This window comes from Diabrotica undecimpunctata, chromosome 9 (assembly GCF_040954645.1).
Source record: "Diabrotica undecimpunctata isolate CICGRU chromosome 9, icDiaUnde3, whole genome shotgun sequence".
NCBI classification, from domain to species: Eukaryota; Metazoa; Arthropoda; class Insecta; order Coleoptera; family Chrysomelidae; genus Diabrotica; species Diabrotica undecimpunctata.
Genome location: NC_092811.1, coordinates 11,788,287 through 11,860,375, shown reverse-complemented (window position 1 = coordinate 11,860,375; position 72,089 = coordinate 11,788,287). Strand labels below are relative to the sequence as shown.

At 33.3% G+C, this 72,089-nt stretch overlaps 2 protein-coding genes across 4 annotated transcripts in view; both read right to left on the bottom strand.

Moving 5' to 3' along the window:
- The window catches only part of LOC140449536 (CD63 antigen-like), a 130,318-nt gene extending 115,238 nt beyond the window's left edge, over positions 1-15,080 (bottom strand). Inside the window, exon 1 of one of the 2 annotated variants that reach the window (XM_072542739.1) lies at positions 14,801-15,080. In XM_072542739.1, coding sequence (XP_072398840.1) covers positions 14,801-14,860 — 60 coding nt within the window. In that variant the 5' untranslated portion in view covers positions 14,861-15,080. The remainder of the gene's footprint in view (positions 1-14,800) is intronic. The other variant, XM_072542740.1, reaches the window with a different exon arrangement.
- A 7,245-nt stretch (positions 15,081-22,325) lies between these two features.
- Positions 22,326-71,272, bottom strand: LOC140449534 (23 kDa integral membrane protein-like). Of its 2 annotated transcripts, none has more exons than XM_072542737.1 (6): positions 71,000-71,272; positions 38,825-39,022; positions 34,752-34,928; positions 25,488-25,661; positions 24,003-24,075; positions 22,326-22,437 (listed from the first exon to the last, which is right to left on the bottom strand). In XM_072542737.1, exons 1-5 carry the CDS (start codon positions 71,072-71,074, stop codon positions 24,004-24,006), a joined length of 696 nt encoding a protein of 231 aa, XP_072398838.1. In that variant the 5' UTR covers positions 71,075-71,272; the 3' UTR covers positions 22,326-22,437; position 24,003. The 2 variants fall into 2 exon arrangements, with proteins under 2 accessions (XP_072398838.1, XP_072398839.1); XM_072542738.1 differs by lacking the exon at positions 71,000-71,272 and adding an exon at positions 44,488-44,635.
- Positions 71,273-72,089: the final 817 nt, after the last annotated feature.

Below are 72,089 nucleotides of genomic sequence, written 5' to 3'. Positions count from 1 at the left end.
TTGCGCTCTTTGATGGTGTTAATTCGCATTCCTTACCTATTCTACGTAGGACCTCAACATTAGTCACACGATCCACCCATGGAATTCTTAAAATACGTCTGTAACACCACATCTCGAATGCCTCGAGTTTTCTTAAAGAAGCTTCGGAAAGTGTCCAGGCCTCTACTCCGCATAATAACGTAGAAAATACATAGCATCTAATGAGAGAGATTTTGGTAGCAAGTGGTAAATCGTGACTTCTGAAAAGAGACTTCATCATTATGAACGCCGATCTCGCTTTTCCTATGCGTTGTTTTATTTCACTGAAGTGATCCCATTAGCTGTTAATGTTGGTACCAAGGTATGTGTAGCTGTCCACTCTGTCAATTGGATGTTGGTTAACCAAAAGCTGTGTATTTAATATTTCGCGCTTACTGACTACCATGTACTTTGTTTTCTTCGTATTAAGATCAAGTCCGTGTTCTCTACTTATATCTGATATACGCGACATTATTCTTTGCAAACCGTCCAGACTATCTGCAAAAACTACTACGTCGTCGGCATATCTAATGTTGTTTAGACGTATTCTGTTGACTAATACGCCTTCTTGTAGTTCGCCTAGCGCTTGCTCGAAGATATATTCAGAGTATATATTAAATAACACCAGGGACAGAATGCATCCTTGCCTCACTCCTCTATCTATGGAGACTGCCTCTGTCAATTGGTCATCCACTTTAATATTGGCTGTTTGGTTGTAATATAAATTATAGATGATTCTTAAGTCCCTATCATCTAACCCCACTTCTTTCAAGATGTTTATAAGTTTATCATGCTTTACTCTATCAAATGCCTTTTTGTAGTCGATAAAACAAGTATACACATCACAGTTAACATCCCTGCATCTTTGTATAAGCACTTGGGCAGCGAATAGAGCCTCTCGGGTGCCTAAGGAATCGCGGAATCCAAACTGCGTCCATGATACTTGTTCTTCGCATTTTTTATATATTCTGCCGTGTATCACTTTCAAGAACGTTTTAAGTAAGTGGATTACGAACTAACATAAATAAACATTAATGTTTGTATTTTGAGAACGATTTACGAAGTGGAGAGAAACGTCAATAAAGTTATTTTAACCTTAAATTGGGGCTTATTCCCATTGAAATAGTAATTACTTTTATTAAATGCCACAAGAAAATAGCTTCAGAACAATATTAAGAAACCGGTATGGGCCCAGCGTTATTCAAAATTATCGGAGATTGGAAATTCTTTACGATTGTCAAAATTCAATCAAATTTTTACGAAGATATGGAGACAATAACATAATACCAAAGGGCTTGAAGTTATAGTTTATTTCAAGAAAAATGGTTGAGTGCTTAATGATTGCAATAAAACACGACCGCAAGTACCCCAGCTTAGTCAACATTAGTTGAGCAGGTAAGTATTCAGGTAAAATTGAAGCTACTGTGGAGTGTCGTTATCTTGTTTGTATAATAAATTCCTGGTAATATAAAAACGATTAAAAAATCGTATAAAATTATAAAAACGATTAGAATACATTTTATTTCATAAAGTTGTAAACATTTTAACAGTGAGTTTCATTATCAATGGTTGATCTTTTAATGACCACTATAAATTTGTTGATCGTTAAGTATTTCCTGGAATAATTATACAGGTTCCCTCTATTCTGTATAATTTGTAAAAGTATATAAAACCAATGAGAAATTTTTAAATATACATTTTGTTTCATTTAGTTGAAAGTGTTACAAGTGTTACCAGTGTTATACCTATTTATACCTATAAAACAGCATTATGTGGCGTCCGTGGAAAAACATTAATAGTGCTTCTTCCAGTGTTCCGGCAAAGAAAAAGCATTTATCTGCTGACGCTAGAGAAATCGTAAAAACAATATATAGTTCTTTACTTACAAGAGGACTTACTGCTAATACTGCTGCCAGTGAAATATCTGATTTAACGAAAATACCTCTAACCACAGTGAAAAGAATTACATCAAATCCCATTAAGTCAAGAAGGAAGCGTAAGGATGCCGGTTCTACCAAATGTATTGACGAAAGTGATAAGGACTTAATAAGACGAAAAATTTACACAATGTACGAAGAGCAACGGATACCTACATTATATGCTTTAAAACAACGTCTTACTAATGATGATACACAAATAAACTGTAGCCGCATTAGTCTTTGGAGGATTTTGTCTAAAATGGGCTTCAGATATCCTACAATTGACAAAAGGCAAGTGCTTATGGAGTCCCATCGTTTACAAAAGTGGCGTACTGAATATATAACTTCCATAAGAAAGTACCGTACAGAAGATCGACCAATAATTTATCTGGACGAAACATGGTTTGACACTCATGAAACACCATCCAGAGGATGGTCCGATTCTTCCAACAGGTGTCAAACAAAAGCTCCATCAAACAAAGGGAAAAGAATAACAATTTTACATGCAGGATCAGAAAATGGTTGGGTTTCAAATGCCTTATGGCTTTCTGCAAAAAACATTAAAGACTCCTGCGTGGACTACCATGAGGATACAACGGCAGAGCTTTTTGAGCAATGGTTTAAGAATTGTCTTATACCTAACCTTCCTCAAAATAGTGTGATAGTAATGGACAATGCAAGTTACCACAGTCGTCAATTACATAAGTCTCCAAGTGCAAATAACAGAAAAATTGAAATTCAAAACTACCTGTTGGAAAACGATATATATTTTGAAGAAAGTTATTTAAAAAATGAACTGTTAGAAGTGTTAAAATCATTTTCTATTAAAAAATATATGTTTGTAACGCATTGGCCGAGGACATGGGACATACAGTGTTACGGCTTCCGCCCTACTATTGTTTATTTAATCCCATAGAGCATATGTGGCACCAACTAAAGTCAAATGTTAGGTCGCAAAATGTTTCTCTGACTTTAAGTTGTTGTGCAGTCGAATTAATAAGGAAATGTGTTGATATCTCCCCAGAAAGTTGTAAAAATTCAGTACGCCATGTAATGAACGTAGAAAATTCATATGTTACTTTGAATCACATAATTAAACCAATTGTTATTAATCTTGAAGAGGATAGCGACAGCGAAACAGAATTAGTTATTTAGGAATTCATAAATATATTTTGGTTATTTTGGGTATTTTTTTTTTGTAAATATTAACTTGTATATATTTTTCTATATTTTTTTTTCAATTCATCTATTTTTTGTACATTATGTATTCGTTTGTATGTATATACTGTAAATAGAACTATTATTACTGTACATTTTTAACGATATCCGATTAGGAATAGCAAAAACTTTTAAACACGCCAGTTTTTTGCTGACAGTCCTAAGCCTGTAAAAAGTGTGAAGGAAAGTACCTTTCTGAATTTAGATCCATATACTACAATTATTCATGTAGAACAAAAAAACTACTTTCTTCATGTTAAAAATTGTTCAATTATCAAATATATTCACAAGTGCGACCCTGTGTACTTCGGAAGTTTATTGAGACGATACTCAACCATTTTTCGTGAAACAAACTATACGTCCAGCTTATTCAAGCAAAAGGTTGGAAAAAATTCTATACAGTGCCATTTTAACATAGATAAATCACGAAAAAGAAAAATATATTATAGTCATACACAATATAAGTTTCACTGGTAAATATATAAAGAAATATTCAATGCTGCAGCCAATTACACTACAGCATGACTAGAATTTCTTTACATGACTTAAAAGTTTGATATTTAATCAATTTTGACAGGAAGTCGACTATCGATCTATTGATGTGATAAAATGATTATTTTTGGAAAAGATTATCGAAGATATGGGTATGCTGATATATTTAATATATTTGGAGAATAAAAAATCGAAGCACGAATTCTTCTCTTGAGTATTACCGTTATTATACACAGCAAAAATTCTCGTTGTCGAAATATCTCTATTCTAAAGTGCACTCGAAAGGGATGAGTGGACTATAAATTTAAGTGGAATATATCTCGAACTTTCTCAATATTCTAAACATAAAAATCTTTCCAATAACCAACCAAACATCATCAACGAGATAAAAGTCCAGAGACTTGGGTAGACAGTACATGTGCATAGAGCCAGTCAGATAATCAAACCATGTAGTTTCGATTCTAAAGCCTCCAAAAAAAGCTGAACATTGAGAAGCTTATATACACATGTTCTTCTTTTTAAAAGTGCCACGTTCTATTTTACATATGCGTAGACCCGAACGAATAACTGCAGAGAGACTGTACTACTAAATTTAGTGGATTGTCAGCGCCTTTAAAGCGACGACTTCAGCAAAACTTTTTGACTTTGTACTGAGAATGGAATAACACCAACTGAATTCGAAAAAGAGGTGGACTGTATGAGTTCTTTGTTCTATAACTATCTAGGAACAAAATTATCAGTCAACGACAAAATAGAAAGCGGCACAATAAACACAATATTAAGGAACTGGGCAAGAAATGAAAATATATCGGAACTATCTAAAAATGGAAGAAATTTTAGCATTTTTAAATTCCTTTTTGTGTAAAGTTTTAATTCACGTCTTACAAATTCCATTCCGTACAAGGATGTCTCAAAACTTTGGCGAAGAACACTTTAGTGTTCTTGGAATAGAATAAACATCATCGTGTCAACCAAGACTTGTATAAGAATATGGAGCTATTCGATAGTTTAGTGGAACACTCTTAATCGGGGGGAAATTTGTACCGCTGAGATGCGTTTTTGTGTGAATTATCATCGCAGATACGAATTTTTCAATGCATTCCCGGTTGAGTGTTTGCAGAAGCCGAGAGTCTGACTTTTTTGGCCCGGTACTGGGGGTACCAATATCATCAATTTCCAGTTTAGCCTATTGAAAGTTAAGTGAAAATTTCTGTCTTCGTACAAAATTAACAAATGAACTAGGGATAGATAAAGTGAGTGAGCCAAAGACAAATCTCGCAATAGGAGATCAACGGAAACTCAAGGTGAAGATGTCTAGGCAATTTGTCTTCTTCTTCCTTCTCTTTATAAACAATTCTGCTTGTTCATTTAGCGGATAATACCTCTATGGAAGGTTGTAATTTCATTTTTTGCGCGGTCGTCCGATCCTTCTTCTGCCTATTTCTATTTTGACGACACGGGTCTCCTCCATTATGCTTATATGGTTATTCCATTCTTTTTTTCTGTTTTGTGTCCATTCATTTATACACTGGACGTTACATTTTCTTCTAATGTCTTCACTTCTCTTTCGATCTCTCAGCGTATTTCCTGCAATTCTTCTCAGTACTCTCATCTCTGCCGTTTCCAGTAGCCTTTGCCGACCAGTCTTTGGAGACTATCTTCATCTTGGGCTATCAATATTGCGTCGTCAGCGTAACAGAGTATTTTGATTTCTTTGTTTCCCATTCTGTATCCCCTTTGAATACACTTCCCATTTGTAGTATTTAATATTTTCTAAATACTTACGACGTGTAACACGATTGGCATTCCATTTAATTGATAAACGTCGATTATCTTTCGTTTTCTTCCCTTTAAATGCCAAATCTTTTACAACTGTTTAAGAGAATTCACACTTCCAGTCCACTCGTACGCCTTTTCAAACCTTTTGACGTGACTACGACTTAAATTAGGTTGTGGCTCGGAGTCACTCATGAAAAAGTGTAACGCCCGCTCACGTCTGTTACGATGAGTCACCGAACGAGAGAGAGGCCCGCCGGACCGGCGAATGCCTTGCGTCTCTCTCCCACTCAAACATGATCGGTCCGCTGCGCGCGCAGCACTAGAGAATTAGGCGCGTTGAATCGGTGCGTGCTTGTGTCTCTGTCTTTCTCGAGCGTTCTTGGCGTTGGAAAACCGAGAAAGCGTCATAATACAAGTTCACACGTGTGGTTAAAGTATCGTCAGCTGTGCCTGTAGTGAAAATGTGGAGTGCTTAGATTCGTCATTTACAACAACTACAACAATAAAGGTAAATAATTGTACACTAATATTTCATTATCGTAAACTATGATTGATTGATTAATTGTTAGATTGACACAAAAGTTGAGAAACTGAACAATAAATAGAAATTAGTTAAGTTTAAGCTTACATGTACAATGTTTTAGTAAACAAAATATATTTCTATAGTTAAAATTTGTGCAATTCTTATTTTCATTCAATTCCTTGTTCCTATTGTGCAATTTAATAATATTCATATCAATAAATATTCTACCGAGAAAAAGACGTTGTCACGTAAAATCTTCGCCCGTAAAACCGACTTTACAGGCAACCGATTTTTTTGTAAAAGCTCCAATGATACACAAGAATCTTCAGTCTCATAAAAACGGTAAATTATATTTCTAATAAACTGTTTCTCGTAATTCCAGAAGTCCATAATAGTTGGTTTTTGTTTAGTAGGTTTTGTAGCTTGAAATTCTTGTTAGTTATTTGAATCTGCGTTTGTTAACACATTCGGTTGTTAAATTATCCTTACTACTACTCTACTCTACAGATACTCTACTAGCTTCGCTCACACGTTGTTCAATATCGGTTCGATTATTTTCAGGAAACAATGTTTGTATGTATTTAAACAATAAATGATATGAATAAAATGGCTTAGACGTCTCACTTTACTTCTTTGAAATTAAAGTCTTACTTAACAGTGCATTTAAAGATTGTGATGTTAAATGTACATGACACTTTTGTAGATGGACACCCAAGTAGTACTGTCCGGAGTGAATGTTCAACCATAAATAAGGCTGGAAAAGTTATTTCTAAGTTTAAAAAAGAAAACGAAAGTAAACTATTACAGTAGCACCAAAAAGGTCAACAGGAAGAAACCCCCTGCAAACGGACGATGTAAAGCAATTCTACGGAAAGTGCATTTATACATGTATGCAAGTGCATTTATATTTAGGAATACCTTTATATCTAAAGAACTACTGAAAACAATGGGGTTGAGGTCTGGCGAATAACCGGGGCAATCTAAAACATTAATCTTCTTATTTTTGAAAAATTCCATCATTTGCTTTGACTTGTGACAAGGAACATAGTCCTGTTGAAGAATCGCTCCTCCTTGGGACTGATATTTTTGGAGTTCTGTGTCCAAACGCTGTTTAAGAAAATATACAATCCATTGCAAAATTTAACTAAACTGCAAATTGCATAATAAAACCTTACGAACAACTTTACGAATAAGTTTAAGTTGCTGCATGTGATACCCAAATATATATAAATATACTTAAGTTAGTTTCTTGTACCTAAACGTACTGTAATTTCTTAGTTATTCTTTAAGAAACTCTTCCACCGAATAATATGGTCTTTCAGATAGAAAGACTTTTGTCAATTTACGGAACTTAAGGAAAGAAGTTGTAGATTTAATTTGCAAAGGGAGATGGTTGTATAATTTTCTTGCCGAATATAATATAGATTTCTTTACTAAATCAGTGGACGGGATCGGTAAATACACATCAAAGCTTGAATTTCTGGTGGAGTAGTCATGATTAGGTCTTGCTGGAAAAACATGTAGGTGTTTAAAAATTAAGCAAACAGTTTCTAGAATACATAAAGAAGGAATAGTTGTAAATTTATGGTAATCACGAAATCAAAGAACATCAGAGCTAATCTTGTAATAGACAATACAACGATTGAGCGTGTGTCCTGTTATAAATATCTAGGTGCTTGGATCACAGACGATACTGATCAAACAAAAGAGATTAGATGTAGAATAGAAATCGCTAGATCAGTCTTTAATAGAATGCGCAAACTCTTTTGCAATCGTGATATCAATATAAAGTTACGAATACGAATGCTGCGGTGTTATGTCTTTTCTACCCTGTTGTATAGAGTAGAGGCTTGGACACTAAAACAGTTGACCACAAAAAACATCGAAGCTTTCGAGATGTGGTGCTATAGGCGCATTCTCAGAATATCATGGATGGACCGCGTCACTAACACGCAAGTACTCCAAACTTTAGACAAAAGATGCGAAATTCTAAATGAGATAAAAACTAGAAAGATGGAATACTTGGGGCACATTGTGAGAGGTGAAAAGTACGAACTTTTAAGAAATATCATGCAGGTCAAAATTAAGGGCAAAAGAAGTGTGGGAAGAAGAAAAATATCGTGGCTTCGTAATCTACGTGAATGGTTCGGGTGTAGTTCGATTGAACTTTTTAGGCGCGCTGCTAACAAAGTCGCAGTGGCCATGATGATTTCCAATCTCCGCTAGGAGTGGCACGAGAAGAAGAAGACTAGAACCCCAAAAAGAAAGGCCATATATCGAAGATGAGACTCAAACAAAGAAAAATATGTTATTTTGGAAGATTCTGATGCTAAATTGATTTCCTTCGAAACAGATCTTATTGCATAGCAGGTTGAGGCTATTTTCTTACTTAACAAATCGATATGACGGGACCATTTAAGGTTGCTGTCTATAAAAATACCAAGAAATTTTACAGAATCAACGATACTGATCTGGCTGTTATTAAGAAGCAAGGGTTGAAGACCTCCGTTTAGTTATAGTTGCATGAAGAGTTGCAATATTAGAGTTCCTCCAGGAAATACTGGTACCATGAGCAAAAAGAAAAAAATTTCCATCGATTTTTTAAGTTAGTGATATCATTTATGAAAATAAGGAAAAGTATAGGACCCAGTACTGAACCTTGTGGTACTCCACATACAATATTTTTGTGATTAGAGTCAGTATCATTTGCTCTTACTAGTTGTTTCCTATTCCTCAAGTAAGATTGGAGCCAATTCAAAGAAAGGCCTCGAATTCCGTAGAAATTTAGTTTTTTTATCAAAATGTCGTGATTTACACAATCAAAAGCTTTATCATAGTCACAAAAAACAGTGGCAGTGTAAAGATTATCATTTAGTGCTTAGTAAGCCTCATGTAGAAAACATAGTATCACTGGTACATTTATTTGATAAAAAGCCGAACTGACTTTGTGATAAAATGTTTTCAACGAGAAAGGACATAAGTCGGGCTTTTATAAGTCTCTCAATAATTTTGGATAAGAGCGGTAGTAAGGCGATGTCACAATGATTCCATTAATGCTCACAATACTGTAAATTTATTTGTCAAAATTAAGTTGTGGGATTTTTATTTGTTTTTTGCCCATTCAGTAGCTCTAGAAAAAGCCTGCTGTCCTCCAGACTTTTTTTTAATGTATGGATTTAGGTGTATACTGGTAAAAAGACGTCGATTGCTATTTTCTCACATTTCTAATAACCACTGACGTTAATAATAAACCAGAAAATTAATTTGTGGTCTATTATCATTTCAAATATTTTGTTTATCATAATCATAACAGTCATCATTGTTATGAGTCAATAGGTACAAAACTAATGAATATTTATTTAAGTTTATTGTCAGAAATTCCCTTGGAAAATTCTACAGTCACAAGCAATGAATAATACTAATCTCAATATGGGAAGTATTAGCCCACTGCTTTGTCAAAAATACCACAATGATGCACATAATGAATCAGACAGAACGTATTGTTTTAAAGAAAGGATTATACCGTCTAGACAAATAAAAAGGATATACGTCATTACAGATAGTAAAATAAAAAATATCTAATAGTAGACAAACCATTTGAATTAAATTTAGAAAATGACAAATTTGGTAGCAGCCTTGTCTGTAAAGTAAGCATATCCATTTTAGCTAGCTTTACCGTAAAGTTAGCATAATCATTGTTTCTCGAAAACGGTTGCAGCAATAAATTGTTTCTTGTTGTACAACTTCAGCAAGACATGAACAATCAATTCCTTGTGGTTCGCTTTTTGACCGATATCTTAGATTTCCCGGGGTGTGTTTTGAGCAAGGGGATGATGGGGTAGTTTTTGGTGATTAGTTAATATAGCAATGAACAGCAATTAATAATAGCAATAAAATATGCCGCCAAGACGGTTCCTGTACCCCTTTTCTTTGCCGAGATAGCTATGGATATGCTAGCTTTACAGTAAAGTTAGCATACCCACTGTTTAATAATTAGCAATAAATTATAGTGTCAGTCCGAATTGGGCCTTATGAAATGGATATGCTAACTTTACAAAATGCCTGAAAGTACAAACCAAGTTCAGAGAAAATTTTAAGGATTTAAAAAGACGATGAAAATTTTGGGGAAATAAATTTTAAGTAGCATTTTAATAGAGTGGTCGGGTGAGCAAATATTTTTCACCTACAATTTTAGCATTTCTTTGATCTAAGTATATGGATGTTTTTTTAGGAATATTATTAAAAATTATTACTGTCTATTCATTTTCTATAAGAAATGTATCATTTTAGGAAAATGTCTTATCAAATTTGGGATCTGGGAAAATATTGAATGGCTAGGAAGTTTTTGCATCCCTGAACAAAACCAAAGGTGTAGAAACATGCAAATATCAAGTTGTAACTTTAGAATCGTGACAAATAACAGGTTCACGTCTCTGACAAAAGAAAATCTGACTAAAAAGGCGAATATTGAGAATATAAAGCAGTACGATGGCTACAAACATCGGGGTAATAAAGCATCACAAAACGTTTACTTAGTAAGAATCCCAATAGAAACATGTAAAAATCTAATCTCACGAAATCTAGAGAACCATATTTGCAGAATGCAGGGGTACCAAGAGCAGGACAAAGCAGACGAGAGAGAAATGACCAACGCAAAATGGACATGGCCATAGAGAGACTAACTACTTCATCACAAAGTTCCTCACAGAGCGTACCTGGTAAAGTTGGGAAAACAAGAAAACTTCAACTGCGGTGGCTATGGCGAAACACTGTGTGTTCGATTGCACAAGGTTCACGAACGAGAGGGCAAAGTTATATGAAAGGGTGGGGCGAATACTATAAAGGAATTGGCGAAAAGAGGAGACAATGGACAGAAAGAAATCCCAAGGACAATAACTAGAATGATAAAAGTATAGGGAAAAGACGCTAAGAGGGAAATCACCTGAATTCTTGAATGTTGATATTTTCGTATGTTAAATATTCACTATTGTGTTGAATATTTGCACCATTCAGAGATTAGAATTACATCTTTTGCATAACATTGGATTTTTATTTGTTTTCCACCCACCTCATATCCTTGCTTTGCAGTTTTTGTTGCATCTATAATTACTAACTAATTACTTGAAAAGTAGTGGGGTTAAGCTACCAATTTGGCGGTTTTTTTAAACATAATGTTAATAAAAGAAGAAAAATAAACAAGAAATATTCTTTGTGGAAATCCTTTTGGAATCCGTTAATAAAACTACTGAGAACAAAGAACATCGACACACGGGATATAAGAATAATAAATAATCTGTATTATGAACAAGAAGCTGTCATAAGAATAAATAATTTAAAAACTAATAAAATAAAACTCAAAAGAGGTGTTGGACAGGGCTGTGTCTTGTCGCCATCACTGTTTAATGCATGCTCAGAGGAAATATTCAAAAAAGCATTAGAAGATGAAGTAGCAAGCATAAAAATAAATGGCCTACCCATACGTGAAATTAGATATGCTGATGATACAATACTAATAGCAGAAAATATTACAGATCAACAACGAATTTTAGATAAGGTTGTTGCAGCGAGTGAAGAATTTGGTCTGTCACTAAACATAAAGAAAAGACAATTCATGGTTATATCAAAGAAAAATATTAGATACATCAATCTACACGTAAATAGTAAGATGATAGAACGAGTTCAGAATTATAACTATTTAGGGGCAAAATTAATGAAACAAACGATTATACCAAAGAAATTCTTAGAAAATCTTAGAAAACGAGTACTAAAGTGTTATGTATTTTCTATTCTTTTGTATGGTGTGGAGACATGGACTTTAAATAAACAATGTCAATAAAGTGGAAGCATTTGAAATGTGGACATATCGAAGAATGCTGAAAATCTCCTGGACAGACAAAATAACCAATGAAGAAGTACCAAGAAGAATAGAGAACAGCAGGGAAATACTGGATTCCATCAAAATAAGAAAACTACAATATCTGGGTCATATAACATGTGGTGACAGATATGAATTCCTCAAACTAATAATGCAGGGAAAGATTCAAAGAAAACGCAGCATAGATAGAAGAAGAATGTCTTGGCTAAGAAACCACAGAGAATGATCTAAAGTGATCTGTAGTGTCAAAAGTTAGAATAGCAGGGATGATTGCCAACCTTCGTCGCGGATATGGCACGTAAAGAAGAAGAAAACAATACCATGAAGAGACCTATTTACTAATAATAATACTATAATATTAAATTCTGCATTTGGTCCTATTCCTTTAAACTTGATGTGAGTTGGCCATACATCCTATGGCAACATTATCCATTATCATGCCTCTAATCCAATTTAGTTCCCCAATAAGCTACGCCTTCGTCTGGGTAAACGTCCTGCTGTCTCTGGAGGCCTCTAATTTGATTGGAGTACTTATAGTTCTGCCTTCAGCCTTTTCTTTGTACTTCATTACTTACTGCAAAACTAAAAGTTGTTATATCGACGGGGTCAGGTTCCACTGTCATTTTTTGGCGAACTATGTTCCTGAAGAGTTATTCTACGACTTATCTCTTAGATATTCTTTTGGTGTTACTTCCCATATAAGATAATTGTTGTAATATTTCGAAATTGTAGTCAGCAATATTAACCTTTTGCTCCATGTCTCCCATTCTGAATATACAAATATACAATTCTTTTTTAGAAAAACGCAAGATATGAGAAAGCTTCAAGGAATAGTATCGAATGAAGTTTCCAAGTGAAATAGGTATTAACTATTCTGAGAACAATCATTTTAATATAGAAGAAATATGAAGAAACAAATAAATACATATAAAAAACACAAAAGTGAAAATATTGTTTGGTAAAGATCAAGGAATATCTACAAAATTTTTATATGCACTATAAGTGCAAGATTAACCGGACACTTGATTTTTCCTAAATACTGGCGTGTAAAAAAGTAAAAAAGTTTAAGATGTTCCCAATTAACTATTTAATAATAAACAAAATGTAAAAGTCAAATTTATTACAACTCAAGAATATTAGAACGAAAAAGAAAATCAGAAAAAAAAATAAACAATTCAAAAAATTGGCAAATCTGCAAAGAAATAATTTTTTTAAATATACTTCAACATTTTTTATGTAAAACGATATTTAGTAGAGTGTATTGCCTCTACAAGGCCTAATTACGGCTCTCAATTTATCAGGAATACTTCGGATTAGTTCAACAAAGTCTACTTGAGGGATTTTCTTCCATTTGTCACGAACTGCTTGCTCCAAATCCCAGAATATCCCATCCATGCTCTATTTAATTTAAGTCTGCATTCTTTGGGTGTCATGGTAATAAACGAATCCCAACTTCATCCAAGTAATTCCGTATTATCTTGCGATGTACGGACACCAGACGAAAGGGGCAAATGGCACTACATGATCTTCCAAACATGGCTGAATATACCGTTGAGCGTTCAAATTGCCCCCTTAAGTTGTAACAAGTTCTGTATGAACCTCTAGGTAAATGCCTGTCCACACCATTATACCACCTCCACCAAATTGAACTCTTGGAGTAAAGCAACATTGCTGATAACGTTCACCAGCTCTTCTCCATATTCTAGGCCGCCCATCTAACGAGTATCTGGTAAATCTTGATTCATCCGTAAAAAGCACAGCACTGCAATCGTCAACACTCCCAAATAAGATGTTCGCGAGCGAAGTGTAAATTTTGATCAGATAAGCTGCTGTTAATAGAGGTCCCGTGACAGGTATTCTGTACCTTAATTCATATTCATTTAAGTCTCTTCGAACGGTTTAAACGGAAACTGTGTTTCTATGGACATCATTAATCGTTGAACAAGTACTGGTGCTGATAATGTACGATCGCATAACACTTGTAACCTAAGAAAGCGATCTTCAACTTGACTTGTGGTTCTTCGTCTACCTTGACCTGGTCTCCTGGTGTATTGTCCTGTTTCCCGAAATCTTTGTATTGCATCAAACACCGTATTTCAAAAAATTCCTAATGCTCCGCCCATCATCCTGTAAAGCAATAGCTTGTGCTTCTGGTGTCATAATTTTTTTAATGCAAGTTTTAAACAGGAAACAATACAAAAACCTACAGCCGAACTTATAATCAGGTACAGTATCACAATAAACTTAAATTAATACTAAGCTACTATTTTACATTAATAACAAAACGTATGTGTAAAAGTGTTGTTATTCGCACAAAACATCTAAACAGGTTCAACAAGAAAAAAACGTTATCACTAATAAGGCATAAACAATTCAAACAAATTAAACAAGTTTTGATCTAAACACCAACAAAAAACAAAAAAAATCTGAGTGTTCGGTTAATTTGGCACCCCAGTGTATTTCTTAAGTCCTGCTCTGATTAACTTTGACCAAAATGACTATAATAAGTTTGTAGTAATCACCATAAAACAGGAAAACGTCCAATTTATACTTTTTGTTTTGTTTGTACTGAAATATCACACACTAAATACAAACAATTTCCTTTCGACCTAATTTAAATTGTATGTGTAACAAAACATTACATAAAAACATATCTATCAATTTTATTTTATATTAGAGTCAAAAAAGAACTTTACTGCTTTGTAGGAAGTTTAATTACAATTACTAAACGTATTTATGTCATATAAAAACAATTTTGAGCTCGTTTTTAAAGCAATAAAATATATATTCGACATTTGGCACAAAGTCCAAATTTAAAATACAATATCACCCACATTAAAACTTTCTATAAAGTTGACATAGTACTAAATAGAGAGGGTATGCAGGTATATCCAATACACTTGTTGCTTAAATTTAGAAATGATTGTAACAAATTGTTACAGTTAGGTATTACATAAAATTAATATTAATACTTACAGCAAACAATAAGTTGGCGAGAAACACCAAATACTTTACAATTCCAGTGGCACAACCCATATTTTCGTGAATATAAAAACTCGCGGTCTAAAGAATTTTAACACTCAATTATAGCTCTTTCTCTCTCGAACTGAATGACACAAAGAGAAACGCCTGTGGATACGGTTACTATGTTTATTTTTGTGAGCACAAGCACACTGCGATCGCCACAACACAAATAAAAATGTTCTGCTCGGCGAGAATCGTAACTGAAAACTGAAGAACGACGGGCGCTGTTCGGTTTAACAATATTGAAGGTTGAAAAACAGGTTTTGTAGTTCCCGTCTCTCTCTGACTTCCACAATATGTTGCAATCTGATCTCATGAAGGTGGATTTTTCTAACCAAACGTACAGGACCGTAATAAAAATTCATTATGACTTAAACAATTATATTATTATTTCCGTACAAAAGAATACTTCTGTTGGAGGATGGTTATAGCTTTCGGTATCCTACTGACAACTACCAAACTACCCTAAAATGATCTCTTCTTCTTTTTGTGCCATATTAGAATTATCGGACGTTGGCGATCACCATTGACCATTGAAAAGACTTCACTTCTTCTTCTTCTTGTAGTTCCTTCTCCTATCGGAGGTTGGCTATCATCACAGCTATCCGTGCTCTATAAATCGCTCGTTCTATAAATCTGCTTGACCTCAGCATTTGTTCTCATTCGGTATTGGTTGCTATTCATGTCGTGATACGGCCCAAAGATTCTTCTGAAGATTTTCCTCTCAAAACATCTAAGTTTTCTTGTCTCAACATGAGCACCGGTCCAATCACCGTTTTATATATTCTAATCTTTGATGTTCGTGTTAGGCTTTTATATTTAATAGTATTGTGGAGGCTGTACATGCATCTGTTTGCTTCTCTTCCGCGATATCGTTATCTGCAGTGATTTTTGCTCCGATATATTTAAAACTCTCCACTCTTTCAAAGTTATATGGGTCTATTGTAACATTTTGCGCTATTCTATCTCGTCCCATTTGTCTGTTGATGCACATGTATTTAGTTTCTCTTCGTTTACCCTTAAACCAGTTTTCTTTGCCTCTACCTTCAGTTTATTAAAAGTCTCCTTCACATTGGTAACTATGTTTCCCATAATGTCAATGTCATCTGCGTATGCTAGTAGTAATTTTGGTCCATTTACTGTCAGTAATTCTGTTTTAAGTTATGCTGCTCTTACTACTTTCTCCAGGATGATATTAAAGAGGAGAGGTGGCAGCACATGTCCTTGTTTCAGGCCACTGCTTATTTCGAAAGATTCTGAGAGTTTGTTGCTAATCCGTACTCTGGATCTACAGCTATTCACACATAACAAGCTGGATAAGTTTTTTTAGAACTGAAAGTTCTGCCATTGCATTCCACATCTGATCCCTTTTAATGCTGTCAATTTTCTACAAACGGTGTCAGCCTACTTAATAGGATGTTCGATAAGATTTTATATGCCGGATTAAGTAGGGAGATGCCTCTATAATTAGAGCACTTGGTTTTGCCTCCCTGTTTATGGATGGGGATTAATACACTTTCGTACCATTTTGTTGGTATTTTCTCTTCGATCCATATAAGTGTTATTAGTTTGTGTATTTGTCTATGTAGAGTTTCTCCTCCGCCAGTATATTGTCAGAGCCTGGAGCTTTTCCGTTCTTCAATTTGTTAATTGCTTGCAATGCTTCATCTATTTTGGGGTCCTCTACCGGTAGGTCCACCCCAAAATATATATTTTCTCCATGTTCTTCCTCTTGATGTATGTTTAGTAAAGTGTTGAAATATTCTTGCCATGTTTGGAGCAGTTCTTTTTCATTTATTATTAATTCATCATTTTTTCTGAGTACAGACACCCATCTAGGTCTGAAGCCTTTCTTTTCGTTTGACACTGATTTGTAAAATGCTCGACTATTTGACTGTTGCCCATTCCTTTCCATTTCTTTATATTTCTGTTGTTCGTACTTCCTTTTTATCTCACTAATTAATTTTCTTGTTTCTCGGCGGGAAGCTGCATAGTTTTCTTTACTTTCTGCTGTTCCTTGTTAAAGCATAATGTTTCGCTTTATCTGTCTGTCGTGTAGTTTTTCTTGACATTCTCTATCAAACCATTTCCTTGTTATCTTCCTGCTTTTTCCTATTATTAGTTCTGCTGACTCCGTAATTGATTTTTCCATTTGTTGCCACAGCCTTTCGACATCATTGCTCTGGTTTACTGTATTTAGATGCTGTTTAATTTCTTGTTTGTAATTTTCTCGGATTTTCTCATTTTGCATTTTCTCGATGTTCCACTGTCCTAATGCTTCGTTGGTCTTAGGTTTCTCTGAAGATATTCTCAATCTGATTTTTGCTCTTACTAGGTGATGGTCTGTATCTCCATCTGCTTCCCTGAGGCTTCTTACATCCAGCACATTACTTCCATGTCTAGCATCGATAATTACGTGGTGAATTTGGTTCCTCGTGGAGTGGTTATTAGAGACCCAAGTCTGGTTATGAATGTTTTTATGTTGGAACATACTAGACTTTACAAGTATATTCTTAGCCGATGCTAGCTCTACGAGTCTTTGTCCATTGTCGTTTGAGATATCGTGGAGGGTGTCTTGTCCTATTGTCGGTCTTAGGTTAGGTTTTTTTGCCAATTTTTGCGTTGAAGTCTCCATATATTATCTGCATGTCTTGTTTGGGGATTTTCTCAAGCATTCTTTCGTGTTGTTCATAGAAGTAATCTTTAATATCTTCGTCTTTATCTTTCGTCGGAGCATCAGCGGATATAATTAAGATATTGTACCACTTTCCTTTCAGTCTAATATATCAAAGTCTTCCAATAATGGCCGTGAAACTTATAATACTGTTCAGGTATTCTTCTCGTACTATGAAATCTTTGCCAAATTCATGTTTTCCTGTCTGGTTTCCACTGTAGAAAATGACCGCCTTGTCTATTTTTATGTTTCCCGTGTCTAGCCACCTTAGTTCTGGTATTGCCGTAATGTCCATTCCTACTTTTTCTAACTGTTTTATTGCATGTATAGATGCTCCCGTCCGGTACCAACTTAGAACATTCCATGTTCCAACATTCATCCACCTTATTGGCGACTGCACTGAAAAGATCTACTGAGCTTCAACTATACCACTCTCTTAGGTTTCTTAGCCAGGAAATTATTCGTCTTCCTATGAATCTTTTACCCTTGATTTTATCTTGCATTATGAGCATTAATATCTCATATTTCGCACCTCTAGAAATGTGGCCTAAATACACCAGGTTTCTTTCTGAATTTGTAACTCTTTGGGTCCATGATATTTTCAAAATCCTTGTATAGCACCACATCTCAAATGATTCCAACTTCTTTATATCATCCACTTTTAGTGTCCAGCTTTCCATTGCATACAACAAAGTTGAGACTAGGTAGCATCTTAAGGCTCTTATCCTCAGCTCCAGAGGAAGATCTCGATTAACAAACATTGTTTTCATTTTTATAAATGCTTGTCATAGATGGGAGATGGTTCTTGATAACTGGTCCTCATAAAACACCTAACTCTCACTTATGGCTCCACGTGTCACACCCCGGGCAACTGCATTGGTCTGCAGGCTAAACTAAGTGAGGGTACCAGATATGGCGAAAATTTCACCGAGTGATTGCCGGTATAAGCAGTCCCCCACTTACTGACCAACGGCTTCAGGCGGATGAGTTAGTAAGTGTTTATGGCACTCTTTTGTCCTGACTCTGAGAAATCGGTCTCGAAGGCGGATGAACCCTACAGAACGGTCAACGGCATAAGGATGCGAAAGGCAACGGGTAACCAATGCATTAAAGACTCATAGAGTACCCCTAGCAACAATCATCATGGCAGATATGCAAAGGAGAAGTACTCATCATGGACATCGGATAACAAGATCCGGCAGGGGAAGACAAATAGATAAATAAAAGGTTTCCTCGGGCGTAAACCTGCGAAACCTTTGTAATAAGAAAAAGACAACCATAAAAATTGCTACATGTAATGTAAGGAGCTTATTCTCTTCGGGAAAATTAGATAACGCCGTGTTAGAAATGGATCGTTTGGGTATAGACATATTAGGCATTATGGTGTATGGCAGTAAAGTCTGGTGGCATGAAGCGTATAACGCTTCATGCCACCAGACTTTACATTGAAAGTACTGGTTCCAATCTCCATCTGGTGGTTCCACAAACTGTTTATTATATGCAGGACAAAATATGTCTTTCTCTGACATTTGATTCCATTCCAATTTATTGAAAAATAATAAACTAAAAAGAAACACCTTTCTTTTCAACTTTTTGATTCAAACTTTTCACTACAGTGTTCTGATTTTCATTTTTACTTCAGTTGTCAGCTATTTGCCTTATAACAGCCTTCTTTTTGTTGGAATTTTTCTTTGAGCTTTTGCCTTTAATATCTTCAGAATGTGTTTAAAGGACCTACTGGTTAAAATTTCTGATTTTTGAAATCTTCTTTTTCGAACGTCAGAACATTCCATTTTTGGTAACAGCCTAATTTCGGATGGAGACCGAATGGCTGAAGTTGATGGCTGAAAGTTGTCAATAGAAAAGTTAGTTGATATTGCCGGAACTTGATTGACTTCTGGACCATCTTTATTAATCATTCATCATCATCATCTAGCCTTTATTTATCATGTCCACTGCTGGACATAGGCCTACCTTAAACTCCTCCATTATTTGACAACAAAGAGCACAGAATGGCAAAATTAATCATTATCAATGTTAAATCATAAACATCTATTATTTCAACTTGGTCCATAATCATTAAAACTGGTGTGTTCAAAAGATCAAATAACTGATCAGTTAACCGAACTACTGATTTGTTTTCATTAGTGATATCTAAGGAAATTTTCTTATTTAAAGTAACTTCCTCCCATACCTATATTAACAGATTTCATCTCCTTTTTGTTTTCACTGTTTGAGACAGATGCTGCTGCTTCCACCGTCAATATTTCTTGTTAAGGTTGCTTTTTGTGTATGGTCTATCACTTACTATAGAAGAAATGTAGTCTTCTTCAGAAAATATTAGTGGATTAAACAGAAAAATTCCGGTCGATTTAAAAGCGTTTACAGCCTTTTCAATGTTAGTTACTTTATAATAAGCTCTTGAAAACAAACCAGCTATGTCAGCCTGGTTAATATCTTTACCAGGATAACTGACGAACCAGCTGTCACAAAATTGACTATAAGTCAACTAATAGCGAGCCCCCAGACGCTACTACACTCTACACTAATCACTAATCAATGCATTACTGCTGACTGCAGCAGTACATAAGAGCAGAGTACATAAGCAAGCAAACAATCTGGTCCATGCGATAATTTCCAAGACATCTTTAAAACACTATCAATTATGTCAGAGAGCTTAATATTAAAAATTGGAATCTGATTAGTTTTAGAATTAGAATATGTAGTTGAGAAAAAATTACCAAATGAATTAACTACTTGATCATTATCACCTGCACAACTTATCACCATAGAACATAATACTACATGTCACAGTGAACTTTTTGGTTTGCTATTTATATATTTCCATAAATGTCAAGGATTAGATAGAATTCCATTCTCAATATTATTTAAATATTGACTATAAAAAAAAACATTGTTGGGATTCATTTCTTAAATGAGAAAATCTTTAGCAATCATCCTTTCTGCCAAATAATTTATACTGCTTATGTATTTTCTTTTTTAAATACCTATATTAATTATTGTCTTAATCTACGATTAAACCAAACCGGAAACGAACTGGTTTTAAACTTTGAACAAAACGAATAAGTACATAAAAAACCTGTAAATATATATCAGTGATTATCAGCATTATGTGTAATAGAAGTAATTCCCAATTCATACTAGCAAAGTAATCATTTAATTATATATAATTTGCATTTTTAAAATCATAATCAAATTCCTCGTAGTTCAGTTGATAATGCTTTTTAAAACTAGCCAATTCTACAACTATAGCCGAATGATGTATATTATTATCAAAAATATTGAATCAAGTGGAATAACTACATCAGCATTGTTTTAATTTATAAATAATTAGTCTAGAAAGACAATTTTAGGCGTTTTTTCTACAAAAGGACACGCTTCCATTGATTACCAATAATAATCCGATGTTTAGTGTCCTGTTAGTTCATTAATGCCTTTTAGCTTTCATTTTAATTTTTTTTAACAATGTAGTTATATATTTTTCCATGATATTATCATTATTTAATAAATACCCATCAAATTGTAGTATTTACCCACAAAAGTAGTAATAAATATCCACAAAAATAGTTGTGTCTATATTTCTTTTTATTATTATTATTTAATTATTAATTTTGGTAAATAAATGACACAAAAACATTGTGAGAAAAAAATATTTTAGCCCATACTGCTGTCCTCTAACGTTTAGAAACTTTTAACAAAACTCAGCTTACAGAAATCATTAATCGTAGTACTGTTAATAGTCGCTACTAGATGGCGCCAACAAAAAATAAGTGTGCCGCTTCTTCCATTGTTAATTTAAATAAGATTTATAGAATTTTCAAATAAAACTTCCTCAACAAAAATACTAATTTCTGCTACCTCTTGTTCATACAAGAAAGCATAAGATTAGAAACTAGTATAATAATTTTATTATACTTATTTAATTTAATTTTTTCTAATATAATTCAGCCATTTTAAAAAAATGAATTCTTGCGGTTTTGTACAGGTACCTAGTTATAAATGGCCTTGTTATTATGTGAAGTTGATGTATTTTTCTTAAAAAAAGAAGAGCTTATTAGAGTGTTGTACCTAAGCCAGTACAGCTCCAAAGAATACTAGAATTATTTTAACATACAAATTCCGTATCAGGTGAGATTCATACCTGCGACAGTCGAAGCATTAAATTAAAGTTTATTGCTCTGTCATCTACGTAGGTAACTAAATAGTTTATATAAATACCTTTTATATAATAGAACTTTTAACGTGAACGAATTTCGAAAGTATTTCTCATTCATAATCTAATGCCAAGATATAAAACGTTTGTTTTCTTACGATATGATTTTAATTTTAGTTTTGTATAAGCACATCTCATTTGTAATTTAATACATAAACAGAACCTGTTATTTCTTTTCCTGGATATGTAATTCTCCTAGAATCTTTTAATAACTGTTCGGGTCGTTATAAAATAATAAAGGTTAGCTTTGTTTTAAAATTTTAATTTCATTTTTTTGTATGAGCTCGTTTCCTTACGAGGGTAAACTATTAAAGGATGGTGCGCAATTCATTTTAATTTTAAAGATAATATAAACAGCTTGTATATGATTTTTGAAAGAACCACACCCAAACTCTTCCTACACGAGCAAAACGGCCTAGATTATTTGTGTACATAAGTAAATACTTTGTTTATGTTACATGTTTAACAGTAAATATTGGTAAATATCATAATGTTATATGTCATTGATAATGGTTTCATGATTTTATTCCCATTTCGGTTAGAAAAATAAATAATGTTGTCAAACAATGTTGTCTAGAAAAACGAAGATGTTTATTAGAGAAACATGTTAACAAACTAATTAGTTCACTTAAATAATGACAAGTTTTATATTCCTTAAGGCTGAATTTTTCTTTGAGAAACCTGCAAAAAAAATAATATTATTAGAACTGGTGTTTTCACAAATCTAGTCTTTATTTAATATTAGGAGAGAGAAGGAGCAGTACTTATAAATCTATACTATCTATCTATATAACTTCAATTATGTATGCATAACACTTAAAAAGTAGAGACTATCTACAGTACCATTCGATCCAAGTCTCTTTATTTGTCTTCGTTAACTTGGCAATGGTAGCAATGAAAATGGAAATGAGTCTCTCTGCTTTTACTATTATGATTAAATATAGGCGAGTCAGGTGACTGATAAGTAATATGTCTCTAAATACTACCGGAAATTACTAATGAGGAAGATAAAAATGGCTTAAAGCAGATGAAAAATGAAAAAGCTCCTGAAGGCGACGGAATAACAAAAGAGATGATAACAGCTGGAATTGAAACTACTTTGGAGGCATCAAATAGCACAAAACATAAAAGAGTGGAGAACTCATGAGAAAGCGTGTGTCCAGGAGTTGATGCAGAAGAAGATGTCTCTGAAATAAGCACGAAATAAAAATATGTTAATGTTTCTATGTCACTATCTTTCTCGAGACTTGAAGCATTTGAGATGTGGCTTTATAGAAGAATGCTGAGAATATCATGGACAGCAAGGATCACGAACAAGGAAGTTCTAGAAAAAATGAAGATTTAACCAGAGATTGTGTTTACGATCAAACGCATAAAATTGCAATATCTGAGCAACTATTGCAATAGCGAGTAAGGTCATGATTGCCAATATGATTTCCAACATCCGAAACGGATAGGAACCAGAAGAGGAAGAAGAAGAATCTTTCTCGAAATTTGGGTAACACCCTATAGGCCAGGACCGATAAGTTTTAAGACAAAAAAAATAGTTACATCATGAAACCCATTGGAAAAAGAAAATATATATAACAAGAGTAAAAGGAAAAATAAATTAAGAGTGATCTGGGGTCGGGAAAGTGAAAGGGGTGAGTACAGTGGAATTAATACTTACTGATGGTGTAAAAAATATACATTACTATGGAGAATATAAATTTGAGATATTGTTTTTGACGTGACAACGTCTTAAATTAGGTTGTGGCTCGGAGTCACTCATGAAAAAGTGTAACGCCCGCTCACGTCTGTTACGATGAGTCACCGAACGAGAGAGAGGCTCGCCGGACCGGCGAATGCCTTGCGTCTCTCTCCCACTCAAACATGATCGGTCCGCTGCGCGCGCAGCACTAGAGAATTAGGCGCGTTAAATCGGTGCGTACTTGTGTCTCTGTCTTTCTCGAGCGTTCTTGGCGTTGGAAAACCGAGAAAGCGTCATAATACAAGTTCACACGTGTGGTTAAAGTATCGTCAGCTGTGTCTGTAGTGAAAATGTGGAGTGCTTAGATTCGTCATTTACAACAACTACAACAATAAAGGTAAATAATTGTACACTAATATTTCATTATCGTAAACTATGATTGATTGATTAATTGTTAGATTGACACAAAAGTTGAGAAACTGAATTGTCACGTAAAATCTTCGCCCGTAAAACCGACTTTACAGGCAACCGATTTTTTTTGTAAAAAAATACATACCTTAGTACCTGAATCTTCTTTCCCTGTTCTTTATACTGCTGGATAAGCAGAGTGAAAATACACAACCAATTACCTGAAATATAAACAAAAATTAATACTAAATGGCATTAATATAATTATATAAAATAAAGAAATACAACTAATGTTTTATTGAAAAAAAAAAAAAAATAGTTTTGAGCCTTATTTTTTGCTTTCTATTTTTTTTCGGGAGATGATGCGGATTTTCGATTTTCATCCTTTTGTCACTTTCAGTCACTTGTTAAAATCTACTTTCCATCTATCAATTGCATCATCCTAATGAACCAATTTATCTCTAAAGTTAAGCCACATCTTCATATTTATCGTTTAAGCTTTTTTGTCATTTAATCTGGCTCCCAATTTGTCAATGAGTTTCATTAGTGCCCCACGTTGGGCGCCAATTAAACGTAATAACACCACGTAAAGGACAAAGAAGAAATAAATTCAGAAATCCGAATAAAATAAGAAAGAATGTTAAACAATTTTACGAAACGTAATTTGCATAACGAAAGTACATGTTTACTATATTCCAATATTTTTCAAAATTATCTAGAATGTTATATCCAGAAAAATTGAGCCTGATGTTATAATGAGGCTGTGTTGGCTTAACGAAGTCTCATCTTAAGAGGAAAGGTGCTCTTACCATTTCTATTCTTATTCTTATTTCTAGATCGGAGTCTAGGCCCAGTCTGTCTGTTATCTGTCTGTTATCCAGAAGCCTTAGTACTTTAATCTTGTTAATTAGTTTTTTTAACTGGGAAGAGAAAGGCCTGAACATTGACGGTAGAATATTAACAAATTTGAAATTTGCAGACGACATAGTTCTGTTCACGAGCAACCTCAAGGAGATATGTATAATGCTACATGAACTTCAGTTAGTGTGTGCCAGTTTGGGTCTCAAAATAAACATCTCCAAAACAAAATTCATGACAAACTTAGTACCTAGGAAAATATCAATATTGGAGTCAACGAAGTAGAGCTGGTGGAAACATACATATACCTTACACAAGAAATAACGATCACAAGAGACAACCAAACATGCGAACTACGAAGAAGAATAATCCTAGCATAAGCAGCCTATGGAAAACTCAAAGACATCTTTAAAAGCGATATACCAATTTCTTTAAAACGCAAAACATTTGACCAATGTGTAGTGCCTGTGATGACCTATGGTGCCGAAATTTTGACATTGACAGTTACCACTTCTAAAACGCTGCAAACAGCTCAGAAGAAAATGGAAAGATGCTGAGTATATCGCTTTGTGACTGAGTTAAAAATGAAGACACCATGAATGAAATGAAATCCTAATGAAATCACCGATCTTATATCGGATAAGAGTTTACTGGTTTATCTTTTATTTTTGGGCCTTTTTGCATGTTCTAGTGCTCAAGTATCAATAAACTCACTAAAGAGAGCGGGAGTAACGTTATCCACGCAAAATTACACAATATTAAAAATTTAATTTACCTCGAGGGCCGAAAGTGCCAAAAGCGTTATTCCAATAACGTTCATGGCTTTATTAAGGAAGTCGTAAAAAAGTGTCTTGCAGCCGCTCTTATATGGTGTTTTATTTGAATCCAAACATGAACTTGGCACAGAAGTTCCCCAGAATGATGGACCATCAGGACCACAGCATTCAAACTGAAACACAATATAAACAATGTATAAATACTAATAATATACTATGTAGTAACAATAATAATATAAAAATAGTTAGGGTATTATAGAATTAACTATAAAGATTATTGAGGTTGCTTAAAATAACGTATGGTCCTAAAGTTTTGGGAAAAATTTCACCTGGTCTGATTGAGAAGCAAAATGCATTTAACAAAGAAGGCCATGGAATTGAAATGTCATCAGTTATTGACATTTAATAAACAAAGCAGAATATTTTGGTTTGTGCTCTGCAAAATGTCTTATAAAATTGATATTCGTCGAGGTGTTTATAATATGGTTGGGCGAATGTCGAAACGAGATATTGTTAATATTTATCAAGATCAAAACATAAGCAAATCAACAATTTATCGCACAATCAGAGAATGTGAAGAAGGGATACCATGTGTTAACTTGCGTAAAAGTGGCCGACCGCGTATTTTGAACTATATAAGAGAGGCAGACTGATTGAAGCAGCTAAGAACAAAATTGGATACAGGACCCTATCGAGTAACAATATTATCTACCGGAAAAGAAGGAAAGCTCCAAAATACACAAAGGATCAATTAGAGAGAATTCCGAGATGTTGCCGCGCGTTAAGGTGAGTGCATTTCGTCAACAAGTTGATCGTGATGGACGATGAAAAATATTTTACTTTGTCCAACTCTGAGATGAAGGGTAACGATGGGTTTTACACGAACGATTACGAAAATGTACCTGATAAAATAAAATTCAAAAGTAAGAAAAAATTTGAGGACAAAATTTTGGTATGGTGTGCAATTTCTGAGGCTGGCTTTATCTCAGAGCCCTATATTGGTGTTGTACGAGGCGAAGCCTTAAACGCAAATATTTATATTCAAAGATGTCTCTCTAAATTGCTTCAGTTTGTGAACACACATCATGCAAATGATCAAATAGTCTTTTGGTCAGATCTTGCTTCATGTCATTACGCGAGGATCACAAGGGACTGGTACGAAACTAACAACATTACCTTTGTACCGAAAGCAGACAATCCCCCCAACCTACCTCAGGCTCGTCCAATTGAAGAGTTCTGGGCAATATTAAGTCGGAAAGTCTATAATAACGGATGGGAAGCACAAAATCAGGAACAGTTAAGACGCCGCATATATACAAAAATTAGAGAAATTGACGCCGAGGTCGTCCAAAGGATGATGCAACGTGTCAGGGGAATTATTAGGCAAATCGAAAATAATGGTCTCTTGTCTGTCATTTGAATTTTGATTTATAATAAGGATAGTTAAGTTAAATTGTTGAATAATTTAATAAAAATATGAGATGATTGTCAAAGTTATATGCTTTTGAAATTTTTCCCAAAACTTTAGGACCATACGTTATTCGATGTTCTTAAAGTATTCGCTTTCTGTTAAACCAACCAGCCTGTATCCTGTGTGTAATTTTTCGATCTATTGTCCCATTTTTTGTTATGTAGGAGCCCAAGTATTAAAATTCTTCTACTCGGTCTCGTCTTTTCCCAAGAAAACTCGATGTCTACACCCATTCCTGTTTCTCTTAATATTATATAATTAAACGATATATTTCGTTTTCGATCTGTTAATCTTAAGCTTTTTTTCTTTAGTAACCAATCCCTTCAACTTCTCCAACATTTCTTTGTTCTCCTCTACTAACACGATATCATCAACAAAGAGCATTGACCAAGGAGCCCCCTCTCATACCTTCTGTCAGTATATCCATAGCAAGGTTAAACAGGTAGTGGTTATAAATTTTCTTATAGGAGAGTTTGTATCTGTGAAAAGATAATTTTCTTCTCCATAAGTATATTTTCGTACACCGTCATTATCATTAACCTGAATGCGTCCACTGCTGAACATAGGTCTCCCTCAGCTCTTTTCATCTGTCTTGTGGAGCTTACATCCAGCTATTGTTAACACGCTTCAGCTCTTCAATCCATCTAGTTGGTGGGCGTCCTCTGCTCCTCGGTATTGCTTCTTGTTTTGATCTCCACTCTAAAATACGACGTATATTTTCGTTTGGGATTCGGTCTCTCAGAGAGACACCCAAGATCTGGCGCTCCATAGCCCTCTGACTCACGAGGATCTTATTCACTATCTTTTTTGTAAGTGTTAATGTTTCCACTCCATAAGTGAGTACAGGTAACACACATTGGTCAAAGATTTTCCTTTTGAGGCATATGGGTAGATCCGATTTAAATATATAGCTTCATTTACCAAACGCTGCCCAGGCTAATCCTATGCGACGTGGGAGCTCACATGTCTGGTATTCTTTGCCCAACCGAATTTCATGTCCTAAGTACGTATACGATGTATAGCAACATAAACATCAACAGCAATATTTCGATTTAGCACCAGATTATAGTTTATTTTTATGAACTAGAGAGTAATTAGCATAATTTTAACTGGTAGCTCCGACCACTCCATGGGCGTGCTCAAGATTAATTGAAAAATTACTTTGAATAATTATAAAAAATAAATGAATTATTTCAGTGTTATAAAGTGTTATGTGTATGTAAACAAAAGTGACCTCTTTTATCACACACTATATTAGAACTGACTGGCCTACATTAAAAAGGGTTTTAAAAAATTCACATTTTTTTTAATTTTTAAAAATTACAAAAGAGAAAAAGAGTTTTTAAAACCGTCTAAGGTATGTTAAATAGATGAATAAAAATATTAATATAAAACTTACAGCTACTTGTTACAAATCCAAATCAGATTCAGAAGATGAACTTTCAGAACCAAGATTTATAATAACTGGCTCGATCATTTTATCAGTAATATTGTCCAGCTTCCACATTTTTTCCTCTTCTTTAATAGTGTGATTTACTGCCTTTTCCCAGTTTTCAGGTTTTACATTATTTACGGCCTCCAAAAACAACTGTTTAACATCATGAATTTTAAAAGTGGTATTTTTTCTTGAAACTTCACTCTTTATCTGTGCCCATACCAGTTCAATCGGGTTTAATTCACAATGATATGGTGGGGATCTAAGTACTGTCATTCCACGATTTTTGGCAATTTCATCAATTTCGTATTTTTTAAATTTTTCTTTATGAAGGGCACACAACGAATAAAGTTCCTTTCTTATAGATCCGGGATGGTACGTAATATTTTTTGAACTCAGCCAATTCTGCATCTCTTTTTTTAACCACTTGGTTGTGGGCAGTCCTTCTATAAGTCTGGAGTGATAACTTGCATTATCCATTACTATTACACAGTTCTTAGGAAGAAGATCTATCATTTGTTCGAACCATTCTTGAAAGACATCAGCGTTCATGTCTTCATGGTAGTCACCGGTACGAGTTGATTCAAAAGTTAATAAACCACCTTCAACAAAACCGTCTGAACTGCCAATGTGTACTATTATCAGCCTGCGTCCCTTTCTTGATGGTGGGTTTAAACCAGTAGATAAGTTATTTACAAAAGCGTGCCTTTGACTTGTAACAGTTTCATCCTGCCTAAATTTATTTGGTGTATGACCCTCGTTGATCCATGTTTCATCAAGATAAAATATTTTTCTTTTTTGGTTTCTCATTTCCTTTATGGTTCTTAGAAAATGTCTTCTCCATATGACAATATCGCTTCTTTCTAATAAAATAGGCTTTCTGGGATTCTTTTTCTAGCGGAAGCCTATTTCTTTTAAAAGTTTCCATAACGTACTTCGACTCATTTCTGGGTAATCCTTATCATCTCGAACTGAGACAAGAACTTTATCCAATTTTGGAAATTCTTGTCTAAAGAAGAATTCATGCACTTTCCGTCGAAGTCCTTCTTTAAAATGATATTCTATTTGAAATTTTGGTTTCCCTGGAGCATTACGTGGCATTTGAAAACTACCACATTTCTCTTCTTTAATAACTCTGTAAATCGTAGATTTCCCAACACCAAGTGTACTGCTAACTAACTCAACGGTCTCATCAACACTTTCACATAAACGTTTGTCTGTAAATGATTTAAAACAATTAAATATTAATGTTTTTTCATTAACTGTTAGAGGACCAATTTTTCGGCGTTTACACGGCACTTCCAAATTTTCCATAGCACTAGTATACACAATAAACTGCACCTTGCAACTGAAGTACCTACTTTTAGTGAACTGTTAAGAATTTTGAATACTCCACTTGGACCTTCCTACAAAATGGAAAAACCCACTATCACATTTTCTGTGGAATAAGTTTAGAAGGTAATTATCTAGTCAATTACTGTCGTAGATTCCTGGAATTAAAGAATTAAATGTTTGATTGTTGAAACCCTTACTTCGTGGAATGCACTCATTTCAGATAAAATAAAACGTTTTATTTTATCTAAAGAATTAAACTTTATTTTGCAAATAGGTAGGTACTTATTAAACTTTTATTGGTTATATATAACCAATAAAATAAACATCTTACATTTCTTGCAAATTCATTAGTACCTGTTAACCTCCATCACTCCGACACTGGCAACCTTATTTAGGGATTAGTAACCCTCACAACTATTGTATTCTATTCTGCTCCAACCTTTATACCTGGTGGTCATACTCAATTTAAAATTGTTTTCCTATATACTTCTGTAAACTTGTTGACAAATATATGTTTTTCATTGAGTCACCCGTATCAACAGTTTAGGGATTTGCATACATAATTTATTGTTTTATTACTCTCTCATACATAAAAATACACTATAGTCATTATTTGCTTCTTGTTCATATTAATTTTTAGTCCGACCTCCAAAGAAGCGTGATATAATTTTTCAAACATTATTATTGCATCATCTATACGATCGACTATAAGGACGATCTCATCTACAAATCTCAAATGACTGAGTTTCTCTCCATTTATGTTGATACCATGCTCGTTCAGATGTGCCTTCTTACAAGTATGCTCTAAAAGCTTCGTGAATAGCTTTGGAGAGACGGTGTCTCCTTGATGTACTCCTCGCTGTATACAGAATTTATTTGTTTCTCGTTCAGATAGTCTTATGGTAACTGTGACATTTTGGTAGATATATTTGATTATTTGTTAGTGTAGTTCTGTCAATGCTTTTAATATTTTCTGATGGTTTATGGTATCGAATTCTTTCTGGTAATCGACAAATCTCAGTGCCGATGGTTTGTTGTATTTTGCAGACTTCTCTTTCAGGTTCTTTATCACTAGTAAGTGGTCGTTAGTGCTGTATCCCGATCTAAATTCAGCTGGTTCTCTAGGCTGATAGAAGTCTAATTTAGGGCCCAGTCTTTTTTTGATTATTTTTGTGAAAATTTTGTGTGTGTGTGTGCATGGGCGCCCATATATCAAAATCTAGGGGGGGACAAGTCAACTCAAATTTTTAATTTGATCCATACAACTTAATAAAAACTAAAATAGCCGATTGCAAAAATGCAAAAATATAAACATGATTTACAAACAGTAAAGAAATACCAGAAAAGTAAAAGTAATCTTAAACAAAAAATTATTAACAACATATTTTATGGTATGACTTTATACATACAAATTTTATTATACAAAATTTTTTATGTAGGAATAAAAAAAATCAATTTTAAGCAAGGATGTTAAAAAATAGTAATAAAAAAAGCAGGTACTCTGAGATACTAAATGCAACACAAGCAATAGTGTAGTTTAAATAATATGTAAGTAACATAATATCTGAATTGAAAAATTTCTTTTACTAGGAAATTAAAACAAATATTCAAAACTGTACTACGTTGAAAGGGTTAGGGTAGGGTGTACACGCTTCTACTACCATGCTTAGCCGAAATTGCATAAATAGTCAAATGTGTGCAATCTTCAAATACTTCGCTGGGTGCCAACTTATTTATATTTGACATTAAAAATTGGTACTATGTTGTAAACAATTGAAGAAATTTAATTAAAAATTTATTTGTTATAATTTATTATAAAAAAATTAAGATTTTTTTTCAGTTAGTATTGTATGTATTATAATTTATTGAAACGAATAATTTCCCAATAGAATCTAAAATGGTAAAATGTTAAACCCAACAAAACGTAAAAAGTAAACTTGATATTGAAGGCTACTGCTCTGTATCTTGTGAAAATAAAAACTGAAGGTTTCTGGGCTTTTGTCCAAACTCATCTATTACTTTTTTAATAAAATTATTTCGATTGTTTTCTATTTTATTTCTATGAACGCTCATCATACATAATCCATCTAATTTTTGTTCACTTATAGTGGATCTAATCCAGGTTTTAACCCTTCGAAGAGTTGAAAATGATCTTTCAATCGTGCATGTAGTGGGAGGAAGGCACAGAGAAATTTCTATAGCTTGGGCTATAGCTGGGTAAAATAAGCAATGGTCTAGTAGCTCTAACATTGAAATATCTTCTACATCTAAATTGGTTTGATTTTTCCAATAATAGAGCCACAATGATGCCTGTTCTTTTAGATTAGTAATTTTGTATAAATTATTTATGATTTCTATTATTTTGGCAAGGTCTTCTTCAGTTAATTTTATTATGTTTTTGGGATGCAAGTTATACAATAACATACCAGGATTATTGTCTTCTGAAAATCTGACACCAAGAGAACTAATTAAAGAATCTAGGTACGGAATAAATAATGACACTCTAAAAAGGTCTTCAGCGGAATTAACCGCATGGTTTGACCGTTGTGTTTGCTTTCTAGGAGCGATTCGTGGTTTTTCAAGGGTAATACTTAGAGATTCGGCATCATTTGTACTCTATTCAAAAATTGTTTTAAAAGTTGTTTCCGCTTCTTGTCTGTGCTTTGTTATCATATCAAGAAATAACTGTATATGATTTTTAACTGCCAGCATATCTATTGATTTAGTTTGTAAAATGTTTACTATGGGTTCTAAGAATATTTGGAAATCAAATTTAGGGAAATTATAAAAGTGGAATCAGATGTGGCACATGAAAGCTGCTGTGCTCTTGATCTTGTTGAGCAATTAAATTTGTTATCTGCTATTATTGTTTCTAAAACATTTTTGATTTCAATAAAATTTACTAGGCCACTATACCAAATATTTAAGTCAAACAAGTAAAAACGTGTAGAATTTAAGCGGATATTTTTTTGTGAGAGTAAATTTTGCATTTGACATGGGACGAAATAAAGTTTAAAATTGTTGGTACAGGTACACTTTCTACCAATTAAGGCTTGATACCTACGACCTCTCAAAATCCCTCTTTGCATTGTACAATATTATTATGGTAGGTAGCTACATTCGAGGCATTGTTAAGGAAGTGCCTACCGCATTTCTCGGTATTTCGCTAGATTAGTTTCCGGTTGTTTGCTGTTTTGAGGTATTGTTGCAAGTTTCTCGCCACAATATGCGTAAATAATGTATTTTTTTAAATATACTTACATACAAACTGATTTTTTAAATAATATTACTAATAATAGAGGGGGGCAACTGCCCCCTCTTGCCCCCCCCCTATGGGCGCCCATGTGTGTGTGTCAAAGCAAACTGATGGGACGGTAGTTTTTTAGATCTGTTATGTCTCCTTGCTTGTGTTATAAAATAATGACTGCATTGTTTCATTGAAAATAATATTTTTCTTGGTAGATGCATTCGGTGAAAAGCTTGGACAAAGCCTGGATAATTTTATTTTCACCTAGTTTGATAGCTTCGATCACTACTCCGTCATCGCCAGGGGATTTATTATTTTTCATTTCTAAAAGTGCCGTTTTGATTTGGTATGGAGTTATTTCTGGCATTTATTTTTGATCCATGGTTTGTGATTTTGGTAAAGGGATTTATATCACCATACCCAAAGTTGAATTCGCTCTTTTTCTGATAAGTTTACCACTATACTTTACTTACTCACAAATGAGGAGGTCCTCAGAAGAATGAATAAGAACCGAGAGGTACTGACCACCATCAAATCTCGGAAGTTACAGTTCTTCGGACATATTATGCGAAATGAATCCAGATATGCTCTCCTTCAAGCCATCCTGCAAGGAACAATATTTGGAAAACAAGGTTCAGGAAGAAGAAGAACATCTTGGTTAAAGAACCTCAGAATCTGGTTTAATATAAATCTGTGCGCACTGCTGCAGATAAGATAAAGATTGCCATGATGATCGCCAACATTCGTAACGGATAGGCACATCAAGTAGAAGAAGAAGATCACTTATTTCCACTTCTCACCGAATTATTGTCGGTATAAATAATTCTGCACTTACTGGCCAACGCGAAATCGATCTTAAAGGTGGGAGAATCAAGAAATGGTCAAATGGTCAGCATCAGGATGTAGAAGGCTAGGAGAGACCACTACGTCAAAGATCTTTGTGGATATCTCTAGTACAGCTTTCTGGACCAGAAATGGTCAGGGTCAAACATATTTAAGAGTAATGGATACATTGTTAACCACATGAAAAGACAGAAGGAGCCAGACGTAACGGAGTCGCAATCAGTGTCAAAGAAGGTATTCGTAACTGTACTCGAAATTTTGTTTCTCTCAATGAATGCAGCATGATGATACAGCTACAAAAATAAATTACGGAATATTATTATAATACAAGTCTAGTACCAACAGCTGACAAACCAGATGAAGAAATTGAGCAACTCTACAGACAAATTAAAGAAATTTTCCGGACCACAAAAAACATAAAGATACTATTATTACGGCAGACTTCAACTCAAAAATTGGTGTCGAAGTCATACAAGATATAAACGGAAAGTATGGACTTGAAGAAAGGAACGACATGTCAATGATGAAGGTTTCGGTGCTATGGATTATTAGCAGATGAATTATTATATGGAAGCAACTCACGGCTAATTTGGGAACGGTACTCAAAGAAGATAATGTGTTGTATAATAACACTTTTTTATGTTGTATAATAACACTTTTTTTTACATTATACTTTGAATAAATTTCTTCCAATTATTTAACTAATTATTTATTGTTATATGTTGCAGTGTGACACTATGATTAATCACCCAACCTGTATTGCTATTTAAAAAACAAAATATGCTGGTAATAAACGAAACAGTGACGTTATTTTTATGGCTTTTTTACAACACTCTATCTCTAAACACTTGGTGAAAATAGCATAACCTCAGAAATCTTTAGAAAAGACGTAGGAAGCAAAAAACATATGGAAAATAATAATTATTACTTACTTCTGTTTGAATTAGATCTGTTAATTCGTGTTTATTCGTTTCCTTGGACTTAGCAAACAATTTATCCATTTGATTGTTCACTTTGGTTTGGAAAGTATCTTTGTCCTTTACCTCTATAAAAGCAAATACTCCAATGGCGATTTGAAGTAAAAATATTACCAACAAGATAACTCCGTACTAAAAAAAAGGTACGTGTTAAAATATAATCGATAAAATTATCACTAAAATAATGTAAGTGGAACCAGATTCGTTTAAAACTCCGTCTGTAGTAGAACTTAATAGCCCAGTCTGGTTAAAAAAAAGCTGGAAAAATGTTTCGCAGATATCTGAAGCTTTTAAGACATAGGTGGGGGATACTAGATGATGAATAGATGAAAAGATACTCCTAGTTTTACCTTGCGTTTTTTTTAAGCAATAATTTATGGTCACAATTTGATTTTTTGTCTATAAATTTTTTCCCTTATATTTTAAATAAACAATATTTATGTCAAGAATATCTTTATTTTCCCGTTTTTTTAATTAAAATTGATAAATAATTTACAGAGATATTTGCAAAAAAGCAGTTTTTTTGCACTAATTTATAAATTTTATTAATTTTTTTATTAACAAAATAAAATGGTATTAATACATTTAAACATCAAGGAATTACCATCTTTTAGATTTGTGCGAAATTTCCCCCCGATCAGTCAAATATTTTATTAGATATTTAATTTGTTTATCCCTAAGGCTAATTATTTAAACTATTGAGCTTGCCCTATGCATGATGCTAGACATATTCAGCAAATTTCATAGGATTCTTTAAGACTTAGACTATCTCCGAAGTTAAACGCATATTGAGTTTTCATCGAAATTATTTACAAAATAAACGTTTGAAAAAGGGGTATGTTTTTTACTTATAAACAATTGTAATAACTTCTATATTTTTTAAGCTACAGACTTGTACGTACAACCATTGAATAGCTGGTAAAAAAGCTCACATTAAAAAATAAAAAACCTTCTATGTCCAATAGGAACGAAGTTAGTGACTATTTTTAAAAAAATCATATCTCTATTGGTTCTAAACATTAAGAAGTAAAATTTGCACAAATTTTGAATGAAAATCTAAACTTTATACTGAAACTTATAGCTATAAAATTTATCTAATTTTTCGAAACGACGGTACTTTCGAAAGATCGACATAGGAAAGTGGAGAGGATATCTGTTTCAGCTCCGTTTTTTTTTTCGGCATCGGAACTTCAAATTGCAACACGTAGGAAAAATTTACATTATCTCGGCTTCCTTTGCAGCTGCAAGCCTCTTTTTTTTCTGGGTTAGCTCGTCGAAATATGAATAACTACATAGTTTTCACTGGCCGGAAAATATGAGAAAACTCGGAAAAATTGAGTCCATTTGAAATTCACCCTAAATAATTACTTTTTTTTAATTTGCTCGAATAGTCTGTCGCAGTATTAATAATGATAACATAATTTTCACCTCCCATAAATCTCGGAAAATCCCGGAAAATCAACATATGTTTTTTCATTTTATATCAATGATGTAATAATACTTATATATTTTATAAATTAAATTTCAGGTAATTTTTTACACATTATATTATTATATTCCTTATATTAATTATAATTGTTTGTATTTTTATAATTAACAATATTGATTTTTATTCTATTTTTCTTACAAATATGATATACAATATTAATCTAATCTGCCTTACTGCTTTGATAAAATAAGTCGATTTTTTCATCACTTGCCTTATTAAATTTTGCAATGTTTATTGAACTTTACTTTTTTTTATTTTCTTTACATACATTGGTTTAAAATTTGGTTCATTTATTCGACTTCACTGTCAGGTCTGAACCTTTTTGTTGCAGGTTGTTTGTCTTCACTTATTAAGTCAGTCTTTCCATACATTAACATAATAATGGACGATCTTAATGCCAAGGTGGGTCAAGGTAAGGTAGGAGAACAAGTAGGAAAATATGGGCTTGGAAACAGAAATGACAGAGGAGATCGATTGATTTAATTTTGCCAAAGTGAAGACTTCGTAATAACAAATACCTTTTTCAAATTACCTCCTCGACGGTTATATACATGGACATCTCCACAACATACCAAAGAAAAAATAGTGAGAAATCAAATAGACTACATTATGATAGCAAGGAGGTATCATAATGCTGTTAAATGTACTAAGACGCACCCAGAAGCTGATATAGGCTCAGATCATAACCCGGTAGTTACTGTGATAGAGGCGAGACCAAAAAAGATTAGAAGACCACACAGAAAGGCACTAGATTTAAATAAACTTAGAAACAAAAATATACGACAAGAAACAGGAGAAGAAATAAATGAAAACCTCCGTTCAGTGCAGCAACAAATTAACGATACAAACAACGTTAACCAAAAATTAAAGTACATAAATACAGCTATACAAACCACAGGAAATAAACATCTTAGAAAAACAACAACAAAGAATAGGGAGTGGATGACACAAGATATACTAGACGTATGGAACAAAGAAGAAAGATAAAGAATTACCCAGACAAATACAAAGAAATAAATAAACACATAAAAAAGAGAATAAAAGAAGCCAAAGAGGAGTGGATTAAAGAACAATGTGAAGAAATGGAAATGAGAAAAAGTACGATGCGTTCAATATGCACAAAAAAGTAAAAGAGATAACAGGAAGCATAAAGAAATGCTAAATAGGTAAACTTAAAGACAAAGATGGAAATCTTATTGTAGATCTAGAGAATAAAATAAAAAGATGGACAGAATACCTGAATGAATTATTTGAAGACAATAGAAACAACTCAGATAATAAATCCAACTGGACCAGACATATTGAAAGAAGAAGTAGAATACGCAATAAAAAACGCTAAAAATGGAAAAGCAAATGGACCTGATGAAATTTCTACAGAACTGTTGAAGCTTTTGAATGATAAATCCGTAACCATAATATTAAATTTTGCAGCGAGGAGCTAAAACAGTTTTCCCTCCACTTTCCTATGTCAATCTTTCGAAAGTAACTCCGTTTCAAAAGGTTTTAAGTTTCGAAAAATTGGATGAATTTTATAGCTATAAAATTCAATATAAAGTTTAGATTTTCATTCAAAATTTGTGCAAATTTTACTTCTTAATGTTTATAAACAATGGAGATTTAATTAACAAAAAAATTGTCACTAACATTGTTCCTATTGTTCATAGAAGGTTTATTTTTGTTGTTAAATGTGAGTTTTTTACCAGCTATCTAATGGTTGTACGTAAAAGTCTGTAGCTTGAAAAATGTAGAAGTTATTACAATTGTTTATAATTAAAAAACATACCCCTTTTTCAAACGTTTATTTTGTAAATAATTTCGATGAAAACTCAATATTAATTTAACTTCTGAGATAGTACAAGTCTTAAAGAATCCTACGAAATTTGTTAAATGTGTCTAGAATCATTCATAGGGCAAGTTCAATGGTTTAAATAATTAGTCCCAGAGATAAACAAATTGAATAACTTTTAAACTATTCAACCGATCGGGGAAAAATTTCGCACAAATTTAAAGGACGGTAATTCCTCAATGTTCAAATTTATTAATAACATTTTATTTTGTTAATAAAAAAATTAATTAAATTGATAAATTAGTGCAAAAAAACTGCTTTTTTGCAAATATCTCCGTAAATTATTAATCAATTTTAATTGAAAAAACGGGAAAATAAAGATATTCTTAATACAAAAAAATGATATAAATATTGTTTATTTGAATTATAAGGGAAAAAACTTATAGATAAAAAATCAAATTCTGACCATAAATTATTGTTTAAAAAAAAACGCAAGGTAAAACTAGGAGTATCTTTTTATCTATTCGTCATCTAGTAACCCCCACCTATGTCTTAAAAGCTTCAGATATCTGCGAAACATTTTGCCGTGAAATCGATGATTTTTGTATAACCAGACTGGGCTATAATGGTAATGTATGATTGTTACTGGCCCCCTTTGAAATCTATACTATACAATCTACCACAGACATATTTTTGATAAACTATTTGACTTTTGTGTAAAAGATTTTATTATATCGATTAAAATATACTTACCGTTGTAAGCAAACATGGGCTTTCTCTGATGGCTCCACAGCATCCAAAGAATGCGATGACGAATATTATTGATCCTACTACAATGGTCAGTATAGGAGCCACGCCTATGGCGCTATAGTCATCTGGTATTGCTTCAGTAAAATCATTTATGTTTAGTTTGTATAATACTCCTACGACGATTAGAGCAAGACCACCGAGCTGAAACAAAAAGTAATACGTTATTGTTATACATTTACTAAAATGAGGTAAGCAATTACAATAGCAACCCTGTTTCTGTCTAGTTTTTCTCACTAATTACATATTATTCGAAACCTAACCTGTTCATTTTCTAATGTTACGAAACATGAGAGCTTTTTTCTACTATTTTTCAATTTTCATTGCTCTGACCTTTTATTGACGTGACAACGTCTTAAATTAGGTTGTGGCTCGGAGTCATTCATGAAAAAGTGTAACGCCCGCTCACGTCTGTTACAGTGAGTCACCGAACGAGAGAGGGGCCCGCCGGACCGGCGAATGCCTTGCGTCTCTCTCCCACTCAAACATGATCGGTCCGCTGCGCGCGCAGCACTAGAGAATTAGGCGCGTTGAATCGGTGCGTGCTTCCGTGCTTGTGTCTCTGTCAGTGTTGTTCCGTCTACCGATTTTTCGGTAGATCTACCGAATTTGATTCCTATCTACCGATCTACCGAACTGCCCCTTGAATCTACCTAATTTTAAAACAAATATCACAATGACTTAAAAATAAATTCCATCAAAAAACTTTTCAGTGTAACCTAATACTTGGTATTTTTAATACGTTTGTATTAAAATTCATTTGATACTTCCCTATGGTGTTTAAAAATATATTTGCAAAGATGCAAAGAAAGCGAAATACCCCGAGATTCAAGTTCGTAATTTTATACCTAATAATAACATATTGTATAAACATCATTCCGTAATCATAATCATTCACACACGTCTCTTCAATTCTCAAAGAATCTCAAGTATCAAGTGATAAATTATTAGCTAAATGACGGTGTGTGTGCTGTCGGTTTTCTTTGACTGCCGACTTAATCCATTAGCAGATAATGGTTGTTACATCTATTTGAACCAGAACGTTTTAACTTTCTGTAAATATTATGACCTATAACTATTTCTCAAAATATTATTAAACCTTATTTGTATCATAATAGCTGATGTGAGCATTTGGTCCCAATAATTTGATTCTTTATTTATTAAACAAAATTCAATGAATTATGGATATTTCTAATAATTAGTTCAGCATAATTATTTAAGGTCTTTAACTTTTGAACCATTAAGTCGCCACCATAATGGGAAACTTTTCTATTTTTAGTTTTATGGAAAAAAGTTATTCTTTCTAAAAAGTTCTGAATGATCTAAAACTTAGAATACAATCATCAGATATTAAATTTTTTTAGTAATATAGGCAGTTTATCAAAAAATATGAATTTTATGTTCATATTTTTTGACAAACCTCGTGTATATGGCTCAAAAAATTTAATTGATGATTGATTTTAGGTTTTAGGTCATAAAACTAAAAAAAAATTCCATTATGGTGTTCACTTAATTGGACGCACTGTATTATAATATATATATATATATATATATATATATATATATATATATATATATGTATATATATATATATATATATATATATATATATATATATATATATATATATATATATATAATTTACGTCATTGCATATGATCTACCGAAATCTACCGAATTTTGCCGAAGACATCTCCCGATATTGGATAAGCTCCACGGAACATCACTGGTCTCTGTCTTTCTCGAGCGTTCTTGGCGTTCAAGACACATTACAGCCGAAACACTTCCTTTCATTTCATATTTCTCCTATCATCGTCCTATCCTCAACAAAATCACTCAAATAGAAATTAGTTAAGTTTAAGTTTACATATACAATGTTTTAGTAAACAAAATATATTTCTATAGTTAAAATTTGTGCAATTCGAATTTTCATTCAATTCCTTGTTCCTATTGTGCAATTTAATAATATTCATATCAATAAATATTCTACCGAGAAAAAGACGTTGTCACGTAAAATCTTCGCCCGTAAAACCGACTTTACAGGCAACCGATTTTTTTTTTAACTGAGGAATCTTCTACGTTGGATTACGCAATGGATGATCCAGTTATTAATTTAATTAACTGATACAGAAGTAAAACACTTCACATTTGTATTTAGGTATAAAACATATTAAAACTTTTAAAAAAGTGTCGTCAAAATTTATACAGTAGCAAAACGTGACGTTTTAGATCTATAGTCGGTTCGCTATATTTACGCGGGTTTCGGATTAACAAAATTATGCTAATGACTCATTGATAACCAGTTGCAGTAAACGACTTCCCAGAAAATTAGGTAAAAACTGCATTAATGGTCATATTTTAAAATACATTAAAATAACATTAGGGTAGGTATAAATTTGTTACAATATTGCAGTTGAATTGATTCTTTGCCAGTGTTGACATTGTATGTTTGGTGGAAATATTTAAAAATGCCTAGACGTGTGTTAGATGTAGATAGTCTAATTTGTAGTGTACATAAGTATTTTACGGATGAAAAAGAAAATGGCGGTCCTTTAAAATCGGTAATGTCTGTTCAACAACGCGTATGTGATGCTCTAGGAATTAGTGAAACCAAACTAAGAGGAGTATTACAAAATCGCAATAATGAACGGCCGAAAGAAGAGAAAAACTCGCCTATCATTGAAAACGAAAGATATTCCAGATGGAAAAAAATTTGAAATTCGTGATACCATTTATCGAATGCGAGCCAACAAGGAACATGTGACCTTAAATACAATTCTCTCGGAATTAAAAGATAGAAAATTTGACGAAATTGGCAGAACAAGTCTATGGCAAGTGATACATAATTTGGGTTTCAAATTTCAAAAGGAGGATAACAGAAAAGCCCTTTGGGAAAGAAGTTCTGTTGTGCATAAAAGAATTAACTTTCTAAGAAAATATTCTAAATTTAAAAAAGAAAGGGCAAATTTTATATATTTAGACGAAACATGGATATTTTCTAGGGGTGCAACCAAGAGAATATGGCAAGATGATAACGTAAAGTCTATCAAACATACTGATGGAGAAGGGAAGCGACACATAATTTTACATGCAGGAGGGAAATCGGGTTTTATAGAAGGTGCTGATTTAATATTTTCATCTAAATCAAAATCAAGTGACTATCACGATAATATGAACACAGAAATGTTTGTAAAATGGTAACATGAAAAACTTCTCCCAGGTTTAAGTGAGCCCAGCGTAATTATTTTAGACAATGCACCTTACCATTCTGAAGTATTAAACAAAAGTCCAACGAATTCTTGGACTGTTAATAAAATTAAAGAATGGTTGACAAAGGAACATATACCATTTACACAACATATTTTAAAATCAGAATTATTACGCTTGGCAAATATCCACGCAAAACCAAAAACCTTTGTTGTGGATCAGATTATTGAAAGTTACGGTCATCAAGTTTTACGTCTGCCACCGTATCATTGCCAGTTTAATCCCATCGAATATATATGGGGAATAGCAAAACAATATTATGACAACCATATTGGGCCTAACGGTTATAGCGACGACGCAGTTCGGGAAACTTGGCGAAAGGCACTTTCAATTGTAACTCCAGAAGTGTGGTGCAACTGTATATTCAAGTGCGAGAAACTAATAGAAGATTGGTGGACTCGAGAAAATAAAATAAACAAAATAAGTCCAATCATAATAACAATTAATGGTGATGACAGTGATGATGATGACGATTATGATATTCTTGATGATAATGACTGATTTTCATTTTTGTTGGCAAGTTAAATTTTTTTATTTTTTATTAGAAAGTCTCTCCATGGAACAAATATACATAGACCATATTTTCTGTGTGAAGTGTAATATAAAATTATTATTAGGTTTATATTAGCCACATTAGACTCCATTAATGAAGTAATTCTCCTTATTATACTGTCAATTATATAAAAGATTTTCCATTATTATTTAATTAAAGAAAGTTATGGATTATTTTTCATTTCATTTGACCAGTTGATATTTCCCCAAAGAGCAGGTAATTAAAACTGGGTACTTACAATAAAATTTTTAATCCGAAACCCGCGTAAATATAGCGAACCGACTATAGATCAGATCATCTTCAGTGTCTTCTTTGATGAAATTCTGTCCAATTTGCGCCTTTAAGTTCCATTTAAGTTGTTCCGAGGTAGTTGATTGTAGTTTATTGCTTACTATGATAGGGTAGTGATCACTATCATATAGATCTGGTAACACATCCTACGTACGAGTATGTGTAATTAATGGTTCGCAAATACATAGATCTATACTAGAACCTTCACATGTTTTTATGTCAAAGCGCGTATGTTGTCCGTCGTTAAGGATATTTAAGTTGACTTCTTCTATTATTTTTTTCATTTTTCGACCTAGAAATGTTAGTTTTGCTGAACCCCATAACGGATTTTGTGCATTGAAATCTCCAATTATTATCCGTGGAGCAGGTAGTTGATTTAATAGGCTTGAAATAATAGTCAGTGATATTAAAGTTGTAAAGACACTTAAGTTAATGGACATTATACGATTACGATGTATAAACAATAAATTGAACTAAATAAGTTAACAATTTGTTCAAACTAAACTCATCTTATCATTTAAATAAACCGCTCTATTATTAGAGTTGGTATTTCACCTTGCTGTTCTGTCATAATTAATGACCTCAAGGTTCTACTGTCTTTTGCGTTGGTGGCGTGGTTGTCTTAATAAAACACCATTTTACCGGCAGCATTCAAGAAGCCAGGAGTGGTAATTTCATTATACATTAAATTATTCAATTTCAATATTAATTAATATAATAATGCTACCTAAAGTTAAAATCAAATCATAACTATTGCTGTATTGTTGGAAGTGCATCTAGGATTTTCTTAGTTCTTCATTCTCTTTTTCAATGTTTTTTACTTATACATTTTTTATATAAAAAACAAAACCACATGTTCTTTTTGCTGTGCTTAGCTTGAACAAATTGTTAACTTATTTAGTTCAATTTATTGTTTATACATCGTAATCGTATAATGTCCATTTACTTAAGTGTCTTTACAACTTTAATATCACTGACTGCTACATATCTTTTTAAGGTAACCCATGTAACAACTTTTCCATGCTTGTGCGGTTTTTTCATATTGTTCTTTTTAGATGAACTGATGATGCTTTCTGATTAAGAAAGCGAAACGTCTTCAATAAATAGATGAAGTAGCCATCAACTTTGTCTTTTTTCTCCACCTTTTGACCGAAAAACCCACCACTCTTCTGAGTGATCCTTAATTTATATATACATATATATATATATATATATATATATATATATATATATATATATGTATATATATATATATATATGTATATGTCAACTAGATCAACTTTATCATTTATCATTGATATCAACTTTATCAACGTGTTTCGAGATGGCGCATAAATACCTTCGTTTTAAAGACTATTATATAATTTTTGACGTAAAATAAACTAAATATAATAAAAATTCAAATCATAAAAACCAAATTTACTTTAGGCAAAATAAATTTTCAAGAAAATCTTATTCAAATATGATATAAAATTATACTACGGTCTAGAATACTCACGGCAAAAGTAAAATTAGCACCAGATACGAAAAACTTTATGCAATTCTCTGAAAAAGCCATGATGACACCTTAAATTAAATATTTGACACAGAACACTGAACGGTATTACAACTTATTTACTATTACAAGGAATTATCTTTATTGAAGCTTATCTCACAAGATAACCCGTCATAGAATCTAATTAACCATGCAATTTCGATTAAGTACTTAACATTTATCGAGTTCGAATATGCTCCTTCATGAAACATAGGTTTATTATTTCTAAGCGGAGAATATTGTTATATGGTTAGATATCATCATCAGTTGGCGCTACAGCCCTTCGTGAGCCTTGGCCTGCTTCAAAACATTCTTCCATCCTTCCCTATTGAGTGTCTGTCTTCTCCAGCCCCTCACTCCAATCTCCCTCAGATCTTCCTGTACATCGTCCAGATATCTGAGTTTAGGTCGCCCCCTTCTTCTTCTTCCGACCGGCCTGTTTAGCATAGTTATTTTAGTGGGATCACTCTCATCCATCCGCATAACGTGACCCACCCACCTTAGGCGGTTTATTTTGATGGTCTTCACAATATCTGCATCACCAAAAAGTCTATAGAGTTCAAAGTTATATCGCCTTCTCCACGTATTATTGTTTTATAAAGTTTGCACTTTGTTGCTATTGACATACTTCTCGCTCTTAGTTGAGGGCCCAGGCCAAAATAACAGCGGTTAGCCACGCATATTCTTTTTTTTATCTCGTTGGATGTGTTGTTTTTGTAGTCTACCAGTGATCCTAAGTAGCAGAATTCTTCTACCATTTCTATCGTTTCGTGTTGCACCTCTAAGTTATTTTGTTGAATTCTTGATATGGCCGGCATATATTTAGTTTTATGGATGTTAATCAGAAGTCCGATGTTTTCTGCGGCATTTTTGATACGTGTGAAAGCCTCCACTGCTTCATTTTGGGTTCTTCCAATTATGTCGATATCATCAGCGTATGCCATTATTTGTATACTACGGGTATATATCGTACCTTTTAAGCTTATTCCCGAATCTCTCATAACTTTTTCTAACGCTAGGTTGAACAGCGTGCATGATAGCGCATCTCCCTGGCAAAGTCCTCTGTTGGTTTTAAATGGTTTTGAAACATCCCCTTGTACGCGCACTTTACATTCGACTTTCATCATTGTCATTTTAATTAATTCTACCAATCCTTTTGGTATTCCTAATTCGATCATCGCCGAATATAATTGGGACCTGTCAATAGTATCGTACGCTGCCTTAAAGTCTACGAACATGTAATGACAGTCTATGTCGTACTCCGTCGTTTTTTCTAATATGTGTCTGATGGATGATATGTAATCAATGGTAGAATTATTTTTCAAGAAGCCTCTTTGATAGGATCCTATTATATTGTCAGTATACCGTGCCAGTCGTTCGTTAAGTTAGATAGGGTTAGATATGCAAATGCTAATTACGTGATTATGTTGTCTCCTTTGTAGAATAGTATCTGGACATGATCTTCGATAAAAAAATCTTGTGGTCCAGCCATATAAAGAATTTAAAACAAAAGTGCGAGCGTGGAATTAACCTTCTGCGTTTCATTTCCAAAAAAAGGTGGGTTGCAGATCAACACATCTATGTTGATGTATATGATTTATAGATCCAACATACGATCCATTTAAATCAATAAAAAATTGTCTAGGATGATGATGTATTTAACAAACGAAGCAGTTTTAGCAGAAGAGAACCACCTTCAGAAATACGTAGACAAATGTTAGCCAACAAACGTCTAATAACATATAGATCGTTTAATACAACTATGGTTCACAAAATAGGTTTACTTCTGACAGAAAATTTAACAATTCTTACTGGAGAACAAAAAATACTCCTCCACTTGCAGAATCTTTTATTGATACGAATTCATACCAATCTAATACATTACAGCTACCAAAATTTCCTTCTTGTGAACAAGACCTTGAAGTTCTGATAGACAAACCAGCCATTATATTGCCAGGCATCTAATTTGATATTTAAATCCATACTAAGCAAATGATGGGAAGATTTGACAATAATTTATACAGATGGATCAAAAATTCTCACAGATGAGAACAAAGCAGATTTTAACAAGAGCACAAACAAGGCCACTATTCAGAACTAAAAAGGAAATTCTTTAGTAAAGTGAAGTCAGTCGGAAAAGGTGCAAGTGTTGAAGTAACACAGCCTATGAGAAATAAAACAGGTGAACTTATAATGATAAAAACGGAAATCGTCGAACGATGAAAGGAATACTTTGGGAATTTACTAAATATTGAAAGTGAGACGGAGGAAGCAGATATTACGTTTCATTCTGCAGATATCGAAATACCAGCACCAACACTTGAGGAAGTAGAGAATGCGATCGCGTCTCTAAAAGACCATAAAGCACCAGGAAATGATGGCATAAATGGAGAGTTGTTAAAAAAAGGAGGAAACCTTTTACACCAAAAATTGTATGACATCATTCTGAGAGTATGGCAACAACAGAAAATGCCTAAAGAATGGAATGGAAGCGTTATAATTCCCATATATAAGAAAGGAAACAAAGAACAATTCCGAAACTATAGCGGCAATTCGCTTATTAGCACATCATATAAAGTGTTATCAATTATCTTGCTAAAGAGACTCACACCATATTCGGAAGATATTCTAGGCAACTACCAATGCGGTTTTCGTGCTGGAAGGTCAACTATGGATCAGATATTTACAATCCGACAAATATTAGAGAAAAACTGGGAATTCAACCGCGATGTGCACCAAATTTTTATAGATTTACAGCAAGCATATGACTCCATAAAAAGAAGCAAATTGTGTTTAGCAATGTTAGAAATGGGAATACCAAGAAAATTAGTTAAATTAGATTAATAATTAAATTATATTAGATATAGATGCAGTCACGCATTCTACAAGAGACATGAGAGAGGTGTTTTCACAACTCGAGGAGGAAACAGGTAGTCTGGGTCTCCGAATAAATGAAGAAAAGATGAAATACATGGTAGTAACCAAAAATCCAAGACCAAGAGTTAGGCAGAACATCAGTATTAATGATCACAACTTCGAAGTAGTAAAGGAATTTAAATACCTGGGGGCGATAATCACAGCGAACAACTACATAGAAAAATAGGTCTCAGCAAGGATAGCTGCGGGAAATAGAGCATTATACTCCCTTTCAACATTATTAAGATCGAAGCACCTAAAGAGAAAATCTAAATTAACACAGTACAAGTCGATTATTCGCCCAATTACAGTGAAACATGGACTCTCAACCAGCGGGAAATCAATAAGCTTCTAGTATTTGAAAGAAAGGTTCTCAGAATAATATTTGGCCCTTAAAGAGATGAATTTACAGGAGATTGGAGAAGACGCCGCAATGCTGAATTTGTGACTCTGCATGGAACTGAAAACATAGTTAGACATATCAAGGCAAACCGAATAAGATGGGCAGGTCACGGACGGGTGTTATCAGAGGATAACAGAGTGTTAAAGACAGTGTTTTTTGTAAGACCAGATGGTAGAAGATCAGTAGGCCGACCGAGAAAAAGATGGAAGGATGATGTTGAACCCGATTTATCTAGAATTGGGATACAACAATGGGAAATAGAAGCGCAAGTTCGTAGATCGTAAAGTGCTCGTTTCGCATTTTTCTGTTTTAAACAACAAATATGTTGAGAATAATAGAATTTCTGAATGTTGTTCTGGTTTTACGACCGAGGTTGCTGCCATACAGAAAGCCTAACTTGGCGTGTCACTAATAATTGAACTATCAGATTCTCAGGCAGTATTAAAAGCTATTCGTAGCCATCCATTAGATAATTTCCAAAACTCCATTATTCTAGATAGCAAAAAATTGTTACATAAACTAAAGTTTACAGAAAAAAAACACTTTACTAGTTTAGAAAGAAAACTAATGGCGATAGAATAAAATTAAGAATAATAATGTGTTTAGAATAATTAAGAGTTGTGGATGTAAAGTAATTTTTGAATTTTAAACATAGAAATAGGTAAACATAAATTTTATCAACATTACATAACATCATTGATGATACAACCTCATTAAGTTTCTCCCTGATGAACGACATAACCAATGTCCGAAAGCTTGGAATAAAAATTTACAAGAGTACACGTTTCATTTTTTATTGCTGCAAACCCAATATTTAATGTTTACTATATATATATATATATATATATATATATATATATATATATATATATATATATATATATATATATATATATATATATAAATGTTTTGGATGGGTTGCAGTCAATATTGACTCCAACCCATCCAAAACATTTATATATTTTTCCAAACGAGTCACAAGTACTTCTTTTTTCATATATATACAGTGATGAGTGCCTTAAGAACCGGCAAAATAACGCAAAAGATAGAAAACATAATACTTTGTGAAATAAAATGAGATGAAAGTAGTAGAGGTGAGAAATTATCGATAGAAACCTCTAATTTACATTACATTACATTAGGACTATCGATAGTTTCCCACCTTTAGACGTTAGCTTATGAGCTAGTTGACTTCAGTCATAATATTACAAGCATGACATCGAACATTAACATTTTTTAAATTTCGCATAAAGTAAAAACTGATTGAAGGCAATAAAGCAAATGTAAGTAAACAGTTTAATTAGTTATAATTTAATAATTAATTCTGTGTTGACGAATAAAGAATAACAAGCTATGATAATTCTGTATTGAGAAGAGTGTATGCGACGTCTCAAATCACAGTTTATTATTGATCAATACTTTAATTTTGGATAAAAACATACTCGTACTTGAACTGTTTTTACTTACATTACGTGATACGTATTACTATGACTGAAGTCAACCAGCTCATAAGCTAACGTCTAAAGGTGGGAAACTTTCGATAGATCTAATGTAATATAAAGTAAATTATAGGTTTATATCGATAATTTCTCACCTTTACTACTTGCATCTCTTTTTATTTCACAACGTATTATGTTTTCTATCTTTTGCGTTATTTTGCCGGTTCTTAAGGCACTCATTATATATATATATATATATATATATATATATATATATATATATATATATATATATATATATATATATATATATGTAAGGCAGATTTGAATCATTTTAGATATACCAGGTAATATCTATCTCGAGATATCTCTTATCTGATGTACAAACCATATAGTAACATTACTCGATAAACTCACGTCAAACACATTCTAAGTACAACATGCATATCAGTTAATACGATCAATAAGTAAATGACGGAAACCAAAAATAAACAGATAAAACCTATCCCTAATATATTGCGAAGCGAATATTTCAAAGTATGACAAAATATCGTATCGGGCTAGGTTTTGGTATTTATAAAACTTAAGAGATATTAGTAAGAATACATTTTACTCATGGTACTACTTGTATTCAAAATGATAGCCACGAAATTATACACGAGACAGTGGCGCACGTAGAATTTTCCTGGTGGAAGGGTTGGTTGGTCACCGAAATTTTTTTATGCTACCTCATTTAAGGTTCTTAAAATTTGGGTTTTAGTATAATTTAAAGTACTAAAGATAGCAGTGCGAAAGATTGCAGACAGCAGGGCCGCTGTAAGGCTGACGACATTTTTGGAACACTTTCTTCTCTTACCTACAACTTATCTCTGTCGTTGGTCCGGTTGGTGTTTCTCTTTTTCTTATTTCCTTTTAATTATTGTTCGGATGTTATTGTGAACACTTTTTCATCCCTCCTTACTTCCCGTCATCTTCACGATCATCTCTCTCACAGTCACAGGGTTCATACCTATTTCTCTACACATTCTGTTTCTCTCCACTGTACATCTTTTACACTCTAGTATTGTGTGAGAGCAGTGTCGGCATTTATCTGTATGTCTCTTTCTAAACCTATGAAGAAACGCCCTAAAACAGACAATCTACCCACTTCCTTAGGCTTGGGATCAGCGTCTTGATCCACTGGGTAAAATCTTCCGTGTTGTTTCACTCTTCTTGCCATCTTTTTATTGATCTTTCTCTTTCTTATTTTTTTTATGGCTGTTGTCAAATACTTCCTTCTCTCATGGAGACGTCTACTTTCTATATAGAGTCAGTAATGTAAATAGAAAAAAAAAGCTGATATGTGTGCTACCCCTACAAACGGGTGGCCTAACCACAGTCACGAGAAACAGTGGGTTTTTCAATTATCCAAGGCACATGAAGTAATTTTGTAAGTTTATAAGCCTCTCCACGTAAGTCACACGTTGGATAGGGGTGGAGGAAAAGCCTGACGGTCAGATAGGTACCAGTTCACAGTGAGGTAAGACCGGTGTACCGAAATTCCTTTTGGTTCCAGCAGGCTTTCCTCATCTCCACCACTTTTTTAGGCCACCAGCCGCCGCTGTATAAAAGATGTAAGTAAAATCCATTTGACAGTTGACACAACGGGAAAAGATGATGAAGAAATAAAGAGAAGAATAACACAATCCAGAAAAACAATAGGTTGTCTAAACAGCATACTGTGGAGTCATGAAATAGGAAAAAGAAGAAAACACAATATCTACGAATCTCTTATTAAAAGCAGTCTATTGTACGTGCAGAGAGAGAATACGTAATGATGAGATAAGACAGCGAATGGGGGTTGACGGCTCTCTAACAACAGGCATTAGAAAGAAAACAGCTGATATGGTACGGACACGTCCAGAGGATGGATAACTCAAGACTCCCAAAAATAATTATGCAATGGATACCACCAAACCGCAGAAAGAGAGGAAGACCCAAGAAATCTTGAAGAGAGGGAGTAACGAAGGCGATGAGCGCAAGAGATCTTAGAGAGGGCCAATGGGATGATAGAGTGTCATGGAAATTAGGCATCGGGCAAAGTCGCAAGACGTTTTAAAACCTGTTGATATATAAACACACGTCCAAAAGTTTGCAATACGTACAAATAATATATCTACGCCTATGGTAGTTTTAAAATTGTTATTAATATTCATTCTAAAGCGTTTTTAAATGAAAATGATAAAAAATTTGAATCGTTTTTGTATGATTTTGATCACATTCTGATAAACATACGCTGATTAGCGTATTTACACATTTTTTCAGTTTTTGTTTAAATTTGAATTGAGCCGTTTAAAAATGCTTAGAAACGTGATATCTCATTTTGACATATCTAGAGTAATTTCTTTGTTACAACAGGGCTTTAGTCAAAGGTATAACGCGAATATTGTTGATGCTACTAAGAGTGCTGTATCGAAAATTAAAAAAAAATTCCAAGTTACAAATGACGTTAAGGATCATCCCAGAAGTGGTAAAAGTCGATGTACAACAGCAGCACAAGACTGGCAAATACCATTGATAGCTCGTACAAATGGTCTGGAATCTACAAGTGGTATATCCAGAGAAATTTCTAGGCTTCAAGGACTGAATAATTCACGGCAAACAATAACACGCAGGTGGCAGTATTATGGTTTGGGGTGGTATTATGAGTGGTATACGGACGCCACTGCTAGTTCTATAGAGAAGAGTCACTGGTGCTGTGTACATCGAGGAAGTTTTAAATCCTATCATATGTTTATTGCGAGGGGCAGTAGGTGATGAATTTGTGTTTATGCATGACAACGCACCTCCTCATCGAACAGCAGCCGTACAAAATTTTCTGGAAGAAAAAGAAATATCTACATTCCAGTGACCTTCGAGTTCCCCCGACATGAACGTTATTGAACATGCTTGGGACATTCCCAAAACACGTATTAAAAAGCGAAACATCCCCCTATTACACTTCGAGAACTAAAAGATGCTGCCCGTGAAGAAGGGGAGAGAATTCCGCAAGACCAGCTCGACCAGTTAATCGGCAGCATGCCAAATCGCCTACAGGCATGCATACAGGCCAATTGAGGAATTACTAATTATTAGTTTTATTAAAAATTATTTTTTTCTATACTAATTTACTTTTAAATGTAAGTTGTACATTGTAAGTTTTTCACTCCAAGAGAATAAATAATTTTTTTGCATATCGTTTATCTGGTTTTCAGATTTATTTAGTATTGTTGAGAATTAAAACAAAATGATGTTTAATTATTCAGAAGAGTTTATATATAAACATCAATAAAAAGATGAAATATTCCAATATTCCAAACTTTTGGACATATGTGTAAGTAAAATCCATTATAGAATTCTTAAAACAAACTCAATAAATGATTTTTTATATATTTATTCTAAAGCTATTCGAATAACTGAATGCGTCATTCAAATGGCTAATAAATAAATGGATTAGCAAGATAGCAGAAACGAATGAACATGCAGATTGCTTACTGAGATGCGCAGTTTTTTTTGCCAGAGAAGTTTGCCAAGACGTATTCATGTTATACCTAAGATATATATTGTTTGATACAACTATGAAGTGATTTCATGTTACTAATTTATTACTGCATTCTTACTCTTATACAAACCTTAAGGCTTATCCTCGAAAATCCTAACGGTAAAATTCGGTGCGATATCTATTTCAAAAATATTGGGTCTATACAATAAAGCGAGCGGGAGGTCTTCTATTCAGTGCGGTTATGGTGTAATTAGAATAATAGGAGTATACCAGAGTAATATTATTTATTAAATAATTAATTCACAACTTAGCAAAGGTACATACAAGTATGTATAACAAGATATTTTGAGGTCACAGTATTGCCGAATTCGTTTTTTTATGTCTTATATTTTCTTTTGTTTTTTTTGTTACTTTTTTACTGACAAATTGGCTTTTAACGTAGAATTACAGTTTGATGATAAATATTCTGAAATGGAAAATGTTGAGATGTGGCAAATAAAAACATTCATGCAATTAAAATGAAAGGATTTACGTCTATTAATAGTGCGATTTATAAAATTAGTACTTGAAGCCCAAATCGCGGGAGTAATATGTGCATCAGTTTTCAAATATTAATTATTTACTATATAATTTCTAAATTAAACCACTTTCACTTCTTTAGGTAATAATATATCTGTTTTGACAACTAAATAAGTAATTAGACAAAATAATGAGTATTATTTTGAAATTATTAATTTCAAAACAGGAGTTTAACGAATTAGAAGGAGGTAGTCCGGGCCCAGTTGAACGGTCAAGCTTATTCCAGTGGAATAAGTAGGAAGTGCCAAAACTAAATCATCTACATATCTTTTAATAAAAGGAATGAAAAAAGTGCAACTGTTGATACAATCACTGATAACATCATCCATGACATAGCTACTTAGAATGGGTGAAAGACTAGATCCCATAATTTAAACAAAAGGTCAGAAATTCAAAATATAAGCAAAATTTATAATTATATTATTTCTATGTAGTTTATATATGAAACCAGTAAACTATCACATTTTGATTTAATTTTCCATGTATTTGTTATATTTTTTCAGGCATCTATCAATGGTGAATAAATCTTCTTCTTTTTTTTTTACTAAACAAAAAAGAATTTTTATACAAAATTTTATTTTTGGCAATATAATTGTCAAAAATAAAAATTTTAAGTTGGTATTTATGACATTGAGGCTTAATTGTAATTGTCACTATTCAAATTTATTTATAAATTCAACTGTTTTTATGTTAAGAAACTTTTTCAAAATTATATTAAATTTTCAGAGAAGCATTTATTAGATTATAGCATTTTTGTATTAATATTTTTTGAAATATGTTAGCGACATTTTTATATACTAAATATTTGTAATGTACGTAGAAATTACATACAAATTAAAAAAAGAGTGATCAAAATCCATTGAGTAGATCCGGAGATATAGAAAATTTTATTAGTTTAAAATTGTTTGTTCGGTATTTAAACGACATGGATTAGTGGGTTCTTCCTAGTCACTATTTGAACTACATTTTTGAAAATTCGTAGAGGGTCCTGTAAAGGTACAATGTTTGTGCAAATTTTATAACATCTAACATAACAAAATACAAATCCCATTCTTTAACATGGCGTTAATAAGGTTCCTTAATTATTATAATCAAATTAGCTGTGAATTAACAAAAAAACATGGCTAGCTTTGGCCCAAATTAACCTAGGCCAAATTTTTTTATTTGAAAATTCGGGTGAAAATACTAGCTTTTCGAATGTAAAAAAAGATTTTTTCTAGGGACAATGTTTTTAAAGTTATTCTAAATGTTTATAAACTACATAATTTCAAAAATTTGACATCAGGATTTTTGACTATAATAAATTATTCTTTTATTTTTTTTTAATGCATATTGATAGTATAAGTCTTTTGCTTTCATTTGTCAACCACAGAATTACCCTATCTTTATTATTTTCTATCTCTGTTGTTATTGTAAAAAAAAGGTCTCTGAGATAAACAAATACAATAACTTTTAAACTAATTAATATATCCGTCCCAAATTTTAAGGGAGTTTGTTAAGTACCCCAATACCCAACTTTGGGTGGAACTCTAAAGTTTAAAGTTTAAGTTTACTAAAAGTTTTTAACAAATATCAAATGTCACTTTTTTTGCAGTTTGCGAAGCAACAAATTGACTTTTCAACTTTCAAAAATCGGCATTTTGAAGCTTTGTCAATATTCTAAAAAATAAAATTTTGTAATTTTATGTCAATTATTTGGCTTTCTAATGGAGTGCAAAAAATAGAAAAAATCGCGTTTTTTGCATTAAATTGTTAATCATTAAAAACGGCTCCGAACTTTAGGCAGGAAACAGATAGGTTTTCTTCTTATAGGCCTACAATAACTAAAAAAGTTGTCAGCTACCTGGATTATTGAGTGTCACGAGAAAATCCTTATTACCCTGGACTAATATGACTGGACAAGCAAGTGACGAAACAAACTTCATATATTATGTAAACTTTACTAACAAAAACGTTTAAAATAAATATTCCAATAACTATAAATAATCAAATTCCATATTCAAATACTGCAAAATATTTGGGTATTACTCTTTAATACGCCCTAATAATGTTATTCAACATTATTTATGAGAGAGTGTATATTTCTTACCTACCTGTCGGCGAGAATCCAGAAGCTATCGACAAAGACAGCCTGTACTGACCGAGAGAGAGAGTAACATTTAGCAGAACTTTGAGATTTTTTAAAAAGTTTAAAAATAAAAACAGATTCGGAAAGTAGGTCAAATTCTGTAGTGCCCTATTTCAAAAAAAAAATTTTTACGTTTATTTTAACCAAAAATATTTGAAAAAAAAATATTGTTTAAACAATTTATTAATTTACAACCAAATAGTGCACTAGAACTTTTTAAGACCTTTCATATAAAAAAAGAATCATCTCAATATCTGCCATAGTTTTTGCGTTATTTGATATAAACTTTTACATTGGAATTTAGCTATGCCCAGAATCGCGAGGAACGGCCTTAATTAACCAATATTACAATCTTCGCTTTCACTAACATTCAGTATAGTAGAATCATGAATGATATCACAATTACATCGAAAAAAATAGATAAGTATTATAGGGTCATTAAGATATTTTTAAAAACAATATGATAACAAAAGCTTTTAATGCGAATTAATACACACACTTATCAAGTTATCTGTACAGGGATCCTTGTACTTTTACAAGGATCATCACTTTTACAATTACAATTCACAATTATTTCATCCATCTGTTTTAATTAATTAGGAGTAGGTACCTAGAGATAGGTATACCTATTTATATTGTCTCTCACTAAATTTGCTCCTAATTTTAAGTGTTAAAACTTTTAAATGATTAAAACATAATAACTATATAGCCTAGTTATAAATATTTTCGGAAAAATATGATGACGCATTCCATTTAAAGATAAATAATAGATAGCAAGATAATATAATGTTCTACGGAATTACACTTTGGGTTTTTGTTTTTCTTGACGCTTATGTGGTTATTAATAAGATAATATTCAGGGGAACTGATAAGCAGTAATAAAATAGTGACTGGTGTATTAAAAATAGTCCGAAGATTACAACAAGCTCTTGTCAAATTCTTTAAAAGATATCTATAGAAATAAGTATATAGTTTGTCTGTTACTTTCACATATAAGACACAAAAACAAGAATCTATAAAGCAGCAATTAGACCTATATTAATACACACGGCGGAGAAAAGGCCTGACACATCTAAAACGAGACGACTACTAGAAACAACAGAGATGAAAATACTCCGACTAATATCAGGGAAAAGTCTGTTAATTAGGGAGAGAAGCGAAAACATAAGAAGAGCATGCGATAAAGAAGACATCAATGGATGGGTGACAAAACGGAAACAGGAGTGGAACAAACACATTAGTAGAATGGCAGAGGATAGGAAAGTACAAATCTCTCTCTCTCCAATGGCGCTACAGCCCAAATCGGACCTTGGCCTCCTCAAACTATGCCTCCAACCTTGTCGATCCCGCGTCGATCTTCTCCAAGTTCTCACGTCCAGCAAATTTTGCGCGTCCGCTGCCACTTCATCCTCCCATCTTTTCCGTGTCCTTCCTTTTGGTCTTGCGCCCTGAATTTTACTATCTAGGGCTCTTTTCGGCAATCTTTCTGTCTCCATTCTTACTAAATGACCAGCCCAGCGAAGTTTCTGAAGTTTAACGAATTCTGAGATCGGTGTCTCATTGAACAGTTGGTAGAGTTCATGGTTATACCTGGATCTCCATATTCCGTTTTCGTTAATAGGTCCAAATATCTTTCTTAGGACTTTTCTTTCGAAGACTTCCAGTTTTCTTTTTGTCTCTTCTGTAATTACCCATGTCTCGCATCCATAACATACTATTGGTCTGATAATAGTTTTGTAGACCGCGATTTTCGATCTCCAGTGTGTGTTTTTGGAGCGAAACACATGATTGAGTGAAAAATAAGCTTTGTTTCCCTTTACTATTCTTCTATGGATTTCTGGTTCTTCTGTTCCATCCATGTTTAATGTAATGTAACCATGTTTTATCTTTCTACCGTTTCAATATCGTCCTCTAATTCAACTGTGCGTCTGTTTCCCCTAGCTCTTTTCTGTGTCAACTTTTTTGTCTTTTGAATATTTATTTCTAGGCCTCTTTTGCCTTTGATTTTAATTCTGAATATATTTCTGCCGCCTCTTCTGTTCTGTGAGACATGATGCTGATATCATCGGCATATATGACATTGACGTCCACAACATATTCATAGATTTCAAACAAGCCTACGACTCAATTAATAGGAACTAGTTATATCAAATATTGCAGAGCTTTAATATCCCCCAAAAATATATCCGACTGGTAAAAACAACAATGGATTCGTCAATAGCAACTGTCAGAGTCCAAAATGAGCTCACTGAAAACTTTACGATAGCCCAAGGATCAATCAATCAATACAGATTGCCGCCTATGCCGAGGATAGTACAAATAGCACGAGATAAGTCACAAAATGGACGAAGAAGTATTGACAGGCCAAGAAAAAGAGGGCGCGATAATTTAAACACTTTAGGAGCCTAATATTAAAGAAGAAACAGGCTTTAAAGCCTACATACAAAAAGGAAGAAGAAGAAGAAGTTTAAAATTACAAATTTATATCGGTTCTATATTGCTTACTCAATAGTTAATAGGTGAAATCAAAATAAAGGCGGTACTAATGATATTATCCTACCAGGAGTACTATTATTTTAATTCGTGATTGTACAGAAGGCGGAACTGGTTTGTTACTAATTGATTTTTAAGTACCTCCTTTTTAGTGTTCGATTTTATTCACACAATTTGTAAAAAAGGTACCAGCTTATGATTCACCAAGAATTTATTGGACGTGAGTATTTTGAAGGTTTGGTCTGTACATTTTTTTGTAGTAGCTGAATGTATACAGATAAATTATTGGTAGACAAGAATAAGTTTAATTTGCAAAGTATAATGATACGATAAAGAAGTTCATAAAAGGCAGTGATATGGGAAACAGGTAAGTATACTAGTTTCCCATATCACTGGTAAGAGGTAAGTGTACTTGTTTCTTCAAAGATCAGTTCGAATAAAAGTCAAAGCGGTTTATATTTCAGTGCAATGTTGAAAGTAGTGTTAAATCTTACTAATTGTGAATATATTTGATTGAAATTTGACTTTTTTAAAATATAGAAGTGTACCTCAAATTCGATGGGAACAATTGTATCTAAAATGACTTAGTATTATTTTTATTTTCGGAGAAAAATGTCTCCAATAAAATATTTAACGGAGAAGGAACTGCTAGAAAAACTGTCCGACATAAAAGGATGTGTTAGTGGTGACAGTGACTGCACAGAAGAAATACAAGTAAGGCAGATAATTGGCCATATGATAGATGATGTCTCAGAAAATCAAAACGAAGGGGACGATCAAGAAGAGGAAGAGAATAATGAGGAAGAAAAGGAGGATGATGATGAACAGGGCGAAAAGATGGTAACTATGATAACTTAATCACTCTAAAAAATATGTAAAATGGTTACAGAATGTTACCTAATACAATAACTAGGGTGTCTAATGATAACTGTTCTGAGGAATATCCAGTTACATGTACGAGTATTGGCATAGCCAGTTCTATAGGGAGGCTGTATGGTAGATTTTAAAAGAAAGAATTAAAAAATACTTCCCAGACATCGAAGAGAGAAGCGGTTTTCGCACTCGTAGATCTTTTTGCATAATAGATTCTACTGTACTACAACTGGTAGAAACTATCACAATAGTAAATGGACAGAACAGATACCAGGACGGAGGTAGCCAAGGTCACGTCTGTGTCTAAACGGCTAGTCCGATCGTGACGTACGATAGCTCGTTGAAAAGGTAAGGGGCCAACGAATACGTAGGCACAGAAAAAAACATGGCGGCATATTGCCAAAAGGATGTTAAGCTTGTAGTGCCTAAACGGCTCATCAGATCGTGACGTACGATAGCTCGTTGAAAAGGGGAGGGGACCACAAGTACAACAACAATAATGCCAAAAGGACATTACAACGTATGACGTGGCAGCATAGGACAACGGGGCAAGGCAACATAGGAAAACGGGTACGGTTACATGGGAAAACGAGGCGTATCTCCATTGTTATTAATCTGATTGCTATGTACGAGTCGTCAAATGAAAGGGGAAAAGCATACAAATGTAAAGACACAGTAAAAACATGGCTACAATGTCAAAAGGACATTACAATGTATTGTTAGACCACGCACGTGACAACGTCTACTGATAAATATGGGCCAGCTATGCTTCTTTCATCACTAGACATATAACAGCGACAATATTGTTGATTTTGAAAAGATATGAGGTAATGTACCGTGTACCATGCGAAGCACATAACAATGTCCATTCTGATCAACTATAAATATGTGTCAGAGATGGCTTAACCCTCGCACCCTTTCGGGCATCGGAGCCTAAATCCAACGCCTTGGACCACTCGGCCAACCTGACGTACAAAGAGACCTTATAACTAACAGTAATTAATATTGTAAAAGGTGTTGTTCATGTATATTATGTTTACTGCCATACGATCATTATTTATGATGGAAAACATCATAAAACAAATTAACGTCAAATTCCCAATGTTCGTGTCCTTTAAAATATCATATAAATATGTACAAGTAATGAAGTTACTATAAATGGAAGACTTAAAATTATATACAGAAATATATTAAATAAAAAATCTTAAATAAAAAAACGTCAAATGTCACGTTCTGCGTCGAATATCACGTCATTAAGCCATTTCACGTCAAATGTCACGTCCTGCGTCTAATGTCACGTTCTGTGTCGACTATCACATAAATGTCACGTCCTGCGTCGAATGTCATGTTCTGCATCGACTGTCACATAAATGTCACGTCCTGCGTCGAATGTCACATCATTCACGCCATTTGACGTCTCGTACATGGCAATCAGATCAATAACAATGGAGAGTTTTTCTATGTTGCCATGCCTCGTTGTCCTATGCTGCCACGTCATACGTTGTAATGTCCTTTTGGCATTGCTGTTGTTATACTTGTGCTCCCCTCCCCTTTTCAACGAGCTGTCGTACGTCAAGACCGTAATACTTGCAACTGAAGTGAATAACTGAAAATATTTATATTCTTACTTTCAACTATAACCAAATTTGGAATTTCCGTTAATTAAGACTTAAACCCCAACTTTCTCGGCGATGGGACAGCAGGTACTTGGGATTAATGGGCCCAGGTAGTTCGTGGGGCAGTTAGAAAACGCCGAAATAAATAGGTCTTAAAAAACAAACTATAACTAAACCATACTATATTCAGGAAGCATCGAGAAAAAAATAAAAAAAATATTACAATTAAGGAAGCATATTTGAAATTTCGGAGAAAACTCGCCAAAAAAGAAAGACGAAACAAAAATACGAACAAAAAGGAAAAGACAGTTAAGATTTGATTTCACATACAGGGCGTTTGCGCATCCGCTTATACGTATTTCGGCCTAATAGGCCTCATCAGAACAGCTTTCGCAATGGCTCTGATCGTGAAATAAATCTTTTCTGTCTTGGAAAGGAAGGAACTCTGAATTCTGAATAATTTCCGCAGAACAACACCAAATGATACGCCAGATACATCAGCTGAAATTTATGTCTTCTATGAATTTTATCGTATTTTTATCGAAAGTTTGCTTTTAAAGCGCGTTTTAAAAATGTAAATCATGTGATTCTTTTTTAATTGTATCTGATCGGAGTCAAAAATATTTAACGGTATAAAATATCTTCAAAATAAAGCTAAAATTAGTTGATAATAATGATACAACTTTAAAACACTTTTATCATTGTTATTTAAATTAACAACTGATAAAAAATATATATAACTGTCCAAATTTTAACGAATCTGTGAAGGACACTGTTATAATATCATATATTTTTATTTGCATGTAAACATCGATAAATTTTATATTCAGTGCTTTAATTATAGTTTATGTATCTGCATGCTTCAACAATAAACATGTTCAACTTATCAATAAGTACAGTTCAACAGTTTATAGTAGTGTATATGGCATAAATAATAAATATAATGCGCCACTATTTTAACACGTCATCATAATATTTTTTTAAGGTTAAATTAACAATTAGTTTAAAACTGAATCAATCTGAACGCGAACATTATTATAGCATTTCGTTATGTTCTTGTATTATCCATTATTTTAGCAACATGCACAATTTCTTTGTAGTGTTACTACAGCATACACAAATACTGGTATGCTGCTGCGCACGCTAGCTCTATCTCTCTCGCGCTGTGTCACGTCACGTGCGAAGCAAAGTTTCTATTAGAACCTTAGAGTAGGGAATTCTACTCGTCAAGTAGTCGAGTTGACGAGTAGAATTCCCTACTCTAAGATTAGAACCATAGTAGAACACTCGCTTGCCCTGTTAGTCGCTTAATATCAAATATATAGGTAATCAAATATATATATATATATATATATATATATATATATATATATATATATATATATATACATATATACAGGGTGTTTCAAAAAAGGTAACCCCGTCTCTACGGTAGGTAAAAAACTGAAAAATAATTGGGGTTTAATTATCTAGTAAAAAATTTTTGTAACGCCATCCGTTTTCAAGATACAGGGCGTTAAAGAAAAAACAATTTTACGCATTTTTTACGATTTTGCCGAAACTACTGGCAACATTGTAATGAAATTTTATACGAATATGTTTTGGAAGCTGATACATCCCATGAATTTGTTTTTATATCTGATTCTCATAGAGGGCGCTAGTTACACAAATCGTACTAAGTATTAGTCAATATAACTTTTTTAAGATTATAATTATTAATCAAAATTTCAAGTAAACTTAAACATCATTCAATTTTACACGAAAAAGGTACTTTTGGTAAAACTCGATACTGTGTACCGTTTTCGGAATATTTTGATTTGAAAATTATGAAGTAATAATTGATGCTGGTAGTAATGATAAAGTTCTAATAGGTATACCTCTATTTTCTCCAAGTGTGCCATGGAAATCTGACATTTATTGATTGTTATGACGATAAATCAACAATAATTAGGGTTTTGAAACCTTGTTATTTGTAAAATCAAATCAAAATGTACTCAAATGTTGAATACACTGACATGTTATTAACCTTAGGCGAATGTTTAGGATGTTCTAGTGCAGCTGTGACACGTTATGCAGAAAAGTTTCCTAGAAGAAACTTACCAAGTAAAAAAAACATTAAGAGCCGTTGAACGACGTTGTCCAGAAACTGGGAATGTGAGACCAAATAAAATAAATTCTGGCAGATCAAGAACAACAAGAACAATTAATAAAGAAAATAATATTTTAAATTTACTTGATCAAGATCCAACAGTTAGCGTAAGGAATATAGCAAGACAAACGAATACTTCTTCTTCAAGTACTTGGCGGATACTGAAAGAACAGCAATTACATCCTTATCATTACAGACAAGTCCAAGAGCTCTTGCCAGATGATCTACCGGTTAGACTGGATTTTTGTGAATCATTGCAACAAAGGACAGCCCACAATCCAAATTTTTTAAAATGCATTCTTTTTACGGACGGGGCCACCTTTACGCGACAAGGTATGTTTAAATCCCATAATGCACACTACTGGTGTGATGAGAATCCACCAGTCAAAAGGGTATCACATTACCAACACTCATTTAAAGTTAATGTTTGGGCAGCAACTTTAGGTAACAAATTAATAGGTTATCATATTCTACCTGGAAATTTAAATGGTGATATGTATCTTGATTTTTTAAACAATTCCTTATTCGAGATATTAGAAGATTTAACGCTAAACGAGCGAAGATCTTTATTTTTTATGCACGATGGAGCTCCACCACACTTTGATAGAAGGTGTCGTAATTGGTTGAGTAATCATTTTCCGAATCGATGGATTGGTAGAGGTGCAGAAGCTCCGATTCATTGGCCTCCTCGGTCATGCGATTTTAAACCTTTGGACTACGCAGTTTGGTCGTATATTAAGGAAAAAGTCTATGCTACAGAGGTAAATTCACGCCAAGAATTGGAAGAAAGAATTCAACGTCAATTTAATGACATCATAGCTGATCCCCTACCGTTTAGAAGGTTAATGGAATCTTTAGAAAAAAGAATAGACTTGTTCGCGAAAACGGAGGGCATTTTGAACACTTACTGTAATTGAATTTTATTTTATGTTCTTAGTCATTAATTTAATTTTCTTCTTGTGAGTTTTGTTTAATTACTAACTATTTTATACCAGCATCAATTATTACTTCATAATTTTCAAATCAAAATATTCCGAAAACGGTACACAGTATCGAGTTTTACCAAAAGTACCTTTTTCGTGTAAAATTGAATGATGTTTAAGTTTACTTGAAATTTTGATTAATAATTATACTCTTAAAAAAGTTATATTGACTAATACTTAGTACGATCCGTGTAACTAGCGCCCTCTATGAGAATCAGATATAAAAACAAATTCATGGGATGTATCAGCTTCCAAAACATATTCGTATAAAATTTCATTACAATGTTGCCAGTAGTTTCGGCAAAATCGTAAAAAATGCGTAAATGCGTTTTTTCCCAATTATTTTTCAGTTTTTTTTACCTACCCTAGAGACGGGGTTACCTTTTTTTGAAACACCCTGTATATATATATATATATATATATATATATATATATATATATAAAGAAAGTCAAAGACAGTAACGGGTTACTGGTAAACACAGACGGTTGAAGATAACCGGGAACGACCCAATACTAAGGAAGCAATAAAAAAAGGGTGCTTCTAAGTGAGTGTCTTTTATTAAGTCAAGCTTTCGCCACATAAATTTGGTCTTCATCAGAACTTGCTGTAATGGAAAAACATTCTTTACAATATCATAATTAAAGATGTTATTTTAATCTTACCTTAATGTCGACACTATATCTTAGTGTATAATAAAATTGACATGGACATACACATATTTTTAAAACAAACCAAAGGCATCTCCCAACCAGAGGAAAAGTGGCAAACAAGGCCTTTATTCAATATTTAAAGTTATTTTATTATAACCATGTGGCCGGCATTTTTGACAAGAAATTGTTAATTAAGTCATGTGTTGTTTCAATTCATAAGCATAAAAAATAATTCTATTTTATACATATTTCGATGGTCAAATTCATTATGGAGTAATTCCAAAATCGTGTAATTTGAACAAAATATGTACACAAAGCTTTTAACATGTAGAAATCTTTGTGTTTTCCTCACATAGTTTTTTCTTGTTTTCTGAAAGTTATAGTTTTGTGACTTATATAGTTTCTCAAATAATGTTTCTAACGGGTGTATCTGTTACTCTGTGAAACCCTTCTCAGAGTGAACAAATGTCTATTTCTAATATTCCGGAGATACCGAACAAAGTAGATGCATTAAATAAGGACAGTCACATAATTAATCAACCAAAAAGAAACTTTGATGAAATTATTTCACCTGAAGCATATCCATCTTCAAAAGAATGTAACATTTTTCCACCACCTAAAGTCCAAGCAAAATCTAAAAAAACTAAAATTAGTTCAGCAAGCACTTCTGAATGCTCATCTTCTCTCTTACTTGACCCTGCTAAAAACTTCATAGAAAATCACCCTCTACCTTTCCCTTTAAACGTTGATCAACTTAACATGCTCCTAATGAATATCACGGGGTCAGCAGATTCTATAACCACAATTCAAGAATATACCACAGACCTACCAGCTTTGTCCCATATGCTCAGTCAAGTTTATCCCCATTTAAAGGAAAGATCCATAAAACGTCAATTCACGTCCATAATGAAAAAAATCCGTAATTATATTAGCAGTGAGGCAACGGAAGCGGAAAGTGACACATCTCAGTTAAGCCAACGTTAATTAAAAACATCCCTTGTTGTCTAGTCCTTTCTGACTCTCTCAGCGCAGTCAAAGCTATGCAAAATGTATACCCTAAACACCCCATTGAGAAAATTATTAGGGCCGAATTAATGAAAGCCCAAGAAAATTTTAGAAGAGTCCACTTCCTATGGATACCATCTCATATAGGCATAGAAGGGAATGGAGGAGCAGATACTAGTGCGCGTAACGCTATCACCAGTGACACATCAGAAACAGAGTGTCGGAGTATAGCAGGCGACCTAAAAGTTTATTTCAAAAATAAGGTGTTAAGTGCGTGGAATCGGGAGTGGAATGACTTTAGTTCGAAACTCAGAAACATCAAAAGTGATATTTTTTCATGGAAGTCCACAGCCAGAAGTAGAAGATGCCAAACTATTATTACACGTTTACGACTTGGACACTGTAGGTATACTCATTCCTATCTCTTCTCAAATAGTGAACCTCCAAAATGCGAAACATGCAATACAGTAGACAGTATAAAGCACTTCTTGATAGACTGTTCTAAATATGTAAATCAAAGACAGTCTTACAATTTGCCAAATGACCTGAAAGCACTCCTCAACAAAAGTTTAGTTCCGAACAATTTATTAGGTTACTTAAAATGTATAAATATGTTACACAAAATTTAACTTAATTAATTGTTACAAATGTTGTAACATGTTGTTGTTTTACAATGTAATTGTTCACAAATTGTAATTAATTGTTACAATGATTGATTGTTACAAATGTTACATTTAATATTATTACAAATGTTACAGGAATGTCGCTAATAACCTTTGGGTGGATGCGATTTTATTTCTTTAAATAAAAAAAAAGACGCATCCAGCTATGCATAAATTTTGTAACATAACTACCAAACTCCCATTGAAATTAAATGGAGAAAATTGGTTGTTGTTTCAAAACGACCAATCTCCAAGGTCGTGTAGGTTTCAAACCAACCAATATCCCTCTGCACCAATCAGACCGCTAGATTGCATCACGTGGTCGGTGATTTTTAAGATGGCGGTCATACTAGTGTCAAAGCTGAGAAAAGGAACATTATTCTCTAAAGTTTTTGCAATTTAGTAATAAATGGAGACAACACCAGAAGTATTAACGCCTACAAAGTGTAGAAAAAGAGTCGCGCAGCCAGAGAAGTGGACGAGAAATGTGAGAAAACGGCTGAGGTTAGTATATTTTTAGATTTATGTAGAAGAAAAAACGTCATCTGTCGTGAGTGCAACATGCTTGGCAGTTTTTCAGAGGGAAGATGTATAATTTTCATTGTTTTTTATATTCAAAAAATGATTTACATATAATTACTAGATATCTAAAATAGAATGTGAATTTAATTTATTTGTAGATATGAGGAAACTAAGACGCCTAAAAGGCCAACATGCAAGCACGACGGGAGAACCTACCAATGCACACAACTCAATATTGCGGATGTGACGGCATTTTATAAAGCTTTTTATAAAAATGAAGAGAAAGTTAAACAAGACTTATACTGCAATTCCTAGAGTTAAACCCTTTTCGCAGACGTCGCCCAAAAACTGGAGTCTTAGATCGACAGAGAAAGAGAAAGAGAGAAGCTTAGATCGAAAGGCTTTTTTGAATTATTGAAGGAATCTAAGACTGAATTATTGACTTTATCCTTCGACTTGCAAAAAAAACCTTCCGCTGCCTAAAGTTCCGGATCAAGCAGTGTACTATAGCAGAGATCTATATGTACATAACTTGACAATCGTAGTGGGACTTTCTAAAGCCCCATTAACGAAGGAAAGTTGTTTTAGCTATGTATGGTCAGAGGATGAGTATGGCAAGGGCTCTAATCAAGTGGCTTTGGCAATGTATTACAGGCTGTCTAATACTGATTTAAAAGATATCAAGGTCGTAAGATTGTGTGGTATGTGAAGGCCAGAATAAGAACCAAATAATTTTGTAGTCGGACAGGGTGTTTGAGACGATCGAGAAAAAACTGAGGACTATTTTAAAATAATATCTGAAAGTACAACTTTGCAGCGACCCAATATGGATTTTAAGTTCTACAATTGGAAAACCGAAGCATTGTCTACATTCAAAGCGCTGCAGAGTTGGCACTTTCAGGTATGGAAAATAAAAAGGATGTACTTTGATAAAATGAAAGGCAGATATCGAGCACACTTTTCTTAATTTAATCTTGCCCAAGTCTCTCTGTATTAAAATACAGACGAGAGTAGAACGAAACAAACTTATTAAACGAGAACGATACCCAACCACCGATGTCCTATTTCAAAAACAAACGGAATACCAAAAAGAGCTAAGCACAAGACTAAAATCAGTAGAGACACTGAGACAAATGGATATAAACGGACTAGCCAATAAAATAAAAGTAACTGTAACAACATCGGTTAAGAAAATATGCTCAAACACGAAAACAGCCAAAACATCTAAACTTCAACCTAATAAAATTAAATTACTAAAAGAAAGACGAAACCGAACAGATCGAACTTCGGACAGCTTCAAAAGTTTAAACAAAAACGTGAAGAAAGAAATTAGGAACGATCATAGAAACTATACTAACAATCTAATAAAAAATATAATACAAGATAACTGCAATATGAAAGTACTCAAAGCAAAAAACTCAAACGGCACAAGAAAAATCATAGAAATAAAAAATGAGAAAAACGTCACCGTCCGAGACAGAAAGGAAATAAGCGAGGCCATTGAAAAATTCTACACTAAATTATACTCGGCAAATACACAACCACAACAACGACGTACTGAACGAACAATAATTAACACCGGCTCAGAAGAAATACCAGACATAACCGACTATGAAATAAGAATGGCCCTAAATCAACTAAAAACGAATAAATGTCCGGGAGAGGATAAAATTACAGTCGAAATGTTGAAAATCGGTGGAAGAAAAATAGAACAGGTGTTAAATATTTTATTTAATAAAGTAATTGATGAAGGAAAGATTCCTCAAGAATGGTACAACTCCGAAGTCATTTTACTATTCAAGAAAGGAGACAAAGCAAACATCGAGAATTACCGACCAATATCCTTGCTCTCACATCTGTATAAATTACTAACTAAAATCATAACCAACCGCCTAACACATAAGCTCGATTTCTATCAACCTATCGAGCAGGCTGGATTCAGAAAACATTTTAGTACCATAGACCACTTGCACACCGTAAGAACACTGATAGAAAAATGCACCGAGTATAATGTTCCAATTCATATGGCGTTCGTCGATTTCCATAAAGCATTCGATTCCATCGAATTATGGGCAGTGCTTGAATCTCTAGAAAACGCACGTATAGATTCAAGATACACTAACATAATTAAAAACATATATGAAAATGCCACCATGTAGATAAAGCTGGACGAAAGCACAAAAACCAATCCCATAAGACTACAACGGGGAGTAAGACAAGGAGACACCATCTCTCCCAAACTATTTACCCTTGCTCTAGAAGACATTTTTAAGAAACTAGAATGGAACAATAAGGGTATCAACGTCGACGGATCATACTTAAACCACTTGCGATTCGCAGATGACATAGTTTTAATAGCCGACAATATCCAAGAACTAAATGATATGTTACAACAATTAAATGCAGTTTCAGGAGCGGTAGGCTTAAAAATGAACTACAGCAAAACAAAAATACTGAGCCGAGACCAGACAAATATAACAATACAAAATCATATCATAGAAAATGTTGAACATTATGTATATCTAGGTCATGTTATCAAACTAGGAAAACCAAATCAAGATGCAAGAAGAACACAACTGGCATGGGGCGCTTTCGGCAAATTAGCATATATCTTGAAAAACACCTCCATTTCTGTAAACTTAAAGAAAAAGGTGTATAACACATGCATACTACCAGTTTGTACTTACGGCTTGGAGACAGTAGCCCTTACCAAAAAATCTGCTAAAAAATTAGAAACAACGCAAAGAGCAATGGAACGAATCATGCTTGGAATATCACTAAGAGACAAGATTAGAAACACCGAGATAAGACGTAGAACGAAGATTAGGGATATTGTGGAAGAAATTGCAAAAATGAAATGGCGCTGGGCAGGTCACGTAGCCCGATATAATGACAACAGGTGGACACGGAGAATTCTGGAATGGAGACCAAGGACGACAACAAGAAGCACGAGAAGACCTCAAAAAAGATGGGTAGATGACATAAGAACAGTGGCAGGCAAACAGTGGATTAGATTGGCGCAAGATAGAGAAAGATGGAAGCAATTGGGAGAGACCTACATTCAGGAGTGGATGGAAAATGGTTGACAAAGAAGAAGAATCTTGCCCAAGTACTTTCGCTATCTAAAGCATCATCAGGGACATTTCGTCAATTTTGAGCTATCCAACAAGTGCAGAATGTAATAAACATATCATTAAACATAAAACTGTACAAACACTACACTAAACAAGGACAAACAGTTTAAAATTATTAAAAAATTGGTCGAAGCTACATTTTGGTCGGCAACAGGAGAGAGAAGGGTATAAACCTATGGTATTTTTTAAATAATTTTAAACTGTTTGTCCTTGTTAGTGTAATGTTTATACAGTTTTATGTTTAATGTTATGTTTACTACATTCTGCACTTGTTGGATAGCTCAAAATTGACGAAATGTCCCTGATGATGCTTTAGATAGTGAAAGTACTTGGGTAAGATTAAATTAAGAAAAGTGTGCTCGATATCTGCCTTTCATTTTATCAAAGTTCATTTATTCGAGCATTCAACCTTATATAAATTTAAAAAGGATGTGTTTGACAATATCAAGAAAACAAAATAACGTCGTATTGGTTAAAGGGGACGAAAGCTACAACTCAAGCATCGGTTTGTTTAGAAGTATTAAGAAAAAGGAAGATCGACCATTAACATCAATCCAAATGAAATAGGAGTCGGCAACTTGGCCAATTTTAGCAAAGAGAAATTGAAGGACGTAAGGAAGCTACTAGAAAGTCACTACGGCAAAGAATGGCAAAATGATCCGAAACTGGATTATTTCAAAAACGTCCTACATTAAGAAAATGTTTCAACCGTACCTGAAGAAGACGACGTTTATTGCGAACCACTCGATAATGACAACGACGAAGAAGTCTTAAGAGTATAGAATTAGTATAGTCAGAAGAGTATAGAAATGACCAATCTCCTGGTCTGTTTATTTCAAAATAGCCAATATCCACTTGTTAGTTGCAAAGTAGCCAATCTCCAAATATTTTTCTTTAATTATAAAAGTATTTTAATAACAACCAAGAAAGGAGCAACGAATTGAGCGATCAAAGTTTATGGAGAACGAATTTTGTGGCTCCAGCTTTTACAAATATATTCACCGTAAAAAATTAGGATTTACTGCAATTTTGCCAGGGTTGAGATTGGTTATTTTGCAAATAGAGGTCTCATATATTGTATATACCAAATCAAAAATATATAATATATAAGCCGATGTACAATCACTAACAACATTTCCTGGTTGGTGTAGTAAATTTCATTAAAAAATTATCAGATCCTTTTGATGCGTCCTCGTATTGTACTAATATATCCAACACAACAGCATGAATGTGAACACGACGATGTGGATATTGCCGCGTCACGTTTTGTGTAATTAAACCAAATTAAAATTTTTTACACCGTTGCTGTTGTAATAATACACTTAACAGAATAATAATTGCTATTATAACAATTGTGGCGACAAAAGAATAGTAACGGTAAACTATTAAAAAGTGGTACTTACAGCAAAAATTATATTCGCCCCAAACACAAACAATTTCACAATCCCTTCAGCACAACCCATCGCTGATCCGCACATATTGACGTCGTTAGTTTTGGTTATCTACTTTTTCACAGTCTAACGAATAAACGAAGCACCGATGGATTCCACAATACAGATAAAGAGATAAGAATACACCTATATTTATATACGACCCTAATAATACCTTTTTTGATAACGTAGAGGGTTTGGTTAAGCGAATTAAAATATTATCCGCATATTTGGCGATGTGTCATTAAAAATTATACTGACATTTTTTATAGTTTATAGCTACTTATCTTTGTTTTAAGAGACTATCGCTTGAAAACAAGTAAATAGTTAAGTAATAAGGTTAAATGTACTTAACAAATTTTTATTTTATAATAGGCGGAGAGGCGATCCGTAAAAGTATAAACTCGAAATTTAGTTAGATTATAGGGTAAGTCCGGGAGAGATGGCTCACATTTTTTTGACTGTCTGTATCTTAGCACAAAAAAGTCTACGCTCTGAAATATTTATATATTTATATTAAAATACCATTAGAAGAAAGTGTACAGAGTTGGTTAAGCCAAATACTTACATACAAAAACAGTAAACATCAAAATACAAAAAATTGTAAAAGGCCAACTCACCCGATGTGTCAGTGTGAAATGGCTCGATCATAAACTTTATTTGGCACGTTTTTTTGCCAATACTTTTCCACATATATCACATAAATTAACATATTTTGAGCAGTTTTCATGAAATTAAGAATTGCAATGCACGCACTGTATCCAGTCTTCTTGTTTCGATGTGGTTGAATATATTTCCCCACAGCCGGCACATTCACAATTTGTTTCATTTTATAGATCATTACTAGAGTCTTTATACATAAATTCACATTCAGATGGCAGCGTTCCAGAGATAGGCCTGTACTTTCTATATGCCAGAAATAACTACATTGTTGTCAGTTTTTAATCGTACCTACAATCGTACGTTATGGGCCGGCTCCTATAAAAGAATTATAATTTCGGAAATATTTATGAATGTGAAACGGAAAAATACTACATTTTTTTAATTATATAATTTTTCTGTT

Bases quoted from the DNA above. Each gene is read 5' to 3' on its own strand.
- LOC140449534 (XM_072542737.1), bottom strand. From the start codon at position 71,074: ATGTGCGGATCAGCGATGGGTTGTGCTGAAGGGATTGTGAAATTGTTT. The intron at 39,023-70,999 runs GTAAGTACCACT...TTTTTGTTTCAG, and splicing joins GGGCGAATATAATTTTTGCT to CTCGGTGGTCTTGCTCTAAT. The intron at 25,662-34,751 runs GTAAGTAATAAT...ATTGTGTTTCAG, and splicing joins CAGATCTAATTCAAACAGAA to TTTGAATGCTGTGGTCCTGA.